The following is a 72,089-nucleotide window of genomic DNA, read 5'->3' as shown; positions in this document are numbered from 1 at the left end:
CGTTCTCTCTCTCATTCCATCTCCATCTACACTTCACACCTTCACACGTCTCAACCTTTGTGCTGATACTCCATGGATCGACAGCAAGACACATGTATAGCATAGCTAGCTGACAGAAACATACTAGATGGGTGTTTTAGAGGGAAAAATAACCCCATGCACTCCACGACCAAGTGCCTTTAACCAGTCAGTAACACAGCCGGGTGCCATGGCAGCCCCATGCCCTTAATAGCGGCAGCTGTCAACGCAGACAAGGTTGCTGAACTCGAGAGGAGCCTGTCAAGAACTCTGCGGCTGTGACTAGCAGAGCCACTATTGAATGTAAACATGAGTAGCCATTTGTACAAGCTGGGGGGTTTGGCTGAGAAACGACCATCTTTCTTTCAAAGCTGGCTCGAAGCCAGACCATAGTGCGGTTTACTTATTGACATGTCTAGGACTTGGTCGGCTTGTCTTAGTTGTAATTTACGGTTCTGAATCGGTCTGATTGAACAATGTGTTACACTAGTCAAATGAGTGACATCAGGGGTTTGTTAAGAAGGGTAAGATATCCAAAACAATGCAGGTAGAAATCCTAAGTCTATTCTATCTGAATGGTCTGTGACATTACACTCTTGAATTAGCCCCAGGTTTTAGACAGCTGTTTCTATGTGGTATCACAATCACTCAAGTCTTCTATAAAGAGCTAAACCATTGGTTGAAGAGACTGGTGTTTTTACTTTGTTTCATTGTCCAGGGACAGCTTTCTACAGTTGTATTGCCTACACATACAAGCTCCACTTTGTTTTTACGGTGCACTGAACAAAAATATGAACTTAACATGCAACAATTTCAAATATTTTACTTTTACAGTTTATATGAGGAAACCAGTCATATGAAATACATTTATAACACCCTAATCTATGGATTTCACTTGACTGGGAATACAGATATGCATCTGTTGGTTACAGATGCCTTAAAAAACAAAATCTGCCCTCACAATGGGTATTTTTGTGCATTCAACTTACCAATCGATGAAATCCAATTGTGTTCGTTGTCCGTAGTTTATGCCTGCCCATATCATAACCCCATCGCCACCATGGGGCACTCTGTTCACAATGTTGACGTTAGGAAACTGCTCGCCCACACGACGCCATGCACATGGTTGTGAGTCTGGTTGAACGTACTGCCAAATTCTCTAATGGTAGAGAAATTAACATTGTGTGACAAAACTGCGCATTTTAGAGTGGCCTTTTACTGTCCCTAGCACAAGGTGCACCTGTGTTATGATCCTGCTATTTAATCAGCTTCTTGATATGCCACACCTGTCAGGTGGATGGATTATCTTGGCAAATGAGAAATGTTCACTAACAGGGATGTAAACAAATTTGTGCCAAAAAACTGAGAGAAATAAGCTTTTTGTGCATATGGAAGATGTCAGGGATGTTTTATTTCAGCTCATGACACATGGGACCAACACTTTACGCGTTGCGTTTATATTTTGGTTGAGTGTAGAATAAATACATTTGGTACATACAGTAGTATCTGACATACCTTTATGTGGAATGGCAACCCTAAAACACCAATGACAACATGACGGTAAGATACTTAATATTAATTCCACATAAACATAAAGTGTTTGCTATCAGTGTCTTCCCAGGGACAGGCGTTAAGCACAGTGACGCAGACAAAAGAAAGGAGAAGTTAAATCAACGAGAATTGAGGCACAAAGATAAGTGAGAAGGGTAGCAAATTAAAAAAGGGAGAATAAAAATGCATGAAAATTGATTTTAAGTTGTGTTAGTTCCAATACGGAAAACCACAGGCTCACAAAAACGCCTCAGCAAGCAAAATGGTACCATTAACAATATAATAGGATTATAGTTTATGTTTGTTTGTTATGGTGGATAAAGGAAATCAGGGTTAAGAGAAAAAGCTTAACTCCACTCTCTTATCACTGCCTTGGAAAATTAGCGGCAGACAGAGATCATTTGCATATTCATTTATTGTTTTCGGAATTCACCTCTTTAATTAGACCTAGCATAGCGAACTAGCTATTGCCACTTATTTCAGCCAAACAGGCTGTCATAAACACGTACAAAAATCTGCTGGTTCCGGGGTGTCACTTCTAAATACAATTTATCATCAAACGTTTATGAATTTGCACGCCAATGATCAGAACTTGAGTAATGTGTGAGTGGGAGGTGATTTCTTCATGAATAACATCAAAGTTGAAGTGCGGGCACTTAACACAACGTGGTTAAAAGAGGCATTATCTTTGAGTGTGTGTGTGTGTGTTTGTGCTCATGTGTTAATGCGCATCTTAAGTGGATAATTAAAAAGCCAAGTGGAATTGTCATTTGATTTTAATTATCGTGTACAACTTCAGACAGTCCTCGATACAACGTTCCCAAAAAAGGCATATGGCTGAATACAAGAGGATAATGTGACAGGCTGTTAATTACAGACTTGGGTTATCATCATTCTCTGGGGATAAACATGGTTTACACCACTACACACCTACAGTAAATAGAGGCTGAGGACACACAGGCCGGAATTCAATTGTAGCAAAGGGAGTTTCAAAACGCAGTGAAAGTAGACAAGAAGTAGATGCCTATACATGCCACAGCACGCAAAATGGCCAGATTGAAAGCTAGTTGGTCAGGCTTGTCTTACATATTCAAGCCCCACCAATGCAACTAACTCAAAAACATTAGTCCCGCCGTTTTCAGATTCGCCATCTCCCTATTCAGCTGCACTTACTGTACAAATCCACACAAATTGTATGCCTACTGATGAGCTTTAAAGGTACCCAGGGATCAAGGTAGATTCATCCTCTTGGAACTGCAGATTCCATTGCACAGATCCATTTGCATCTTTCGACCCCTTCGTTACACATCGCTGGTGGTCTAACTTGCTAGTGCTCTGTAGAGCTGCTATCAGAGGATATGATGGTCATTGATCTCAGTCTCCGGTGGCTAACCCGTTCTCCATTAGTGCTCCCTTCACCCGTTCTCCGTTTGGGCTCCACTCACCGTGTCGACTTTCCCCCACCATGGTTCGTCAACGTAATGACCTCTCTGGGCTCGTTTAGGAAAAAGCTGTGTTATCGACATGACCGCATTTGCTCAGGTTTAAAATATGGCCCTTAGTGAAAATGTAACCCCCCCCCCCCCACACCCACCCAGCACCCCCAAGGCTTCCCCTGAAAGAAAACGATGAAGAGGGGCCTGGAGAAGAGAGAACGAAAAGAGGGGGGGAGGTGAAAAAAAACAGAGTGAGGCCGGCTAGACATCAAAAGACGGATATGATGGCAGGCGGTTTTGGCCTGTGCGTCACTCCACATCGCCTTGGCTACTGATCCGTTCTCCCGACACTGCCCGCCGAGCACATTTCCATCAAACTGATCAAAAAGCTCCTCTGATGGCTTCAGGCACTGCTTGCTGTTAGGGCTTCATATTAACCATCTCCCAGACCACTAGGGTGGTGTAACACAGTCCTTTGAGTGTCCATGTATTATCAGAGAGTGAGATTCTTGTTCTGGGGTGTGTGTGTGTGTGTGTGTGTGTGTGTGTGTGTGTGTGTGTGTGTGTGTGTGTGTGTGTGTGTGTGTGTGTGTGTGTGTGTGTGTGTGTGTGTGTGTGTGTGTGCGTGTGTGTGTGCGTGCGTGCGTGTGCGTGTACGTGTGTGTGTGTATACACCAGCGTTATTGTTGTTTGGATCTGAGTGTGTCATTGAAAGCAATTAGTGGTGCGCCCAAGGTGCGTTCAACCCGTGCTTATCTCTTATCTCACACACACACACACACACACACACACACACACACACACACACACACACACACACACACACACACACACACACACACACACACACACACACACACACACACACACACACACACACACACACACACACACACACACACACACACCCCTCTGTCTCCAGCAGACGAGGCTATGTGTGCTCCTGATGATAATGGTAATATTACAAGGCCCCAAGCAGAGGATTGAAATGGGCCTTGGTAATGACCCATTAAAGGAGAAAGAGAGTGGCAGCCATCTCTACAACACTCAGTGAGCCATCATCATACTGTACGCCTGGCATTAGATTGCAGTACCCCTACATAGCATACCACTGCTGTTTTAAAGGGGAGGGTTATGAGTACTAGTTGTACTGTAGGCTGATATGAACACTGATTTAGTTTGTTTTACCACTACAGAGTCAAATGGACGCACTATAGGGGTTTCGCTCTCTGATGACAGACCCTACATCCCAACAACCACGCACACATACACAAGCAGGCCGACACGCACACTCACGCACACACACAATCACAAAGGACTACATTGAAATAACACAATAATCGCAACTCCATAGTAGCAGACAATAAGGTTCATGGTTAAATCGATAGTTGCATGAATCAAAGGTAATGTTTTTAGCCTGTAAACTAAAAGGTGTTCAGCTGGCGTCAGCTGGTAAACTTGCAGGAGCACAGGATCAGTAATGGGGTCAGTACTTCCTCTATGACGTCATAGAGTAATTAACTAAATTCATAGGTTGCACCTCCGTCACGCGGTCACTTCATGCCATTGTTATGAACATTCTTAAACCGCCCTCTGCCAGCGGCGCCATAGTGGTGCCCAAAAATCTTGATTAACCCAGTCATTCTGGACGGAGGCTAACTACTGTTTCATCTATACTGTACAAACATATAAATGCAACATGTAAAGTGTTGGTCCCATGTTTCATGACCTGAAATTAAAGATCCCAGAAGTGTTCCATAAGCACAAAAAGATTATTTCTCTCAAATGTTGTGCACAAATTTGTTTACGTCTCTGTTAGTGAGCATTCCTCCTTTGCCAAGATAATCCATCTACCTGACAGTTGTGGCATATCAAGAAGCTGATTAAACAGCATGATCATTACACAGGTGCACCTTGTGCTGGAGATAATAAAAGTCCACTCTAAAATGTGCAGTTTTGTCACACAACACAATGCCACAGATGTCTCAAGTTTTGAGGGAGTGTGCAATTGACATGCTGACTGCAGGAATGCCCACCAGAGCTGTTGCCAGAGACTTTCATGTAAATTTCTCTACCGTAAGCTGCCTCCAACGTCGTTTTAGAGAATTAAAACCGGCCTCACAGCCACAGACCTCGTGTAACCACAGGACCTCCACATCCGGCTTCATCACTTGCGGGATCTTCTAAGACCAGCCACCCGGACAGCTGATGAAACTGAGGAGTATTTATTTCTACAATAAAGCCCTTTTGTCGGATAAAACTAATTCTGATTGGCTGGGCCTGGCTTCCCAGTTTGTGGGCCTGGCTTCTAATTAGGTGGACCTATGCCCTCCCAGGCCCACCCATTGCTGCACCCTTGCCCAGTCATGTGAAAACCATAAAGCCTAATGAATTTATTTCAATTGACTGATTTCCTTATATGAACTGTAACTCAGTAAAATCTTTGAAATTGTTGCATGTTGCGTTTATATATTTTTTCAGTAATACATGACAGAAGACTGAAATATAACAAAATCATTTGACATAGAAACATGGAATATATATATTTTTTAAATAATGTTTATTAATGATGAAATAATGGAAAAATGTTAATAACATTCCACCCATGAGGCCAGTGGGTCATTTGACTGCAGGAACGGGCTACATGAACCATCCTCGATCTGAAACAAGTCTTTGTAGTCTTAAACACACCAGAAATCCTAAGTGAGGAAGCAAGGCCAAAAAGAGCTGGTTCAAAGATCTGTCTCGCTTGCAAACGACTCATCACTAGAGTGTCAGCTATTGGCAGAGTGCAAGGTCAGTGCACTGTACACATTCCCAACACATACTCCCGCACATGTAAAAGGGACATTCAGCTAGTTTTCAGAACTTTACACTGGATTTGTTCATTTAAGTTGCTAGTAGACCACAGAGTAATTCGATAGCTTCCAATCAAGTTTTCAGTAAATGTTTTAACTCGTAACATTTAAGTCAAATATAACATCCCATTACTTCCATACACATCCAATTCTTTATTTCGATACATTGGCCCATAGAATTGATTTCAAAATGTAGGATTTTATGCAATGGTGTTGTGTGGCACTTGGTGACATATTTGATTTGTTGGCTCCCCCTGAAATGTGGTGTGTGTGTATATAAATAACAGAAGTGACTCGCCTATCAGTGATGTGTGTGTGTGTGTGTGGGGGGGTTGAAACGTGTGGATTCTTCCTCTGCATTTCCGTCTCGTTCCCCGCGTTCCCACTGACATGTCTGATCAGAAAGTGATGACAGCCTATGATTGTCAAACAGCCTGTCGCTGAGTGACAGGTTGGCTTTGGCATACGCTAATGCTCTCCCTCTTTCCCCTCTTCCGCCTGTTTTTGACACATCTCCTGGCAGTCGGGGTTGGCTTAACTCAGAGTGAAAGTTATAAAACACAACAACAACAGACACACAGGCAGTGAGTGTTGTCTGTGTGTTGTGCTAGGGGAGTCGCATTCAATGTCGCACGTCAAAGTTCCCACTGTTAGGTGAAATGGAAGCCAGCGAAGATAGTGACACTGTGGAAGTCGCAGCCTGGGCTGGAGACAGAGAGACGGGTTTGGCGAGTGTCTTGCTCAGCTCAAAATAAGGCCTAAACCCATCAAACTCAATGACTGGACAGCTAGGATACGTGCAGCACTTTCTAATAGTCAGTACAGAGTGTATTCCTGGATTGTGCACCTCCAGAGATGTCCACCATAACAAATATTATAATAAGTGACAATGCTTGTGAATAATAACTGCCATCCCTCGTTTCATTATTTAGTGTACCTCCCTACAGTCAAACAACCCTGTGTGCAGTATGTCAATGTCAACAACAATATGTGGTTTAAATCTGCTATGCTAATACAGGGGGCTTAACTTAGTCAAATGTGCTAGTCTTTGCTTTATATAGAACTGGCCTTTGCATTGCTTCTAGTTATAACCAGGGCACAGTAGCTTCATTATTCACTATCCAACCAGCTACGAGGATGCATACATTAGAGTGTATCCTTCAGAAGGATTTAAGCCCCTCCCCTAACCCTAACACTGACAATGGAAGAATGTTTTTTTTTTACCAAGGAATCACAAAATATAAGTGGTAAAAGGAAATGTAGCTGGTTGTGCCAGACATTTTATAGATAGAAGATAAGTAGCTGATTGTTTTTAAACGTGTGCATGCTTTTCTCCTGCGGGAAAACAACAGCTGATTCAAAGAGGGTGTTGTGGATTTCCAAACGGTTCCACGAAAGGGAGCCAATAGGATACACGAGGTTCCTTAGTAGGAGGAGGCTATCGCGTCAAGGAGGACACTCCACTGTTTGCCAATTAACTTATTGACACTTTCCTCGACCACTCGACCGCTTATCGGTTTTCGGGTCACGGAGGAGAGGAGGACGGAGTAGTCGAGGAGAGAACCTATTTTTTCCCAATTGAGAATCTCAGCATCTACGGGAGTAAGCCACGCTCACCACCCTTCTGATTGGTCCTCTGGTCAGCTGGGACTCTATGGATGCATCTCTCTAGTCAGAAGTGGTTTACTCTACTCATCTCCTCTCCTCATCTCCTCTCCTCATCTCCTCCCCTTCATCTTCACTGATCTGAAAACTAAGATTTGTTGTCTGTTCTTTAATGTCAGTACAGAAAAAGCACAATGAATGTAATTAAAAGACAAATATTTTTTTATAAAGCACTTCCAAACAAGGACTTAAAATCACCTGGCTATTTGCAGGGGAGCATCCCTGCGTTTGATTAATCCATTCTGCTGTAATTGTATTCAAGCTAACAAAAACCTGATCACCTGGGAATCTAATTGACATGAGAAGTAGGCGTGACAATGTATTCTCAAAGTGTGACAAACTATAGGCCTCTGTCCCCTGCAAACTTTGTTGAAGTCAGCTCTGCTGCTTCCGTCGCAAGATCTGGGACACGGCAAACTCTCGGTGGAAATGTTAGGTAAGACGAAAGTGACAAGCCAGCATCCATCCCCTCTTCAACATGTCTATTTATATTTATATTCATATTCATGAGCTATCGGACCATCGTGTAGCCATGCATTTAGTGTTATTGCTAATGGTGAACTTCAGCCTCCCTCCTGCCATCTGACAGAGAACAACGACTCTAGCTGAGTGACAAAGGACCAGCAGTTCTGTGTGCTAAATCATCGACACCGATGTAGGTGCGGCAGAAGCGAAGGAATTTCATCTGGGGGACTCTCCCCTTCACTTTGGGCATTAAGGGGATTGTTTGTTCCCCTATTAATAGATCTCTTAAAGACATACAGAGCCTTCAGAATGTATTCACACCCCTTTACTTTTTCCACATTTTGTTGTGTTACAGCCTGAAGAAAACAAATATTTAATTGAGGTTTTGTGTCACTGATCTATATACAATACCCCATAATGTAAAAATGTAATTATGTGTGTAGAACGTTTTCTAAATTAAGAAAGAATGTAATGTCTTGAGTCAATAAGTATTCAACCCCTTTGTTATGGCAAGCCTAAATAAGTTCAGGAGTAAAAATGTGCTTAACAAATCACATAAGTTGCATGGACTCATTCTGTGTTCAATAGTAGTGGTTAACTGGATTTTTGAATGACTACCCCATCTCTGTACCCCACACATACAATTATCTCTAAGGTCCTTCAATCTAGTAGTGAATTTCAAGCACAGATTCAACCACAAAGACCAGGGAGGTGTTCCAATGCCTCGCAAAGAAGGGCATACGATATATATTTTTAAAAGGAGATGTTGAATATCCCTTTGAGCATGGTGAAGTTATTGATTAGGCTTTGGATGGTGTATCAATATACCCAGTCCCTACAAAGATACAGGCATCCCTCCTACCTCAGTTGATGGAGAGGAATGAAAATGCTCAAGGATTTCACTGTAAGGCCAATAGAGATTTTAAAACAGTTACAGAGTTTAATGGTTGTGATATGAGAAAAATGAGGATGGATCAACAACATTGTAGTTACTAACCTAAATGACAGAGTGAAAAGAAGGAAGCTTGCCCATAATAACAATATTCCAAAACATTCATCCTGTTTACAACAAGGCACTTAAGCAATTCTGCAAAAATTGTTGCAAAAAAAATACAAGCGCTATGTTCGGGGAAAATCCAGCACAGCACATCACTGACTAACACTCATCATATTTTCAAATATGGTGGTGCCTGCATCATGTTATGGGAATGCTTGTCATCGGCAAGGACTAGCAAGTTTTTTAGGATGAAAAGAAATGGAATACAGCTAAGCACAGGCAAAATCCTAGAAGAAAATCTGGTTCAGTCTTCTTTCCAATAGACACTGGGAGACGAATTTAACTTTCAGCAGGACAATAACTCAAAACACAAGGACAAAAGGACAAATCTACACTGGAGTTGCTTACCAAGATTACATTAAATGCTCATGAGTGGCCTATCTTTGGAAGTGGCCTATCTTTGGAAAGAGTTGAAAATGGCTTTCTAGCAATGATCAACAACCAACTTGACAGAGCTTGAAGAATTTAAAAAAGAATAATGGGCAAATATTGTACAATCCAGGTGTGCAAAGCTCTTAGAGACTTACCCAGAACGACTCAGCTGTAATCGCTGCCAAAGGTGATTCTAACATGTATTGTCTCAAAGGGTGAATACCCATCTAATCAAGATATAGTAGTTGTATTTTTCTTAACTTTATTAAAATAAATGTTAGAATTTGTCTTCCACTTTGACATTACAGAGTATTTTCTGTAGTTTGTTGATCAAAAATGACAATTAAATCAATTTTAATCCCACTATGTAACACAAGAAAATGAGGAAAAAGTGAAGGGGTGTGAATATTTTCTGAAGACACTGTATATATCTGATGGTTGCTGTCAAACTGTCGGCCGAGTTCCGCAGTTGTGCCGGTTAATTTATGGTCTCCCATTTGAACTCACCTCGTGACTCCTGCAAAAAAATATATAATTAGGTCTGTGTGGAGAAGTTGCTGTAACTGTAAGATACAGTTCGCTTAACTAAATCACTAACATTTTCCTTAATATGGGAAAAGCACAATATCGAGGAAGTTGCCCTTACCTTCTTTTCGGTTCAAAGGTCACCCCCTGAATTGTAATGATGATCTCAGTTCTCATCATACACTCGTCTTGTTACCCTTGATGAGGTCCTAAGGAAGCCTCTCCAGTCCCCACAAAATGCCCCTTCCCCCTCTAGAGTCTTGTTACTACATCAGAGAGAGGAGAGACAACCGTGTACATGACCCCAAAAACCATGTACATGACCCCAGATATACATTATGCATAGATAAACTGATGGATGAGGATGGAGAAGAAACAGTGTACCTTCAAAGTGACATGGCGGCCGACAATGTCAATGATGTCGGCAGCACCAGCGGCAGTGATAGATATAAACGCTTCTCAATCAATTTCCAATCGATAGGACATGTCTGTACATACTGTGAGTGCATCCGGCAGGACGCAAGTGAGGTTTAGTTTGCTTCTCAGTATGGATGCATGACAATGAATCACTATTATCGTTGCTTTTTTTGTGTGTGATGGATATCGTATGAATATTTGAATGTTGCGATTGTCGCTCTCATGACAAGTGAATGCTATGAGCATGAGACTGATTGGGACTGCAGAGGTAGAAGTCATGACTATTGCTGTTCCAATAGGGAAACATCCTGTAAATTTGATCAGTCAGTGTTGTTGTTGACTTTGAGTTGTTGTTGACTACCAATAAGGACACCGCAGTTATGGAAAGTGTGTATGACTACCTATCTAGGTTTGTATACGACCATCCTTTGAAGTAGAAAGCTCTATCCCCCATCTCCTCCCATCATCCCTCTGGAGTCCCTTCCCTGCGAGAATCCACCTGACAGCACTGCTGTACATAGAAAGGCCTTCACCTCTCAACATTATGCGGATGCATCGTCCGTGGGTCGAGTGAGCCTCCTTCGACATGTGTCAGCAGCTCGCAGGTTTTTGGCTAATGATGCTGCACTGGCTAGACCACTGCCCCTCCGTAGGCTCCCGCAACCAGGAAACAGCCGTCTCGCTGATTAAAAACAAAACCAACCCCCCCAAAAAAGCAGGAGAGAACATGAACCACTGTCAAGTCAGACTTGATGAGGACACAAGATCTGTGTCACCTGAATTCACAGGCATAATTATGACAGCCAAGTTGTGATCGCCTGTCTGGGACGTGTCACTTTTTGGAGTTTGCGCTTATTCTCATGCAAATGTCAGGAATCAGGATTGGACAGAATGTGAATGAGACTCCACGCGTTACGGGACCCACCACAATGTCCAAGGCTTATATACCAACCATGTGACAGTGGTTTCTCTTGTACCTCGTGGGGGTTGGAAAACACATTGACATTAAAATCGGGCAACCTGTGCCAGGAATAGTCTCAGGTAACAAGGGAATGTCGACAGAACCTCAGGCTTCGAGAAAGAACGAGCCATCTCTCTTCTTCAGGCCCTAAAGGACAAATCTACATTTTCCTATACACAAAAGGGGAAAGAGCTATCTCTGTTATTACTAATGTACACAGGTGACTTTTTTCCTTCTCTTATCAATTTAACATTTGATTGCTAGAGGAATCCCACTGCAGCAGTAGTAGCTTTTGTTGCCCATGGAGGCCCTATGCAATTACAGACTGAAGAAATATCATTCAGCCCGGGTGCAATTCAATTATTTAGTCTCAAATGCATGGAAATGTATACTAATCTTACCACAATGCATGTGGACTGAGGGAAAAATACATAAATTAGACATAAAAATGTATTTCTTCTCATTGTTTGTACATGAGATGGTATATCCCTATCCATGAGATGGTATATATCCCATCAGTCAGAAAGGATATAATGGCTTATTGAGTCACTTCAAGGTAAATGATACTGAACAAAAATATAAACGCAACCCGAAACAATTTCCACGATTTTACTGAGTTACAGATCAAATAAGGAAATCAGTCAATTTAAATAAATTAATTAGGCCCTAATCTATGGATTCCACATGACTGGGAATACAGATATGCATCTGTTGGTCAAAGATACCTTAAAAAACTTAGGGGTGTGGATCAGAAAACCAGTCATTATCAGGTGTGACCACCATTTACCTCATGCTGCGCGACACATCTCCTTCACATAGAGTTGATCAGGCTGTTGATTGAGGCCTGTGGAATGTTGTCCCACTCCTCCTCAATGGCTCTGCGAAGTTGCTGGATATTGGATGGAACTGGAACAAGCTGTCGAACACGTCAATCCAGAGCATCCCAAACATGCTCAATGGGTGACATGTCTGGTAAGTATCCAGGCCATGGAAGAATTGGGACATTTTCAGCTTCCAGGAAAAGTGTACAGATCCTTGCAACATGGGGGAGTGCATTGTCATGCTGAAACATGAGGTGATGGCGGGGGATGATAGGCACGACAATGGGCCTCAGGATCTTGTCACAGTATCTCTGTGCATTCAAATTGCCATTGATAAACTGCAATTGTGTTTGTTGTCCACAGCTTATGCCTGCCCATAACCCCATCACCACCATGGCGTACACTGTTCACAGCGTTGACATCAGCAAACTGCTCACCCACATGACGCCCTACACGTGGTCTGTGGTCGTGAGGCTGGTTGGACGTACTGCCAAATTCTCTAAAATGACATTGAAATGAACATTCAATTCTCTGGCAAAAGCCCTAGTGGACATTCCTGCAGTCAAAACTTGACAAATCTGTGGCAGTGTGCTCTGTGACAAAACTGCACATTTTAGAGTGGTCGTTTTTTGTCCCCAGCACAAGGTGCACCTGTGTAATGATCGTGCTGTTTAATCGGCTTCTTGATACGCCACACCTGTCAAGTGGATGGATTATCTTGTCAAAGGATAAATGCTCACTAACAGGGATGTAAACAAATGTGTGCACATAATTTGAGAGAAATAAGCTTTTTGCAGGTATGGAACATTTCTGGCATCTTTTATTTCAGCTCATGACACATGGGACCAACATATGTTGCGTTTATATTTTTGTTCAGTGTACAACAGCATTTAGACAAAATAAAGGTAAAATAAAAAGTTAAGCTATTCAACAATGAAGAGGTATGCTTTTAGTTGCTTCCAACAGTGACTGATGCCAAAGCGAAGATGCTGTAGCCTGTCATCACCACACACCTGCGGGCATCATCAAGAAAAATAGTCTGATAGATTCAAAAACACGGTTTGGCAGCCATCATTATTCTCCAAAGAGACGCTTTTGTCACATCTCCATTCTTCAGGAGCGTTAGCCTGATGAATAGCGGCTGAGCTCTATCTCTGAACACGGTTTACTTCTGACAGGGACACGACACTTTACAAGATGGCTCTATTTCTAGCAATGGAATGAACACTGTCCGACATGAACGTTTTTGTTTTTGTTTTGAGTCTTCATTTCCTATTTTCAGGCCTGAAGGCCAGGAAATGGAAATAGAAAGATCAGCCAGGCAGACTGATACTCAACAGGCAGACTGTGGTGCGAATTCGAAATCAGAAGATGCTCATACGGACCACAGGTCCTGACAAAATAAAAAATAAAAAAGGTGATGATTTGTTACTACTGTACGCCAATAAATGACAATATCCACGGAACCTTTGCCACAGAAAATTTGTGTGACCGGACCTTCTGAAATGGTAGTCGAGTACCCCTGGGATAGATGATGGAAGTTAGCGACTAATCGTCTACAGTATGATTGGATCATAGCAGCAGTGCAGAGTACAGTTTAGGACATCCCTACTCCCCATGACATACAGTAAGTCCCTACTGAGATATAAGTGAGGTACATGTCGTTCAACACTGTGGTAAGGATTGTAATTCTTATGTACTTTTACTTACACAGAGAAATATAAGATGAGTGACACGGGGTTGTTTATATTATTTACAGTTTCCCTTTGTATTCATTTTGTGTGGATCAAATGAACGTACAATGATATGTCTGCCTCAAGTTGCAAGACTTTACATTAACTAACCATGTTTCCAGCCACAGTTTTTATGCAAGTAAAGGAATACCATGTAAAGAAAATCAACAGCTGTGATGGAAACCGGACATTTCGGTATAAGTTTATAAATCCCTACAGATAATTTGTTCGATCACCACATTGGTGGAACCTTTTTTGTGTCTGTAAAATTCATAATGCGAGAAATTACGGTGGAAATGCCTTTATGAGCAAATATTGATATAATAACCATCATATCGATGACATGGTGTGTGGTCCTCCGACTAGGACCTGGAAAACCATACAGTTTATTAGGCTACAGATGAAATAGATTGTGATGAACTTCACAGGGTGGTGAAAATTTACAATAAGTATCGAGGGTCTTATTCTGGTGACATAGTGATCGATGCTTGACTGCAGTTTGACAAATACAAATATTCTTATCCATAATAATCTCATCATGTAGACTAGCCTACCCGCACAGCCTATCTGCGAGCTGTTGGGTAGAGCACACGTACCAAGACTAGAGGAGGCACATTTGCTATTTAAAGCAACAGCTTTTGTGACAAAACTATCGGTAGAGTCGATAATGCAATGGAAACATATTGAACTTTTTATTTTGTATTCGGTACATGAAAACTGAAGGAAAAAAATTCTGTTTTGTGTGCACTACTTCATCATCACACCCTTTTGGTGGGAAATTGCACATATTTTCTTGATGCAGATTTTTTAATATTCGCATGAAAATCTGTCACCAATTGGATGGAAACATTGCTACTTTCTCCAATTGTCTGGCCACCAATACATCATGGAATGATATTTTCAAAAATAGTCCAATTTATTCGCAGTACACTGCAGAACTCTGACTCAGGGCTTTTCCTTTCGATTATTATAAATCGGAAACAAATAGAATTCATCATGAGGCCTTTTGCTGTTAACACCCTTTAGCTTAACATCATATGTATGCCACTGCCTGTGTGTGTGTGTTTGTCAGGTACTATTGATGACATCTAGACAATACATTTTTCTGTTTTTCTTTAAAGCAAAGACAGAGGAATCGCAAGAGAACAAACAAAACATTGGCTGACTGATTGAGGGGCTGTGTTTGTTTGATGACAGCTCCTTTACAAAACGGGCAAATGAAATCTAGGAAAACATATATTCATATTTCCTGTGGTTGAAAGCAATGCTGGTCCATGTTAAAACTTAATTCTGTGATTGGGCTTTTCTATCATGTGTAATGCCTTCAGAAACTATTCACACCCCTTGACTTTTACCACATTTTGTTGTGCTACCACATTCATTTAAAATGGATTAAATGTAGATTGTGTGTCAATGGCCTACACACAATACCCCATAAGGTCAAAGTGGAATTAGGTTTTCAGAAATGTTTACAAATGTGCTTAACAAGTCACATAAGTTGCATGGACTCACTCTGTGCAATAAAAGTGTTCAACATGATTTTTTGAATGACTACCTCATCTCTATACCCCACACATGAAATTATCTTGTAACGTCGGCTTCCAACTCACACCCAAACATGTAGGTCCCCTGAACGCAGCTCACTCTCCAGATCCCAATCACCTGAATTCTAATCACCTGTTCACACACCTGTGTCATTATCACACTATTTAGTTCAGTTCTTTGCACCTCATCACTGTGAGGTATTGTTTGTTTTGTGACACATGTCTTTCGGAGCTCTTTTTACCCCCCTTGATTTTACTCCTCCCGTGTATGATAGTTGTTGCCTGCCTCACTAACGCCTTGCCCATTCCCTGCCTGTACTTTAGCCTATCAGATTTCCTGTTATCTACCTATTGCCTGATCTCCCGGACTACGTTACTAGCCTTTTCCCTGCCTGTACTGTTACCCTTTTGGACCCCCTGTGTATGACCTTCTGCCTGCTCCTGGACCCAGCTACCTGCCTCCTCCTGTGGTCCTTTGCAATAAACACCTGCTGCGCCATGCACTTGAAACCAGCTCTCTGTCTCCCCTTGTGTTCATTACATATCTGTAAGGTCCCTCAGTCGAACAGTGAATTTCAAACACAGATTTAACCACAAAGACCAGGGAGGTTTTCCAATGTCTTGCAAATAAGGGCACCTATTGGTAGATGGCTAAAAAAACTAAGCACATATTGAATATCCTTTTGAGCATGGTGAAGTTATTAATTACACTTTGGATGGTGTACAGTATCAATACACCCGGACTCTACAAAGATAGTCATCCTACCTAACTCTTTTGCTGGAGAGGAAGGAAACCGCTTGGGGATTTCATCATGAGGTCAATGGTGGCTTTAAAACAGTTACAGAGTTGATTGGCTGTTATAAGAGAAAACTGAGAATGGATCAACAACATTGTAGTTACTCCACAATACTAACCTAAATGACAGAGTGAAAAGAAGGAAGCCTGTACAGAATAAAATATTCCAAAACATGCCTCCTGTTTGCAATAAGGCACAAAAGTAAAACTGCAAAAAATGTGGCAAAGAAATTAACTTCATGTTCTGAATACAAAGTGTTCTGTTTGTGGCAAATTCAACACAACACATCACTGAGTACCACTATTCATATTTTCAAGCGTGGTGGTGGCAGCATCATGTTATGGGTATGCTTGTCATCGGCAAGGACTAGGAAGTTTTTGGGGATAAAAATAAACAGAATAGAGCTAAGCACAGGCAAAATCCTAGAGGAAATCCTCATTCAGTCTGCTTTCCAACAGTTACTGGAAGACCTATTCAACTTTCAGCAGAACAATAACCTAAACCACAAGGCCAAAGATACACTAGTTGTTCCTGAGTGGTCTAGTTAGTTTTGACTTAAATCACCTTGAAAATATAGGGCAAGACTTGAAAATGGCTGTTTAGCAATGACCAACCAATCAACAACCAACTTGACAGAGCTTGAATAATTTTTTTAAATAATGTGTGAATATTATACAACCCAGGTGTGCAAAGCTCTTAGAGACTTACCCAGAAGGACTCATGGCTGTAATCACTGACAATGGTATTAGGTCTAACATGTATTGACTAAGGGGTGTGAATATTTGTGTCAATTAGATATTTCTGTATTTCATTTTCAATAAATTTGCTAATATTTCAAAAGAAAAAATCACTTTGTCATTATGGGATATTGTGTGTAGATGGGTGAGAAAAAAATACAGTTAATCCATTTTGAATTCAGGCTGTAACACAACAAAACAGAATGTGGAATAAGTCAAGGCGTATGAATACTATCTGAAGGAACGGTATACGTGCAGCATGTGATACCAGACCATGAGTTCAAATGGCCTTGAGCGTTTGCTGGAGCCTGCCTTTAGTACCAGATGGTTTGCACATTTGGGACTGTTCCATTGGTTCCATTGTGCCAAGCAAGCTCAATCAAGCACAGGTAAAGCATTTTTAATTAAATTGCATTAGATTGTAGACTATACCACTCAACCAGCAACTTCTTTACATAAAGGGAACTAGGTAAGTGGACCCCACATCTACCCAATCAGTGACTAAACATAAGCCGATACATAATTTCATAAGATACTGTACCTGAACTTCTCCCAATAAATGTTTTCCTTTTAAGAATATATCCACCTGTTTGTACCAACTGAACAAACCCCATATATTCGTTTTTCAAAGCAGTGTTTACCCCCAATGTTTATGTCCCATGTCAACTGAACTTTTCTCTGTGACTTAAATCCCTTAGAATGTGTTTTTTTTCCTTATATGACTTCCAGGTACTGACTTCCCCGGCTCCTTATTGTTTCTCTCTAAAGTGCCTCAGGCGAGTGTAAAAGAGATGTGTTAGGTGGCAGTACTGTGTCATCTTAAATACCTCCCGGAAGAAACCTGCCATGCCCCCTTTATCGAGTTCCCAGGTGCCTCAGAGAAATTGGAGGCTTAATTCTATAATACATCTGAAACTGTTAAGTCCCTCACAAATCCTAATTTTAATGACAATGTCCTTTATTCTCTATATTTTGGCAAGAGAAGTGACTAAGCCTACTGTATATACCCATTTCCTATGGTAACTTACATTTGAAGCTATTCCTACTGGGATTAAATGTGCTGAGCGTCAATTCTTTGAGTTCTGATTTTCTCAAATAGTCAGATGCCATTGACTACTGATCTCTGAACTTGTGGAGGACAATTGTTCTGGTCTATCTGTGATGGCATAGAAACTAATCTCATACTGTAATATACAATGTGTATGTAACATTATCTAATGAAATCATTGGATTGGGCAGAGGATATTAGATTTTGCTATCATCAAAACATTAAGTTTAGTTCTCTACCGGTCACACTGGTGTAACTATGATACTATTTAACCAATGAATTATGGCACATGACATACGCAACATTTATGACTATAGTATGACACCTGTCATTACCAATCCACGACATTCAAGAGATTCATAATATTATTTGATTGACTGATGTGTACGCTTTTGGGAAACTATTTGTCCGTTCAAGTAAAAGAGAGTTTGAGATGATATATTCTCTCTCATACCCAGTATTGTTATTTTTCTCTATGGCCACAACACATAACCATCCCGTAATTGAGTTGAAAGGAGTAAATGTTTGATTCCTGAGGCCCACGAATCCCCCCGGAATCCAGTGTGTTGCGTGCGAGGCAAAGCTATGCAAATCTGCTTAACTGTGCCTCCCGATGTTGCCGTCTGCTCTGCAGGTAGCTGCATTGTGGCCTTACTTATGATTACAGCGATTTACATAGTCTAAGCGCTAGGACTGCGCTAAGATCATTAACAAAAGGGGAAGGCCGTCACCAGAAACAGCAAAGTGCTATGAGAAGACAGAGAAGCTTAACAGGCGCTGATGTGCCAAACCCACAAGTTTCTCGACTCCATTGTCACGTGAATCTCTACAAAGTGCAGCTTGTTGTTTGTTGGTCCCGGTGACACATTACCTCGTTTCTGTGACTTCATTAATGCTCATTGGTGTGTCATCAAGAGGCTGACAGACAAAACACACAATTTGACAGTCAATATGAGTGTCTCTAATCAGTGATAGACAAACTACATATGAAAGGTCATGTCTTGACCACTTAAAACACAAACATTTTTCCGAGGGTCAGGTTATCTTGAAGCCCGAGAATTTACATATCCATTACGAATAAATAAAATGTATGTTTTCCTCCATGATGCTACATAGTCTTATTGAAAAGAAATCTCCAATTTAACAAAGCAGAATCCAGGTTTAGAGTTTATTTTACAATTGCAGAAAAAAAACAATACTTTCATGATTTAGAGGATAGAATTCTGAACAGTATTAATGATAAAACATTGAAATGTATAATTTCTTGTGCATTGCATGTTTATTTTAACATACAGTACCATGCATCAGAAGAGATGGCCGTGTAGTTATATTTAATCATGTAAACCACAACGAAGGACCTACTTTTCATTGAAAAAGGACATGTTCTGGCTCTACAGTATATATATATACTGTATATATTTATACCTATATACAGTACATAGTTATTTCTTTTTTCCATATTTTCTATAAAGTGACAATATAAAAATGCACACAGTACAAAGAATGTTGAGCTTCTGCCAATAGCAAGATATGATTACATACATTTACACATACTTGCTGATCATTTATATATTTATCAGTTTTAGAACTTAATTTACAAGTTGAAACGGAAGCGGCACACAATCATAAAAATACAACTGGTATCAAAGCAAATATGGCAATACCACCATTAAATAATACTTGATTAGTTAAACAAATATGCAGAGAAAAGCTGAACATATTCATGAGTATTCCGTTCTTTCTGCAGTTTGTCATTAGGCCTACATTTCATCCTTTAACATGTTCTACCCCATATGCAATTTTGAGGTGATCAGGAGAAGTGAGAATCTAAACGTTGAAATATCATCGTGCCATGAAGTTTATTTGAACAATCCTAATGTGTACCTCTTCATAGTAGTCCAAGTGCAGAAATCCTTCTTACTTTTTTCTCTTAAAATGTATTTTCAATATGATTAGTTGAAAACAACAAAAAACCTTCATATCAATCATACATTTTCAGAATGTGTGTTTGTGTCAACATTTTTTTTTTTAAACGTTGGTTTAATCTTAATTCACTGAAAAACATGCACAGACAAAAGATCCTAAAGATCGTAGAAACGATCAGCTAAATGTGTGTTGAAAAATAAAAGACAACTGAAATCCAAAAACAGAACATGGCCCAGTTTTATGACAGCAGTTACTTCGGACTGATTCCAAAGTCTCAGTTGAGATGCAGTGCAGTATTGAGATATAGTGCAACGATTCAGTAATCAGTCATGCCATCAGCTTTCTCCACCTCATTTAGGCTTTATCAAACTTTTCTAGTTCAGTGACAAAGATGAGGTGGTCCTCCGGCGACTTGCCATGTGTTTTGCTAAGGTGAAGCTTGACCGCGTGCTTGCTGACAAAGGTCCGATTGCAGAGCGTGCACTGAAATACAGAGCCTGAGTCTTCCTCGGTAAGTCCCAGGGAACTGAAAGTCTTCTCTGTTATCATTCTGGTAACTGCCTGCTCCTCCCTAATGTGATCTATTGAAAGCTTGGAGAGGTCCTTCATGCTGAAGCCTAAGTGGGACTCCAAATGGTTTATGTAAGAGGAAGGAGTCCTAAACTGAGAGGCACAGTCACTGCACAGAAACAGGGGCTGGCCCGAGTCAATGTTCTTCAGGAATTTTGTCCCGCCTGTCCTCCTCAGCTGGTACTTGACGTTGGCCAGCCAATGGGAGATAGTGGTCAAGGAGAGACCGGTGAACTTGCAGATGTGGACCCGCTCCTGGGGCCCGAGGTCAGTCATGACGAACTTGCCGTCAGACGTCTCCCGAAGACAGGAGGTAAACTGGGCCTGAAGGATGAGGAGGTGCTGAGGATTCCAGTTGGACTGCCGGCCTTTCCTTTTCTGGACTGCAGAGAGCTCCTCCAAGCCATCCTCAAAGGCGCTGTTGTCCGCATCAGATTTCTCCGAGATGGAGGACGGAGTGGAGGATTTGGGCGTCAGACGGCCAGTCAGGTTCTTGACCATGTCGGAGATGTCCATCAAAGCATTTTGGGACGACAGAGATTCAGACAAGCTTGAGAGGATGGGTCTGTTGCTGTTATTGGTATTACAGTTGGTAGTGCTGTTTAGCGTAGTGGAGGTGCTGTTCGCAGTTAGTCCGTTAGTGACTTTGGATTTTGTCAAGTCCATGGGCTGGTCATTGTTGTCATAGAATCGATTGATTGACTGAACTTGTTTGACCTGATTGGAGATGTTCAAGGGCTTATCCAGCATGCTGTTACTGATCTTGTACAGCTTCGACAGAGGGTCTAGATAGGGTGTGGCCGTCTTTGAGGCCTTTCCCAAGTGATTGTTCATGATGGACTGCAACGCACTGAGGGGGTTGACAAAAGGCTGCTCCGGTGAGTGATCAGTGATGATTCCCAAGCTGTTACAGCTGTTGCCAACTGCCGTTTTTGGCACGTCTGTTCCGTTCTTCGTTGACAAATCTGCTTTGTTGTCTTTTGCCTCTCCCTCTCTGCTTCTAGGCTCACTCTGATCCTCTACGGCAACGTTTTTCACTGGCTTGTTGAGGCCATCCACCTTGGGTGAGCCCTTCCTCTCCTTGGACAGTGGAGAGGGTGACTTGGCAGATCTCGCTTTGCATTTATTTTCGGAGGCCTTTTCCTCCTTCTCCTTCTTCACAGTGACTTTCCCTGTGACTTTTTCCACCAGCTCTTCCATGGCCAACACATTGTTCTTGTGGCTTGGAGGTGGGGAAGGGCTGCTCGGAGAGTGGATCAGATTGCTGGAGTCAGAGGACATCATCTTCAAGCTGCTAGTGCTGAACAAGGGTTGAACCACATGGACACTCTGCATGGAGGACTTCAAAGACCCATGGAGCTGGTAGGCAGCGTGGATGCTAGGGTAGCCAGCACCACCCCAGGTGGGCGTCCCAGTCTGGGCCTTGATGATTGCACTTGACACAGTGAACTCTAAGGACTTCAGGATATCCACACCTCCTTTGGGAGTCTGCTCCAGGTCTTCCTCTGTGAGATACTTGTAATGTCCAGCCTTGCCTGGTTTCTCGCATTTCTCAGTCGGATCCTCTTTCTCCTCTTTGATCTTCTTCTCCGGTTCACTCATCTTCATGTTCTCCTCATGTTCCTCCCTTTTCTCTTCAGTGGAGGAGGAGTGCAAGGGAGGAGAATCAGGCTGTGACTTCACATTGGGAACCGGGAGTCGTGTAGAGGTCGGAGGGAGAGGAATGGACTGTATATTTTCCTCAACCACAGGGTCAAACACCAACTGCTTCCCCTTTTTGGACGCTGAGTTGGTCACTTTCAGAAAGTGTCCTGTGACCATCATGTGGGCGGTCAGTTGTTGCAGGGTGTCGTGGGAACTCCCACACTCCATGCATTTGAGGATCTGGGCCTTACGCGCCTCAAACTGCCAGGTGTAACTGGCGCCATTTTGGTAGCCGTAGCGGTTATTTGCTGTGACATAGGGGTTAACCACTTTCTGGTCTTTTGAGGTCTCTCCCAGGTGTACACCAGGTGTGTTGTGGACAGACTCCGGTGAGCATGGGGACACCAAGTCCTGAAATGCTCTTTTTCTGGTAGGGGGCACCAGCTTTGAGACGAGGGCTGACATGGGTTCTTTTAGAGGCACTTTCTGGTAGTGTTTCGTTTTGATCATGTGGACACTCAGGTCCTGCAGGGATTCAAAGGAGTGTCCGCAGTACATGCACTTGAGCACCTTTTGAGCATCCTCCTTTCCTTCCATCTCCATGAGGGAGCGCTTACGTGGCTTGGACCACCTCTTTCCCCGCTCCTCCTCCTTGTCTTTGTTGTCATCGCGGTAATGGCCTGACTCACTCATGTGCACCGTGAGCCCCACCAATGTGTCATAGGCTCCGCTGCAATCCTTGCACCGGAACTTGCTGGCACCGGTGAACACCGGGCCGTAGAGCTTGTTGTTCTGCCGGTACAGCTGCACAGTGCTGAAGAGGCTTGGCTCGGGGAGGAGATTGTATGGTGTATGCTGAAAAGTTTTGGCCAAAGCTGCTTGGTGCCAGTCGTAGGCCACTCCACCTGTGTTGCCAGTGTTGGTAGTATTAGCGGTGCTTGTAGCACTAGTGTTGCTGGTAGTGTTGGTAGGGGCAGAGGTGCCACTGCTGCTGTTGCTGTGGTTATTATTGTTCACAAGGCTGTTAGCATGACTGTTAAGAATAACGTTGCTCCCCTTGTGGCTGCTTCCATTGCTGTTGCTGATCACACTGCTGACCTTGTTGCTGTTACTTCTCAGCATGTCCATGGTGATGCTGGACCAAGAGGCTTCAGAGATCAGGTTAGCATAGACGGCTTTCATCTGCGCCAGGCTGTCCTGCAGAGACAGGCCGTTGGGGACCTTCAGGTGTTCTACTTCTCCTCTGACTGCCTCTTCCTCCTCCTTATCAAGTCCGTCCTTGGAGGGAGTACTCTGGAAGTCAATGAGCTGGTCGCTGGCATCACTGAGCGGAGAGGCATAGCCGGCGTCTGGGTTGGTCCCATTGCTGAGAGGGGAGTTCTGGAAGCTGAATCGGTCCCCGGCGTCGTCATCCTCGTTGCAGAGGTACTCGCCGTCATGGCCGTCTAAGGAGAGGCCGTCGTCCTGCAGGTGCTCCTCATCGATCTTGTCATCAGCCTTAAATTCCTCCTCGTCCCCATAAGCTGAAAAACACAAGAGGAGAGAAGGGACATCAGCCAACTCATTGGGGCAGAACATTCCATCAGATGTGTATAAAGATTCTTGATGTGCTTATCCCGTAATGTGTGTTTGTGTTTAACGTGTGTATACCATGCATGTCTGTATCTCTGAGTGTGTAAGAGTGGGTGGGTGTAATGACTCTTAAAATATTTTAGTCAATAGTCCTGGCGGAGGACGCAGCTTTGCAATTATAAAAGTGGCAAACATCCATATCTTGACGATGATAGATAGTCCCCTACACTGTGCAGCCTAACGAAGGTATCAAACAGTATGGCTCAGCAAGGGTAAAGGAGAACACAGATGAGCAAGAGGAATATTTCCCCTTGAGTTCAAAAACTAGGGACACAAGCACAATTCTACATGATGGAAAACCGGTTCCCAAAGCAGCAGATGCATATTAATCAACACTGAGAGTCCACTGCGTTTGACAAAAAAGGTCAGTAGCCTACATTCAGAATGTTATAACTTGTTTGTTGCTTTGTAGTGCTTTTATGTTTTAACTGCATGCTATCATACACTCTATATGGATGTATACTGTTGAATACAAATATACAAAAGAAAGTTGACACTCTTAAATCCTATCCATTTCAAATATCCAAATGATTATGACTGCCCAGAAAAAAAGGTGACCCCAACAGTCACAAGCCAGTTCCTGTACTAAAATGGCTTCCTCTCTTCTAGATGGAGGGCACTGACTCTCTCTGACTTTGAACCAGTCTCTGCTGCCACTGTGCCACTCACACCCTGCCCGTGACGTGTGATATAGCGATAGCGGGTGAGCGTGCCAGGCCCTCGGCTGGGATGGCATAGAGTTGGCATTGGCAGTGGAAGTCCTCACAGTATGACGCGTGGAAATTGCCGGTGGACATGACATGCCATGTTGTCACCGTCCATGCTGTACTAGTTCTCAGGGAGTCAAGTGTGCCGGCTGGCGGGAAGAAGGGAAACAGTGTTACCCACAGAGGATGGGGGCGTGAGTTCTGAGTATACTTTCTCCACACAGAATGACTGTCAAGGTTATACCAAGGTTCCTCTACATTTAAATCATAGTACTAAATCATAGTATTTAAAAAAAAAAAATCTGAATTGAGGAAAAACTACACATTTGACCTATACGTTTATAAAAATAAAGAAATGTTTTCTTCAACACCAAAAATATGATGTAGTCCTTATGTGGTAGTTCATCAGATAAAGGACGATTAAATGTTTAATGAGTAACAACAGCATGGCTATGGTATGTGGCTAATGAAATAGCTTTTTCCTCTGGATTTGACACTTAAGTGTTGCCAGCCTCGAAAAGAGAATAATGGAACTCTTTGTCGGGGCACAAGATGAGAGAAAAATACTCCATCCATACCATTTACTTAATGACCATTATGGAACGGGACCGAGCACTTAACAAGGCACTGCCTGTGTTGATCAGCTGCCTGAGTGGTTATCTTTAATGGCAGACAAACGACATGGGATTCCAACCCCTGTAGCTATGCAGGAACTATGGCAGAAATGTTACTTTGACAATACGTCTATAACCAGCGTCAACTGTCTCTCAAGTATAATTCCAGGCCCTCTGGACTCCGAGACAATGTCAGACATCAACTTTATCTAACCTACACTAAGTAGCAAATTAAGAATTGTAGAGGAACGTATTTCCAACTGTCAAACCTGTTAGAATTTTGCAATATTATGTAATGTTTCATTCAATATGAAAATGTGCTGCACGGTAATCGTAAAGGAGAAATACATTGAGAAAAGGACAGAGAGAGTGAAAGAGAGACAGAGACAGACAGATGGAGACAGTGCTCGGGCAGTTCACCTTATCCTCTCCCATAAGATGCTTGTCCAAGGTGCCAGTATCAGTCTCTAGCGAGGAGGCAGATGTGCTGTCAGCCCCAGAACAGCGTGTTGCCGCTCAGGCCCATAATCAGAGAAGACATAATACCTGATGTTTGTGAGCTGCCATTTACTGCTGCCTGGGAGAAGCTGGAGGGCCATAAGCAACTGGGACTACGGTGTGTGTGTGTGTGTGTGTGTGTGTGTGTGTGTGTGTGTGTGTGTGTGTGTGTGTGTGTGTGTGTGTGTCTCAATCTCTCTGTGTCTGCGTGTGCTGGTATAAATGTGTACGAACATCCATCGCTGTGCTAGCGTGTACTGAATATGTGTACACGTACACACAAAAGATAATGCTACACTATTGCTCACATAATACCTGCAATCTATCTGTCCAATATTACAACTATGCCTACCCCAGAGCCCGACATTACACGCTTTCAAAAAGAATCAAATTCGAGCCAATGTCAAATGTCGGTGTATTGTCAAGAGCATTCCGTATTTCATTTCATTGGAGTGTTTGGTTGAGTACCTCAAAGCACTGAAAACTCCCCCATCACGCTTACTCTCTCGCCGTCTCTAAATAGACCATCACGCTAAAGAACGCACACCCCCCCAAAAAATTTGCCGTCTCTACTATAGTTACCCGTAGCTCTTAATGAGTGGAATGGGTAGAGGGAACGCCTTGACAGAAAAGACAGACAACCTGACACCTCTTAAAAATAAAGTCAGTCTTTTCCTGCACACACCTCAGCCCAGACCCCCCTACACACACACACACACTTCCTCCGACATCCCCAGTCTGCTGCCTCCACCTCGACAGCCATCAAATCAAATCGTTTTTGTCACATGCGCCGAATACCGTGAAATGCTTACTTACAAGCCCTTAACCAACGACGCAGTTCAAGTGTCAAATCATGTATCAGTGTCAGGTGTTCGGGTCAGGGTGGTGGGTGTCAGTGTCCACAAACAAGACGTTTTTTCTAAGCGAAAGAAGAAAGAAACAACATAGAAGTCGGACATTTTTTCTTCTTCTCTCCCTCCTTTTTTTGCCATCTGTGGGGGAAAAAAGAGCTCCTGGTGCCACCGGCGGCTAATAAGGCAATCAGAGATGGGGAGATGCTGACACTACTCGTTGAGCTGCCCGCTTTCAAGCTTCACTCAGAACAATGGAGAGAGGGGGAGGGAGAGGGAGGGGGGGGGGGATTAAAATTGGGCAGGGAAGGAAGGGGGATGCTGTTGTGGTTGTCAGTCAAAAACAGAGAGAAAATAAAAATAAGCCCACTTTGTGCTGTCATGGAGAATGGAAGAGGAAAAGGTTTGTAGCAAAAAAAGGGAGGAAAAAAGGTGCATTTAGGAGTTAGCTGACAGAGGTGTGAGCAGGAGAGTTCGTCTGTCTATGGGTGGGTCTGAAATGGTAGAGGGAAAGTATGTGAAATTGACTGTAACCTGAGGCAGCAAGATACAAAGTAGAAGGTGTGCATTTGTATGTGTGTGTTTGTGTGTGTGAGCGAGGGTTAGCTTGTAAGCATATATTCATATCTATCCACCTGGTGTGCTAGGGAGATATTCTGTGTGCATGCATCTATCAGGTGTGTCCCTGTGTGTGTGTGTTAGTGTTGCTCTCACTACATTCATGTGTTTTTTGTATCTGACAACCCATGTGTGTGTTTGTCACTAAGTGTTTGTGTCAGTGTCAATGACATGTGTGTGTGTGTGTGTCTTAGTATGTGTGTGCGCGCAAATGTGTGCGTGTCAAACACAGAGGGGACGTGTGACGGCTGTGGAAAGGAGAGGGAGAGCAGGCCATCTGCGTCCAGAGACGAGCCTGTCACTTTGGCCCGGGCTTCCTCCAGACAGGTGACACCTCGGCAGGACACTACCGGGCCTTTGCTGTCACACACACACACACACACACACACACACACACACACACACACACACACACACACACACACACACACACACACACACACACACCACCCCTAAGTGTATAGTACATAGATAAAAACAGACGGACATTCTCACAGTCGCTCACACGCAAACATGTACAAGCCTTCTCTATGCCAAGCTCAAATCTGTGATATAATACTACATTTATCAACAAATTGTCATCTGTTATAGCAAAGTATAAAACCAACCTTCGTACTCTCACAGTACTGTTTCTGCATTGTGTCTATGGCACAGAGTTTGTGATACCATGCACAATGAATTCCCAACTAGCTGTGCTTCCTCTCACACGCACTACTGCGTTGACATTCTCAAAAATTACATCGGAGCAACTTGAGAATCAACTGCTTCAAAACAAAGTAGATGGAAATGAAGTTGTGCTTTCCGGCAGTTTCTCTCTGCATATGATGTTATATTAGAACGTCTGAAAAATGGAGTCATTTCACATACTGTATTTTCTCCTTGCTCGTTTCTCTTGTGCAAATCTGCCACTTAAACCCATAATGCTATCTGTCATGGGACGCTGAGGCTACACCATTTGGCTGGTGTCAAACTTAACCAAAAGCCTTCGGGAGAGAAACAACGTGAGACAGGGAGCGAGTGCAGTTGAGCGCGAAGCAGCACCACCGAATTGCAACTCACACACATGCCACACACACACCCCTCTCAACCCTCCTTATTTATTTACTCTGTCTCTGAGAAGAGGACCAATCCCGGCAGTCATTTGTGGTGCTAATGTCCAATTCCGCCTGCTCTCACTCCTCTGATTTAGCCCGTGTCGGGCTCTCTGCTATTCCAGACGGGCAACCGAGTCGCCGTTTAGACGCCCTTCAAAATGGGGGCCGAAACGTTGCGAGTCGTATTCCTTTCTCCCCGCTTCGCTTTGTCACCGGCCCCTCCGCTGTGATGCCTTTGGACAGGCCTGATCAGTGTGTGTCATTTGACCTGCATGGTGTATGTGTGTGTGTGTGTGTGTGTGTGTGTGAGGGAGAGGGGGACAGGCTGTAAATAAAATGACATTATTATTTCCTCTGTCCTATCATGTAGAAAAGCCAATTATGGTAATGCAGAGCATGTCAGGGAGAATACAACACAATCTCTTTCTCCCTCTCCCCTTCTCTTTCTTTCTTCTTCTCTGGGACAGCCAATGCTGCACATGCCGGGGTGGTGTGATCCTGTCTGTTCCAAGCGCTAGCGGGCCCGATGCTAAAGCAAGCTGGCGTTTAGGCCTAGTGCCTACGTTCCCTACGTTCCCTACTGCCAGACCTTTTCATTTACGTCTGTGTGTAAAAGGGTCGACAGCATAGGCTTCATTTTGAGATGATTCTCAGTTGTTCTCTTTGTAAAACATTTTTTTTTAAAGCCACAGGGCATCCTATTTGTTGGGCATTTTATTGACTGTAATGGTGAGGACATCTTAGTTTAGTTTTACTTCTCTCATGACTGCTGATGGTATACAATCTCATTTAAGAAATAATGAAGGTATTATTCAGCAAGCAAAGTTTGAATGCTATTTCGGGTGTCCAAACCAATTTGCCCCTCAATATGCCCAGGCACAATCTAGAGCAGGGAAGAGCAACCCCAGGCTCTGTCCCTGCAGGAGAACTTTTGGTAGGCAGTCATTGTAAATAACAATTTGTTCTTAACTGACTTGCCTAGTTAAATACATAAATTCTGTTTTTACCCCTCTTTTTCCATCATACAATCCTTGCTTAGGGAGTTACCCTAAGCAGGGGGGGGGGGGGGGGGGGCTTTGAAGTTCTGAGGCTTGTTTTACAGACTCCACCCACCTCTCTCCAGTATAACGCCCCCTCCCACCTCTATAAAGTGACATTGATTTGTGTTGCCGTGGATTCTGTGGAGTATAAATTAATATATGCTTTTCCCTCAACTTCCTCTTAGAAAAGTCTGTTCACAGTTCCACGCCCCCCAATCCCCGCCGCCCATGTGGAATAATTAACCATATGGCACAATACCTGCGGGGCCTCCAATAGCTGGTGTACTGTTCCAGCAGGACGTGCAAATTCATCTACTCGGCTTTCCAAATCTTCATGAGGTGGAGGACAACAATGTTTGCTATGCAACTGAGTGCCCGTGTTCACTGTTGACAAGACATATGAAATGTCGGATAAAGATAATAAAGACGTATAATGCAAATACAAAGTTGTATTAAGATAATTTGATATGATACACCTTTTATCAAAGCTATAATCTATTTGTGCCTTCTCATCCACCTCTCGAACACGCCCCCATTCACATCGACGGGGATGTAGTGGAGAGGGTCGAGAGTTTCAACTTCCTTGGTGTCCACATCACCAACAAACTATCATGGTCCAAACACACCAAGAGAGTCGTAGAGAGGGCACTACAACACCTTCCCCCCCCCCCCCTGGACACTGAAAAGATTTGGCATGTGTCCCTAGATCCTCAAAAAGTTCTAAGGCACCATCGAGAACATCCTAACCGAGCAGTATGGCAACTGCATCCGACCGTAAGGCGCTACAGAGGGTAGTGCGTACGGCCCAGTACATCACTGAGGCCAAGCTTCCTGCCATCCAGGACTTATATACTGGCTGTGTCAGAGGAAGGCCCAATTGTCAGACCCCAGTCACCCAAGTCATAGACTGTTCTCTCTGCTATCGCACGGCAAGCTGTACCAGAGCGGCAAGTCTAGGACCAAAAGGCTCCTTAACAGCTTCTACCCCCAAGCCATAAGACTGCTGAACAATTAATTAAATGGCCACCCGGACTATATACATTGACCCCCCCCGCCCCCTTTGATTTTACACTGCTGCTACCTCCTGTTTATTATCTATGCATAGTCATGTTACAAATTACCTTGACTAACCTGTACCCCCGCACATTGACTTGGTATCGTTACCCCCAGTATATAGCCTTGGTATTGTTATTTTATTGTGTTACTTTTTATAAAAAATGTACTTTAGTTTATGGAGTCAATATTTTCTTAACTCTATTTCTTGAACGGCATTGTGGGTTAAGGACTTGTAAGTAAACATTTCATGATAAGGTCTACACTTGTTGTATTCGGCCCATTTCTCACTCACACACACACACACACACACACACACACACACACACACACACACACACACACACACACACACACACACACACACACACACACACACACACACACACACACACACACACACACACACAAATGTAATGTCCATCCTTATGCAAAGCGTGGCCTACTTTGTCATAGGTCTTTGTTTAAACCCTAAGGTTGTGTAGCACAATTCCCCTGTCATCTGTGAGTACATTAACTCGCTGGCCACAGCCAAATTATGCTAATGGACTGCTAAAATGGGTCATATACTGTAGACAGTGCATTTTACATTAGCTTCAAACAATAGGGTAAGGGGAGGGGAGGTGACAGGACTATTGGGTTGTGGAGGGGGGAGTTCTATCATCTTTGACCACTGTGACATCCCCATCCAGAAGAGGGAGATAAGTCCGACATGAAGACATTACTAACGGTTTACTCACTGCATGTCTTCCACCACAAATTCTTAGTGATGGGAAAAGTTACCAATCGTGACCACCTGTTTCATAATTTATTATTATTTATTCTCATAAATAATACATTTTAGGGGGTAGATCATCTTTAATATTGCAGATAGATTGTAGCTTCTACCAATGCAATTGTCTACATCACTTCCAATTACCCAAAATATATATACACACATACATACACATACAGTACCAGTCAAAAGTTTGGACACATCTACACATTCAAGGGTTTATCTTTATTTGTAATACTTTCTACATTGTAGAATAATAGTGAAGTCATAAAAACTATGAAATAACACATATGGAATCATGTAGTAACCAAAAAAGTGTTAAACAAATGAAAATATATTTTACATTTTAGACCCTTCAAAAGTAGCCACCCTTTGCCTTGATAACAGCTTTGCACACTCTTGGCATTCTCTCAACCAGCTTCACCTGGAATGCTTTTCCAACAGTCTTGAAGGAGTTAGCACATATGCTGAGCACTTGTTGGCTGCTTTTCCTTCACTCTGCAGTCCAACTCATCCCAAACCATCTCAATTGGGTTGATGTCAGGTGATTGAGGAGGCCAGGTCATTTGATGCAGCACTCCATCACTCTCCTTCTTGATCAAATAGCCTTTACAGGAGGTGTGTTTTGGGTCATTGTCCTGTTGAAAAACAAATGATAGTCCCACTAAGCGCAAACCAGATGGGATGGCGTATCGCTGCAGAATGATGTGGTAGCCATGCTGGTTAAGTGTGACTTGAATTCTAAATAAATCACTGACATTGTCACTAGCAAAGCACCCCCACACCCTCACACCTCCTCCTCCATGGTTCACGGTGGGAACCACACATGCGGAGATCATCCATTCACATCATCCACTCACAAAGACACAAATATCTCAAATTTGGACTCATCAGACAAATGGACAGATTTCCACCGGTCTAATGTCCATTGAACTTGGTCTTTTACAAAATAGGGCTATCTTCTGTATACCACCCCTACCTTGTCACAACACAACTGATTGGCTCAAACCCATTAAGAAGGAAAGAAATTCCCCAAATTCACAAGGCAATTGTTAATTGAAATGCATTCCAGGTGACTACTTCATGAAGCTGGTTGAGAGAATGCCAAGAGTGTGCAAAGCTGTCATCAAGGCAAAGGGTGGCTACTTTAGTAGCGCACCTTTAAACTATTACAAACAAGCAGCATGAAACCTTAAAGTTAACTGATTCAGCAACAAACAAACAAAAATGTCACAAATAAACTTCTGGTAATCACTCATTTGAATCCCCTGCTCTTCGCTCCTGCATTGCAGTACATGTCTCTCCCTTCCCTGTTCTCATTTTCTCCTTTCTCCCCTCCTCTGTTTGTCCATGTTCTCTGGGAGCCATCTTTGAGCAGCCATAGCGACGGGTGCAGTCTATAAATCACCTTTTCCCTCCACTGTCAACTCCAGGCTGCTCAGAGATGAGACAATGGCCATTATATCATAAGCACTGCAGAGCCAACCCCCATCTAGCTGGCTGCTGCTGTTAAAACCTATGCAACTACAAAGTCCCAACGTTTCGCTAATGTTAGCTGAATGTTACTGAACATAATGGACTAGTATAGCCTCTGCCCCCAATATCACTGCTTCTCTTAAATAATGCAACCAAAAAGTCCTAACGTTTTGCTAATGTTAGTTGAGCGTTAGTGTAGCCTACGACTCCCACCTGGTTAAGCTTAAAGTGAAGTGAAGCCTCTGCGTCATATAGTTATTTCTGAAGAGCTACATTTAAAAACCTATGGTTTTGGAAAGGTTAACAAAGTCAATATCGGACTGCTTCTAGAGCCACTATAAGCACTCAGGTTTCGCTAAGTGTAGGACTCCGCCCAAAATGTTCTAGGATAAGCAGTTCCTAAGACCACCTGCAGTGACATCCTTCCCATTGGTAGGGCCAAATTGAATCATGTGGGGACATTATTTGTATCACTATCTACCTATTCATTCCACAGGTATTCTTTGACTTCAAGGAATTCCAGGGAGCTTGACGAAATCCAGTCCTTAGTGTTTCTATCCACTCCTAGTCTTTTCTCTGCACGAACTAAACCTAAAAACACATTAAAACAAACTGAAATCCACATGTACAAGAGTTTTCTCTGGGGGAAAAAAAGAAAACAAAAATAGGGCCTGTCCCTTTAAATCTCCCTCTGAAGTCACCTGTGTACAGCCCCCTGACAGTGGAACTTCCCTGGCCCAAACAACAGCTGCTCCCATCTCCTAGCAACAACCAGTTGATGGATGACCCCAAAGATGGATAATTACCATAAATCACTCTCTTTCTGCGTAGGAGAGAAAATGGCGAGGGAGAGAAAACAAAAGGCTTTCTCGGATACACCTTTCCATGAACCCTGTTGCATCAGTCACACTTTATTTGGTGAACATTTCCCATGAGGAAGAGAAGTTAGTAACCATCTATCTCCCTGATTGGATAATCACCGGTTGCTGCCCAATCGGCTTGGCCATAACAAAAATTGCAGCAAATCAAAAGTGACATTAAAACCTGTTATGGACAGATCTTTGCAAGTTTCTCGAAAGTCAGAGGCAGCGTTTTTTTATGGCTACATCCAGTGAATAGAGGCTGTAAAATGAAACCTGATAAGATGAATCGCGTAACAAAAAACTGCACTAGAGGAGAGACAAAAGAAAACAAAGTGGACTGTGAAGGGAGAAAGGCAGCATGGGGGAGTGAATAGTGGTGAGAATGATGAGCGAGGGAGGGGGGGAGAGAGAGAGGCAAGAAGAGGCCATGACCTCACCAGTTCTGTCTGGGTCTGGTTGCACAATAACCCATCAATCAACCCTTCCCTGTACCCTCAGCCCTCCCCTATATTCACATGGGCTGTCTGCTTTGTACACCGCTGAGGAACAACATGCACACACACAGGACACACACACACACACTCTTCCCTGAGACTGACCCCTTGTCTCTGTGGGAAAAACCCACACAGCCTGTGGATGAGTCAGATCAGAGACAGCAAACACATGTACGCAGGCACAGACACAGCGATCGCCAAATCGAAGTCACTGATCACATGAGAACATCGTCTTCATTCCACAAAACAATGCCAACTCCATTCACATAAATGCAAACAACGTGACAGAAAATGGATCTTGTCACAGTATTGCACTGATCTGTGTGGTCAAACAACCTCATTTATACCTTTTAAGTAAAGCGTAACTGGAAACTTCAGCAATGAACAAAAAGGGGACAAGAAAGAGTAACAATTCTGTCAGTCCACACGGGAGTGCGTGTGTGTTTATGTATGTGTGCTTGTGTTTTTGTATGTGTGTTTGTGTTTATGTATGTATGTGTGCGCGCAAAGGAGGTGGGGGGGCGTGAGGCCTTTTCCTGATGGCCGTGACAGTGAACTGACAAAAGAGGGAGGCAGAGGGGGAACGAGAGAGGCCCTGAAGGAGGAGAGACACTAAATCACAAACTGGCCTCTCACAGAAGAAACCACGTCACTGGGGATCAATACCCACATCTCTGATTGTGTGTGTGTGTATGTGTTGTGTGTGCGCCTGTTCACAGTGGTGTGTGTTGAGATTTCCCAGGGTATGGACATGACTCTTAGTAAACCATCCATAACAGCTTAGGAGAGAGAGAGAGGAGAAAGAGGAGAGAAAGACACAGACAGACAGACAGACGCAGTAAGTGAAGGAATGTGCATGGTGAGAAATGGACAGAGTGACAGAGAGAGAGAGAGAGCGAAGAGAGAAGCAGTAAGTGAAGAAGTGAGCATGGTGAGAAATGGACAGAGAGAGAAAGAGTGAGAGAGAGCGAGAGCGCACGCGAGAGAGAGACAGGAAACCATCGCTCAACACAACATAATATCGTACTGAGGGCAGACTATGGAGTGCTAGAACATTCTAGAAATGGAGACGAAAGAGAAGCTTACCTCCCTGGCAATTAAACTTTTGCACAGTCTCTGAAAGTGCCCTCTAAACAAGGGAATGGTGACTGTTGGGTTGATCTCGGGACAGTCGTGAAGAGAAATGTGTGTGTGTGTGAGCGCGCAGGGAGGGCAGTAGTGAGTGATCCCTGTCAGCTTGCATGTGGCAGCCAAAATAAATTAGGCTTATGAAAAAGGGGGCCAGGCGAGTGACTTGGTGGGAGAGATGGAGAGGAGGGGGAGAGTAGGAGAAGGGGGGGGTGGGCGGGGTTAGGGATGGGTGCATGTGAGATAGAGAAAAATTGAGAAAGAAGGAGAAGAGAGGGAGGGATATGTAGAGGACAGAAGGAAAAGACACGGACAGCTAGGAGAGACTCTGCGTGTCCGTATGTATTCCATCTGTGTATCGTACAGACTTTACTTTCTGTGCTCTCCATCTTCCTCGGTCTCTCTCCCCCTCTCTCGGTCTCTCTCCCTCAGGCAGTGTCATATGCGGTCCAGTCTGTGTAGTTTCCCAAGGCCTGGCCCCTCCATGATAAATGACACGTGTCATTCTGTCAACCCCTGCCACTGGAGCTGGGAGGCCCCTTAGTGATGTATGACCCGGCCAAGCTGGGCTAAAGGAAATCAGGGCCATTTTGGCAGCGAGTACCAAAAGACCACAGCCCTTTATACGGGACCCTGTGTGTGTTCCTTTATACGAGACCCTGTGTGTGTGTGTGTGTATGTTCACAAACTTTGCAAAGAGATATTTGAGAACACACACTATATGATACACACACCTTGTAGGAACGTACATGCGCGCGCACACACACCCACAGTCTAGAAAAGTACACCTCTCACATAATGAATAGTTCCACTGGTTCCATGAAACCCTATCCAATCTCCCTCCATCCACCCCAGAGACACTGACTTCGTTTAATATACTGAATACCTCCAAATTGGACTGTTCATTTTACATCTCCTCAAGGGGAGTATACGTGCATGTGGGTGTCTACCTGCAAGTGTGTGTGTGTGTGTGTGTGTGTGCGCTCGAGTGTGTGTGGTGCAATAGAAGCTGTCAGACATACTAGCAGAGGGAGACAAATCATAGTCATGGTCTTGCCAGCTGTTTCCCAAATGTGGTGTGCAGGGGAGAGAGTGAAAAGGCTTCACTTTGAGTTTTGTTGCTTGATGCTTCCCAGAGCCAGATAGCTGACAAACCAAGCCAAGGGGAATGGGACACTGTGGCACCACACACACACACACCTGGTCCGTCAACACCCTGCGCAAGCTGGAATAGGAACCGAGCCGATGCCAGCATCACACCAATGCATAGTGCACACACACACACACACGTACACAGACAAGCGCACACAGACAAGCACACACAGACAAGCGCACACAGATATTCAACAGAAGACTGAACAGAAGTACAAAAAACTATAACTGGGACATTCAATAGAATATCTTATTGCGTAATTCACAATTGTAAACAGTGAAAAAATTCCGTATTGCACCATAACATACAATCTGGTGTACCTGACAGATTTAAAAGATATCCAAATGAAGGACCAATGAAAAACGAAATACTTCACTGACAGAATTCTCCTCAACCATCCACACCTGCCATTTTCTCAGATGTCTGAGAAACGTGTCTCCTAAAAAACAAAACATCTAGTTGCCAGACAGAACAGACACACAATGCACGGGTGTTGTGGGGACTGCGGTGGTAGTGGGGGTCGTGAACTTTGGATGACCCCATTTGATTGGGCGCTGGGCTGGGCTGAGACTCCGGGGAAAAGGGAGAGAAAGAGAGAAAAAAAAAGAGTCATTAAGGAGTGAGTGATGAGTGGCAGGCATGGCTGACCTCCTCCAGGCCTTTTCTCTCTCTCACACCCTCCCTTCCTCCCATTTGCTCTCCCTCCCTCTCTCACTGCTTCTCTTTCACTCCTCCTCCTCTTTCACTTTCTCACTCGCTCCTCTCTCCCTACTTATCAGTTGCTTGTCTTTTTCATTCTCTCTATCCTGCTCATGCTCTTTCTCTCCCTCCTCTATGCCACTCTCCCACCCATCCTCCCCCTCACTGTTTCTCGCTCCTCCTCTCTTTACACTCACTCTGCCCCTTTCTCCCTCTTTACCACTCCCCCTGTGCCTTTTGCACTCCCCCTCTCACATCCTGCCGTCTCCCTCTTTACCTGTCTATTTTTCCTCACTGTCCGCCCCAAGACTTAGACACTCTATCCCGCTATGCTGTAACGCTCGCCCTCATGCAGGGCTAATAGCCCTTCCATTATTGGCAACGAACAGGCAGTGGACATTTCGAATTCTCTATCACCGGATTATCACTGCAACGATCAGGTGCGATTAAACATGGTCTGCAGAGCAGTGAAACGTCACACTTGCGTTGTGTGTTTGAGCTCTACTACATTTTAGTTGGGAGTGCGCAGCGTCAACAATCTACAAACCACCTTTTGCATCACGTTGTGTGATCAAACGGATCCCGTCAAAGTCGCACTGATAATTGGATAAATTATAATTAGTTTCAATCCAACCAAAAACATCTATAGTCAAGTAACCTTTTAACCTCTGAACCTGTGTCCTCACTGGCAGACAGATACTGAAGGCGTCAACAACGAACCCGGGCAATGATCGCCGGATGACCAGAGGTATTAAAAACATGGATGTTTGAGTTAGCAACAATAGTTAGCCACGGTTCAACTTAGCTAATCACTGCCTGACTCTAGCTGTCTCACTCTCTCAGTGTCAGACAGACAGAATTCAATCATTGCAGATGGCTTGATTAGTTTTCCGACAGACTGTGAGAGTCTTCAGACAGACTGTGTGAGAGATTGAGTGACAAGACAGACATGGGAAAGAGAGACAGACATATGAGAGATCCCCTGAAAGGGCATACAGACCATTTGAAAAGACAGAGTCCGAACAACCCACAGTAAGCCGTACTAACAGACAGACAAGTCTTAAGACAGACTGTATGACAAACTACGTGACAGGGCAGACATGACACAGACAGAGAGACAGACAGAGACGGGGTCTGGAGGGTCTGGGGGGCACCCCGCTGTTCCCTAAGACAGAAGACTTAGAGTCGAGCTTAGAGCCCCCCCAGTGACTGACACTGTCTGAGTCTGCATTGGATCAAAGAGAGCTATCTGCCCATTTTGTGGCCACATGTGCCATCGAAGAAACCAGACAAAAAGCGGTAAATTGCTCTCCTCCTTTCCCTCTCCAAAACCTACTGAGATTCTACAATGAGGACGTATGGCGCTTCATGACTATCGACAGTGCTAGGCCGAGGAAAGGCCCATATAAAACCGGTTTGCCAGAGTGCTGCATAGGACACAAGCTCACTGAGCCGAAGAGAGAAGTGCATTACACTCCCTCCTTTTGTCTTCTAGCTCATATTCTTATAACAGGCTCGCTGGCTCTGCACGGTTACACCTGAGGGAGAGGGAAGGGGATGAATAAAGAGAGAAAGAATAAGTGAGAGAGTATGAGAGTAGATTAAGGCAGAGCGGTAGACAAAATGAGAGAGAATATGAGAGAGAGGACAGAGGTAGGAACGAGAGAGACAAATAGGGAGAGAGAGCGAGAGAGAGAGAGAGCGCAATAAAGATGAGACCGAGACTGTGACAGAGAGATTGAGGAAGGAGAGAGAAATGGAAAAAGAGAGAGAGGTGAGGCTTCAGCAGAATGCTGTGCAACCTGCCCCGGCGTCTGGTCCGGTCTCAAGGACAAACTGTCATCTGTGGGCAGTATCCATTCCCAGATATCTTATCTACAGGGCCCAGTAAACTGTTGTCCGGGAAAAAATTATATTCATTGCTTTTCTAAGACCCTTATCGGTTAAATAAACACTCCTCGGGGATAGAAATCCCCCCCCCCCATCTCAATGTGCTGAGACCAGCTTTTATCCATCAGCTCGCAGCAAAAACAGCACCAATTTTTATTTGTCTTAAGTCGTGATATACTGCCAACGCAGATATAGAGTCGTGGATTTATATCGAAGTGCCCCAAATCCCGAACAAAGGGAGAGAAAGATGAGTAGCATCGCAATGTAAACATTTCAACCCCAACAAGTAAGGTAGGGCGAACAAAACGCAAGGGTTTAACACATTTCAACCCCAACAAGTAAGGTAAGGGGAAAAAAACGCAAGGGTTTAACACATTTCAAGGGAAACTTTTACGAGACGAACGATACAACAACGTCTTGTAAAGCTGTACGTTTGACTTTTCTGTCAAATGTGTTGTTGTTACGGGATGTTTCTCCAAGTATGGCAGTTTAGTCACACATGCTTACGGCTTGTTGATACCCCTGGTGTGTCTGGAAAGCCTTATAGATGTAAGTCTGTGTAACAAGTCACTGATTAGGGGTTCAACATACTATTTTTCACTGGGCCTGGTTAACTGAAATGCACGTAGACAAAGTATTTTGGGACTGGTCTTCTGGACTAAAGGCAATTTTAATGGAGATTCTCAATTGAGCCTGCTTTATATTCGAGGAATAGGCTTAATCTGGGTTTGGGGAAAAATTACTCTTGCTGACACAGCAATGTACTCTGAGTGATAGGAAGAGAATCTGATATTTGATCAATGCTGAAGCCAAATGAATCCGAAGAATGTTCTGGCACAATTTATTTGGCGCACTAAACGCCAACACCCCTCAGTCCTTAGTCTTTGCGCTATCTAAGCATGAGGAAACTGCTGCTGATGTCATGAAACTTCTCAAGTGTCAATTGGCTGTTCATGACGTGGCTTGATTCCATGTTAGCATGATTACACTAGCTAACATGGAACGATGTTGCCACCTTCAAGTAGTCGTTAATACACGCTACCCTATCAGCATCCATCCAGAGCACGCACACACACACAAGCACATAAATGACTACCTGAAATGGGCCTGTATTTCATTCTCCCCCTCCCTCTCCTACCCTCAGCTTGCCCAAGGGTGTTAGGGCTCCTCAGCGTAAAATGGGGAGCCTGTGATAAGAGAGAGAGAGAGAGAGAGAGAAAGAGAGATTGTTCTAGACCCCACTGCCTCTAAGGAACCATATATCCACCTAGCAACAACTGTAGGACAGTGTGTGTGTGTGTGTGTATCCATGCGTGTGTGTTGATGTCCAACATATATCCACCTGGCAACAGCTGTAGGACAGTGTGTGTGTGTGTGTATATCCATGCGTGTGTGTTGATGTCCAACATATATCCACCTGGCAACAGAGGCAGGACAGAATGTGCAGGAGTGTGTGTGTGTGTGTGTGTGTCTGTGTCTGTGTGCACATGTGTAGTGCAGACACATCTAGTCAAGGGCTAATAACAGTGCGGCAGGAGTCGCTGGCCCTCGTAAATCAATGGGGAGAATAATTGCTAATACACTGGTTATCGATTAGCGGGGCTACGCCGCCGCCCGACGGCTCAATTTCAATGGGGGGCTGTGGCTACGTGCTAACAGTGCTAACACAGTGACAAGGGTAAAGTGTTACTTCTCTTGCACGCAACACAGCTGGGCTGGGTGTTTTGTGGTGGGGGGTAGTAGAAATGACTGGGGGCCTCGCCAGTAATTCTTAATTGACACCTGTCAGGGTAATGGCGGCAGTCACAGCTGCTATGGGACAATTTCTCCCCACTCCTGTTCATCTGTCACTTTTAATACCTTTTCCTTGCAGTCCCCCGCCCCCCGCTCTTTCACTACTTTTTTCACTCTCTTCCCTCCACTCACCCTTTAATTCCCTTTACTACATTAGTGTCCAAAGCTTCTGCTAAGGTAAAAAGAGGATTTTTATTTGTGGGATTTTGTTTAGTTTTGTACAGAGAGGTTAAGATAGGAAATGGGAAACAGGCAGTTGATAAGTTAGGGGAGGAGCTACACAAAGTTCCCGGATGTTGATTTCTTCTGAAAGGCAGTTAGAGTTGGATATCAGAGAGCTGCTTTTTGATGAAATATAATACATGCTAAATACGGTCCAAAAAAAGCATTGGCTGAAACTCACTGTCCAATATATAAAATAAAACATTGCGCTTGCGCCAAATGCACTAAACGAGCTCTTCACAGCTGTATCAATCTTTTACTCATAAAATTGTAATGGTTTGTAAAAAACAAAAGAAAAATTAATCAAACTCTGTCACGTACTGGCCGTGTCAGAATACCCAAACTAGCGTCCTACATACTAAAAATGCATAGTATGTACTCATCGTCACATATTATTTAGGTTTTGTAAAAAGTATGCAGTATGCCACGGCTGCAGAGTAGAAGTCGACCGATTAAATCGGAATGGCCGATTAATTAGGGCCGATTTCAAGTTTTCATAACAATCGGAAATCGGTATTTTTGGACATCGATTTGGCCGAATTTTATTTTATTATTATTAAAAAAAATTACACCTTTATTTAACTAGGCAAGTCAGTTAAGAACACATTCTTATTTTCAATGAAGGCGTAGGAACGGTGGGTTAACTGCTTTGTTCAGGGGCAGAAAACGAGAGATTTTTACCTTGTCAGCTTGGGGATTCATTTTTGCAACCTTCCGGTTACTAGTGCAACGCTCTAACCACCTGCCTTACATTGCACTCCATGAGGAGCCTGCGTGGCAGGCTGACTACCTGTTATGCGAGTGCAGCAAGGAGACAAGTTAAGTTGCTAGCTAGCATTAAACTTATAAAAAACAATCAATCTTAACATAATCACTAGTTAACTACACATGGTTGATATTACTAGTTTATCTAGCGTGTCCTGCGTTGCATATGATCGATGCGGTGCCTGTTAATTTATCATCGAATCACAGCCTACTTCGCCAAACGGGTGATGATTTAGCACTGTCGTTACACCAAACCTAACCATAAACATCAATGCCTTTCTTTAAATTCAATACACAAGTATATATTTTAAACCTGCATATTTAGTTAATATTGCCTGCTAACATGAATTTCTTATAATTAGGGCAATTGTGTCACTTCTCTTGCGTTCCGTGCAAGTAGTCAGGTTATATGCAGCAGTTTGGGCCGCCTGGCTCATTGCGAACTGTGTGAAGTCCATTTATTCCTAACAAAGACCGTAATTAATTTGCCAGAATTGTACATAATTATGACATTGAAGGTTGTACAATGTAACTGCAATATTTAGACTTAGGGATGCCACCCTTTAGATAAATATGGAACGGTTCTGTATTTCACTGAAAGAATCAACGTCTTGTTTTCGAAATGATAGTTTCCGGATTCGACCATATCACTGACCAAAAGCTTGTATTTCTGATTTGATAGAGCAGTCTGACTGAGCGATGGTAGGCAGCAGCAGGCTCGTAAGCATTCATTCAAACAGCATTTTCGTGCGTTTGCCAGCAGCTCTTCGCATTGCTTCAAGCATTGAGCTGTTTATGACTTCAAGCCTATCAACTCTCGAGATTAGGCTGGTGTAACCGATGTGAAATAGCTAGCTAGTTAGCGGGGTGCACGCTAAAAGCGTTTCAATCGGTGACGTCACTCGCTCCAAGACTTGGAGTAGTTGTTTCCATTGCTCTGAAAGGGCCGCGGCTTTTGTGGAGCGATGGGTAACGATGCTTCGAGGGTGGCTGTTGTCGATGTGTTCCTGGTTCGAGCCCAGGTAGGGGCGAGGAGAGGGATGGAAGCTATACTGTTACACTGGCAATACTAAAGTGCCTATAAGAACATCCAATAGTCAAAGGTATATGAAATACAAATGCTAGAGAGAGAAGTAGTCCTATAATTCCTATAATTAACTACAACCTAAAACTTCTTACCTGGGAATATTGAAGACTCATGTTAAAAGGAACCACCAGCTTTCATATGTTCTCATGTTCTGAGCAAGGAACTTAAACGTTAGCTTTCTTACATGGCACATATTGCACTTTTACTTTCTTCTCCAATACTTTGTTTTTGCATTATTTAAAAGCAAATTGAACATGTTTCATTGTTTATTTGAGGCTAAATTGATTTTATTGATGTATTATATTAAGTTAAAATAAGTGTTCATTCAGTATTGTTGTAATTGTATTTATTCATTATTATTATTTATTTATTTTTAAATCGGGTGATTTAATCGGTATCGGCTTTTTTTTGGGGTCCTTCAATAATCGGTATCGGCGTTGAAAAATCATAATCAGTCGACCTCTACTGCAGAGTACTACTTTGCAACGGCATCACATATACACTGCTCAAAAAAATAAAGGGAACACTTAAACAACACAAATGTAACTTCAAGTCAATCACACTTCTGTGAAATCAAACTGTCCACTTAGGAAGCAACACTGATTGACAATAAATGTAACATGCTGTTGTGCAAATGGAATAGACAAAAGGTGGAAATTATAGGCAATTAGTAAGACACCCCCAAAAAAGGAATGGTTCTGCAGGTGGTGACCACAGACCACTTCTCAGTTCCTATGCTTCCTGGCTGATGTTTTGGTCACTTTTGAATGCTGGCGGTGCTCTCACTCTAGTGGTAGCATGAGACGAAGTCTACAACCCACACAAGTGGCTCAGGTAGTGCAGTTCATCCAGGATGGCACATCAATGCGAGCTGTGGCAAGAATGTTTGCTGTGTCTGTCAGCGTAGTGTCCAGAGCATGGAGGCAGTACCAGGAGACAGGCCAGTACATCAGGAGATGTGGAGGAGGCCGTAGGAGGGCAACAACCCAGCAGCAGGACCGCTACCTCCGCCTTTGTGCAAAGAGTAGCACTGCCAGAGCCCTGCAAAATGACCTCCAGCAGGCCACAAATGTGCATGTGTCAGCATATGGTCTCACAAGGGGTCTGAGGATCTCATCTCGGTACCTAATGGCAGTCAGGCTTCCTCTGGCGAGCACATGGAGGGCTGTGCGGCCCCACAAAGAAATGCCACCCCACACCATGACTGACCCACCGCCAAACCGGTCATGCTGAAGGATGTTGCAGGCAGCAGAACGTTCTCCACAGCGTCTCCAGACTCTGTCACGTCTGTCACATGTGCTCATGTGCTCAGTGTGAACCTGCTTTCATCTGTGAAGAGCACAGGGCGCAAGTGGCGAATTTGCCAATATTGGTGTTCTCTGGCAAATGCCAAACGTCCTGCCCGGTGTTGGGCTGTAAGCACAACCCCCACCTGTGGACGTCGGGCCCTCATACCACCCTCATGGAGTCTGTTTCTGACCGTTTGAGCAGACACATGCACATTTGTGGCCTGCTGGAGGTCATTTTGCAGGGCTCTGGCAGTGCACCTGCTTGCACAAAGGCGGAGGTAGCGGTCCTGCTGCTGGGTTGTTGCCCTCCTACGGCCTCCTCCACGTCTCCTGATGTACTGGCCTGTCTCCTGGTAGCGCCTCCATGCTCTGGACACTACGCTGACAGACACAGCAAACCTTCTTGCCACAGCTCGCATTGATGTGCCATCCTGGATGAACTGCACTACCTGAGCCACTTGTGTGGGTTGTAGACTCCGTCTCATGCTACCACTAGAGTGAGAGCACCGCCAGCATTCAAAAGTGACCAAAACATCAGCCAGGAAGTATAGGAACTGAGAAGTGGTCTGTGGTCACCACCTGCAGAACCATTCCTTTTTTGGGGGTGTCTTACTAATTGCCTATAATTTCCACCTTTTGTCTATTCCATTTGCCCAACAGCATGTTAAATTTATTGTCAATCAGTGTTGCTTCCTAAGTGGACAGTTTGATTTCACAGAAGTGTGATTGACTTGGAGTTACATTGTGTTTTTTTTTTGAGCAGTGTATAACTGGCTAGCTAGTTAAAACATGAAGTTGTCTATCAACAACAGCAAGCTTAATTGGGTATAGAGCTAACTTCAACTCCTGCTAAATCACGCAGCTACCGTTAGCTACAGTATTTAGCTACAGTAAAGGCACGTCAGGCTACTTTTAGAAAACTATAGAATCTCTAAACCCTCCTTTTATCCGGGTTGAATTCATTGTGGGTGTAAAATTCACAAAAAGTTGACAATTCATTCATACTACATGAGAAGCCAAAATGAGTATGACATCCAGACATTTAAAGCATTTTCGAAAAATCACACTATTTTTCCCCATTCTCAAACGGCCTACTATTTAGGAGGCTAGTATGGGTGTTTGGACACGGCCACTGTAATTCAGTACACAGAGAAATCCTCACAGAGTCTGTTTGCTTTAGCTAATCGACACAAACAGAGGACTGCCTAACATCATACACCCTTTCCAAAAACACCATGTGACTGGGACTTATCAGTTAAAACCCATATGACTCCGACACAAGTGCGCACTCTCCCTCACACAAACCTTGATGTAAGCTCAGAGAAGACTAGCGTGAGAGCCTATAAACTACTATTATCCTCTCAAGTCAAAGGAAACATAGGAAAGGAGGAAAAACAATAACACACACACACAGTGATGGAGGCCGTTCAGACAGGGACTCTCCAGAGTACACAATTGACCTCAGACTCCGGACTTCCACTCTCCCTCCTCTCCAGGTCATGTCTCTTCCTTTCTTCCATTTCATTTTATCGTCTCTGTCTCACTCTCTCTCCGTCTTGGTCTCATGCTGATAGAAATGAGTGGACAGATGTATATCACACAGTACCAGTCAAAAGTTTGAACAAACCTACTCATTCAAGGGTTTTTCTTTATTTTTTTTTACTATTTTCTATATTTTAGATTAATAGTGAAGACATCACAACTATGAAATAATACATATGGAATCATGTAGGCAAAAAATATGTAAACAAATCAAAATATATTTCTAGTTTAGATTCTTCAAAGTAGCCACTCGTTGCCTTGATGACAACTTTACACACTCTTGGCATTCTCTCAACCAGCTTCACCTAGAATGCTTTTCCAACAGTCTTGAAGGAGTTCCCACATATGCTGAGCACTTGTTGGCTGCTTTTCCTTCACTCTGCAATCCAACTAAACCCAAACCATATCAATTGGCTTGAGGTTTGGTGATTTGTGGAGGCCAGGTCATCTGATGCAGCACTCCATCACTCTCCTTCTTTGTCAAATAGCCCTTACACAGCCTGGAGGTGTGTTGGGTCATTGTCCTGTTGAAAAGCAAATGATAGTGGGACTAAGCACAAACCAGATGGGATGGTGTATCGCTGCAGAATGCTGTGGTAGCCATGCTGGTTAAGTGTGCCTTGCATTCTAAATAAATCACTGACAGTGTCACCAGCAAAGCATCCCCACACCATCACACCTCCTTCACGGTGGGAACTACACACATGCAGAGATCATCCATTCACCTACTCTGCGTCTCAAAGACACGGCAGTTGGAACCAAAAATATCAAATTTGGACTCATCAGACCAAAGGGCAGATTATCCATTGCTCGTGTTTCTTGGCCAAAGCAAGTCTCTTTTTCTTATTGGTGTCATTTAGTAGTGTTTCTTTGCAGAAATTCGACCATGAAGGCCTGATTCAAGCAGTCTCCTCTGAACAGATGATGTTGAGATGTGTCTGTTACTTGAACTCTGTCAAGCAATTATTTGGGCTGCAATTTCTGAGGCTGGTAACTAATGAACTTATCCTCTGCAGCAGAGGTATTTCTTGGTCTTCCTTTCCCGTGGCGGTCCTCATGAGAGCCAGTTTCTTCATAGCGCTGGATTGTTTTTGCGACTGCACCTGAAGAAACTTTCAAAGTTCTTAATTTTCCGGATTGGCTGATCTTCATATCTTAAAGTAATAATGGACTGTCATTTCTCTTTGCTTATTTGAGCTGTTCTTGCCATAATATGGACTTAGTCTTTTACCAAATAGGGCTTCTCTATGCCATCCCTACCTTGTCACAACAACTGATTGGCTCAAACATATTAAGAAGGAAAGAAATTCCACAAATTAACAAGGTAATTGAAATGCATTCCAGGTGACTACCTCATGAATAGTTTTTTTATTTAACTAGGCAAGTCAGTTAAGAACAAATTCTTATTTACAATGACAGCCTAGGAGCAGTGGGTTAAGTGCCAGAGCAACAGATTTGTACCTTGTCAGCTCGGGGATTTGATCTAGCAATCTTTCGGTTACCGGCCCAACGCTCTGACCACTAGGCTACCTGCCACCCCATGAAGCTGGTTGAGAGAATACAAAGAGTGTGCAAAGCTGTGATCGAGGCAAAGGGTGGCTACATTGAAGAATCTCAAATATAAACATATTTTTATTTGTTTAACACTTTTTGGGTCACTACATGATTCCATTAGTGCTATTTCATAGTTTTGACGTCGTCACTATTATTTTCCAATGTAGAAAATAGTCAAAACAAAGAAAAACCCTGGAATGAGTAGGTGTGTCCAAACATTTTGACTTGTACTGTATATGTGAGAAAGACAGAATAAAACTCCCTCAGAGTGTGTGGAAACTCAGCTCTCCCCGGTTGCGTAAAAGCTTGTTAAACCCAGGGATAGTTTTACCTCGGCGGCGCTGCTGAGGCAGACGCCTTCACATCGTCATTCTCTTGGCACTCTTTTAATCCAGGCATATTTTTTTCACCACTCTTTCTTTTCCATAAGAGCAGTCATCGATCTTCATTTGTCACTTAACCTCCATGTAGATGAGGAAGGGGAGTATGTGTATTTATGTGTGTGTGTGTGTGTGTTGTAACTCTTTGATTTCCTATAGGCCCCCTGGCTGCAACCCCAGATGCAAATTGAAACTATTTGCGTTGAGGAATAAGGGTCCAAACATGACTATCGACTACAAGAGTCAACATCAACTGTTAATGAAACTTTGCATATCCTACACTATAGCTTGGGTAACGAGACAGTGGCAGCTACACACAGACTGGCACGGACAAACACGCACATACTACAGCTTAGGTTAAGAGATGCAAACACACACACACAGCTTATCGTAAAGAGAAGCAACGTCTGATAACCTGCGGTGCTACCAAATGTTTAGTCTGAAAACACAGGAAGAGAAACACCAAAAGTAAGCAACACATAGCTTACATCCGTTCGTAATGCAACCCCACTATGTAAACAAACTGTACAGACGGAAGACAGATATCAAGGTGATGCGAGACAATATGCAATGCAACCTATACAATGTACTGACGCCTAAACCATCCCTGTTGTAGGACACTTCTACACGACTCATGGAAACTCAGCTTATGTCTGAGGATCCCCGCAGCCATTATCTAGCAGTGTTATTTTGCCTCTGCAACTTCGAATTGATTAGCCAGGTAGTCCATTTGTCTGCTGCCCCCCACACCCCTGCTAAATAATTGAGTTAATACTGCGACTGGAGGTATGTGTGTGCGTGACCGAATGTGTCTGTGTGTGGGGACCTGGGCTAATATCAACTTGATTACATCAAGGCAGCTGAGGAACTTGACACTTGCTGAATTTGTCAGCATTAATCGGCGGGGCCCTGTCACTAGATCCGTCAGCATCCCAGATAATTATGGAGTCGGGCTAATGATGCCGCTAGCTGCCGCCCGCTTGACGTCGAGCGAAGGGAGGAATCTTAACTTTATTTTTCTATCCCCCCCGCTCCCTCTCTCGTTCGGGTTGATAATTAAGAGACTCATCTCCTTTTGACTGGGGAGAACATCACTGGAAAAGGTGTGATTTTATGGAAAAGGCGTGTTTGTATTGGTCGCAGTTTCTCGTTTGTCGTTGAGGTGATAATAAGTATCTGAATATTACGGAGTTTATCCTGGGTAGGTCGTACAATAAACATTTTGCGTGTAGAGGTATAGAAGATAATTGTATTGCAAATCAACACGTACTGTATTGCAAGTGGCAAATGGTACTATTACAACAAGACAAGGCCTCAATATCTTAACACCCTTGGAGAGAATCTCGGCATTGGTGATGACATGAAATGTGACATTCTGCACTCTTGTAGTACAGGTTGCATCAAAGTACAAATATCAATATAAATATTTTGATTACATATTTAAGTAGCATTTGCCGACAGTGGCAAAAGGTCAGAGTTTGTCACCCATAAGCTCTAGTATGAAAATACACTATATATACACACAAAAGCATGTGGACACCCCTTCAAATTAGTGAATTTGGCTATTTCAGCCACACCCGTTACTGACAGGTGTATAAAATCAGGCACACAGCCATGCAATCTCCATAAACAAACATTGACAGTAGAATGAGCTTACTGAAGAGCTCCGTGACGTTCAACGGGCAACTTCATAGGATGCCACCTTTCCAACAAGTTAGTTAGTCAAACATCTGCCTTGCTAGAGCTGCCCCGGTCAACTGTAAGTGCTGATATTGTGAAGTGGAAACATCTAGGAGCAACAACGGTTCAGCCGCGAAGTGGTAGGCCACACAAGCTCACATACCGTAGTGTTGAAGCACGTCTCACATAAAAATAGTTTGTCCTCGGTTGCAACACTCACTACCGAGTTCCAAACTGCCTTTGGAAGCAACGTCAGCACAAGAACTGTTCGTCCGGGAACTTCATGAAATGGGTTTCCATGGCCGAGCAGCCGCACACAAGCATAAGGTGGAGGAGGAATAATGGTCTGGGGCTGTTTTTCATGGTTCGAGCTAGGCCCCGCTCCTTAGTTCCAGTAAAGGGAAATCTTAACGCTAGAGCATACAATGACATTCTAGACGATTCTGTGCTTCCAACTTTGTGGCAATACTTTGGAGAAGGCTCTTTCCTGTTTCAGCATGACAATGCACACATGCATAAAGCGAGGTCCATACAGAAATGGTTTGTTGAGATTGGTGTGGAAAAACTTGATTGGCCTGCACAGAGCCCTGACCTCAACCTCATCGAACAACTTCGGGGTTAATTGGAACGATGAGTGCGAGCCAGGCTTAATCGCCCAACATCGGTGCCTGACCTTACTAATGCTCTTGTGGCTGAATGAAAGTAAGTCCCCGCAGCAATGTTCTAACATGTAGTGGAAAGCCCTCACAGAAGAGTGGAGGCTGTTATAGCAGTGAAGGGGGGGACCAACTCCATATCAATGCCCATGAATTTGGAATGAGCTGTTCGACGAGCAGGTCATGTAGTGTAAAAGCTTCTCTGGACACATTTGTAATGAAAAGTAGTAATATTTTATATAACGGCACTTGCATTACATAGGCTACCGATTGTTCATCACTGGCTTGAAAATGTATGAAGTACAGTAAGCCTACGCTGGACTTGCAAATCACTCCAAATAAGAGCGTCTTACAAAATAAAAACACACCAAAATGAGAATGAAGCACCCTCCCGGAGATCAAATGACTGCAGCAAAAATTGCTGCTGCTCGGATTGCACTGCATTGAACAGAACTGCCAAAACTAACAGATGCAGCTGTGTTGTTCCAAATGGAGGGGAGCTTGATGTATAGTAACTGGCCGTTCTAGAAACAAGGTACAGTGCCCTCCGAGGGGCTAGAAATCACTACCAAAGCAGAGACCTCCATTTTAAAACAGTGATATTCAATCGCCTTTCAGTAAAATTAGACTAGTTGTTTTCGCATTCTTCTTTCCCTGACTGCAGTGTGTGTTTGTGTCAAGATTTTAATTTAACTTAAAATATGTGTTTTGAGTTGTGTGTGCGTGCGTGTGTGGTGGGGGTGCATTTTTCAGTAAGGAAGGAGTCTCTCTGTCACACAAACACACTAACTAGTTCTTGTCACAGTGTATTGATGGAGACCACCATATGTCACACACTGGAAATAATGGAAAGACAATGCCTGCCAACTTTTGATTGAACATTACTGCCAGTGATGCATGTGCCTTTCACTAAACAGACAATTAAATCAATATTCAAAAGCTGGATGGGAGTCGAGCAGGGAGACGATGGTCGGTTAAGTGCACAAGCTGCTGGGTCAGATAATTCAGCAGCATTTTGTACATTTCAGTGCATGGTAAAACTAGGTTAAAGCATGCAATATATTCCCCTCCTGTTAAGTGTACACATTGGATACGTGCATGCTATAATTAAGTGCATTGCAGTTTACCAGTCCCAAATAATGTTTTTGCTCTGGGTAGTTGCATGGTCCAAGTACATGTATTCACGACAGTTTCAAGCCATTGTATTTATTAGGAGTTGACTGTAGCTTACATACGTAGTGACAAAAACCCTTCTGTGACGCCCTTTTCATAGGTTACCATTTTTTTTTACTAGTTTATCCATATTACGTACTTATATCAGAATATCCTCACATTTATATCTCTGCAGTCAAGCTGAAATCACAACCCCACAGAGTTCAAAGTCTCTCCTTCCCAACCTGCTTAACTTCACATTTCCAAAGTCTGTTTAATATTCTAGAAGTGTTTTGTTCAGCAGCAGTCGGTAATGCCTGAACTTCAAAGGCAGTTTTCTCATTAGGTGACTGGTGGAAATCCCTGTCAATCATTCACTGTTCTACGAAAAAGAACACCTCCAAAATGACAAGCTCAACTCTGGTCTTCTTTCATGATACTTCATACAAATACCTAGGTGACAAAGAAATCATTGTGCATCTCACCAAAAATATACACTGTATAAACAAAAGTATGTGGACAGCCCTTCAAATTAGTTGATTTGGCTATTTCAGCCACACCCGTTGCTGACAGGTGTATAAAATCGAGCACACAGCCATGCAATCTCTATAGACAAACATTGGCAGTAGAATGGCCTTATTGAACAGCTCAGTGACTTTCAACATGGCACCATCATAGGATGTAATCTTTCCAACAATTCAGTTAGTCAAATTTCTGCCCTGCTAGAGCTGCACCGGTCAACTGTAAGTGCTGTTATTGTGAAGTGGAAACGTCTAGGAGCAACAACGGCTCAGCTGTGAAGTGGTAGGCCGCACAAGCTCACAGAACGGGATCGCCGAGTGCTGAAGCGTGTAAAAATCATCTGTACTCAGTTGCAACAATCACTACCGAGTTCCAAACTGCCTCTGGACACAACGTCAGCACAAGTACTGTTCTTTGGGAGCTTCATGAAGTGGGTTTCCATGGCCGAGCAGCCGCACACAAGCCTAAGATCACCATGCGCAATGCCAAGCGTCGGCTGGAGTAAAACTCGCCGCCATTGGACTCTGGAACAGTGGAAACACATTCTCTGGAGTGAAGAATCACACTTCACCATCTGGCAGTCTGGCGAACGAATCTGGATTTGGAGGATGCCAGGAGAACGCTACCTGCCCCAATGCATAGTGCCTACTGTAAAGTCTGGTGGAGCAGGAATAATGGTCTGGGTCTGTTATTCATGGTTCGGGCTAGCCCCCCCTTAGTTCCGGTAAAGGGAAACCTTAACACTACAGCATACAATTACATTCTAGACATTTCTCTGCTTCCAACTTTGTGTCAACAGTTTCAGGGAAGGCCCTTTCCTGATTCAGCATGACAATGTCCCTGAGCACGAAGCGAGGCCATACAGAAATGGTTTGTCAAGATCGAGGTGGAAGAACTTGACTGGCCTGCCCAGACCTCAACCCCATTGAACACCTTTGGAATGAATTGTAACACCGACTGTGAGCCAGGTCTAATCGCCCAACATCAGTGCCTGACATCACTAGTGCTCTTGTGACTGAATGGAAGCAAGTCCCCGCAGCAATGTTCCAACATCTAGTGGAAAGCCTACCCAGAAGAGTGGAGGCTGTTATAGCAGCAAAGGGGGGAGCAACTCCATATTAATGCCCATGATTTTGGAATGAGATGTTCGACGCACTATCAAAGCTGAAAACAAAAAGTGTGCACTCTGCATTGGCTACTATAACCTCAAATATAATCTAGAAGAGTAAAAATTGGTAGAGTAGCCTAGTGAATCGGGACAGAGCAGCCTAGTGAGTCTGGAGTAACCTAGTGAGTCTGGAGTAACCTAGTGAGTCTGGAGTAACCTAGTGAGTCTGGAGTAACCTAGTGAGTCTGGAGTAACCTAGTGAGTCTGGAGTAACCTAGTGAGTCTGGAGTAGGCTAGAGAGTCTGGAGTAGGCTAGAGAGTCTGGAGTAGGCTAGAGAGTCTGGAGTAGCCTAGAGAGTCTGGAGTAGCCTAGAGAGTCTGGAGTAGCCTAGAGAGTCTGGAGTAGCCTAGAGAGTCTGGAGTATTGTCAACATACTCTTAAGAGTATTGGGGTGTTACTTTCTGATCTTGACACGCCACAGCAGCCTCCCTCCGCCTCCTTCCCTTGTCCCTCCTCCCTCCTCCGTGGTCATTAATCGCAAAGTATTTACCCCTGCTTGGGAACTTTGCTTTCAATTAGTCTTTTCTCCTGCTTCTCAACAGGGGCCAAAGTTGTCCTTTGAGTAGCTCAAGCTGTCAAGCGCATGCGTGTTTCCACGGTGAATGATTTACTGATTATTATAAGGACTGAATAGATCAAAGGCAGTCGCATGACAGGAGATCAATCAGGCATCAAATCAAGGATGGCAATCCACGAGTGGAATACAGAGACTCAAACACTAGATAAAACGGACGAACACACGTTCAATTGCATTAGGTGTATTATCTCTGTGTGTGAAAGTTCAATAGGCCGATGGGTTTTGACAACCTATATGTGAATATGAACCTGTGACAGAAAACTGTAAAGTATTTCCATGATCTACAGGCTGGCAAATACTTTTTTCTGGCCAATTTGAAAAAAGGTGTTTACCTCCTTTGATTGTAAGCTAAATACGTATAACACAGAAGGCTATATTTCCATGATGAATGTGTGTCTATTTAGGGGTATTTTAAATAAGGATGGGAGAAGGCGAACTTGAGAGGATTTTACGGGGAATTTGGGGAAATAGACTTCAGGGTTGTGCTTACCTACGGACCGCCTTGGCGCTTGCTGCTTTCTCCTCGGCATGCTGCTGGTAGACTTTCCGCTTGACTTTTCATGCAGAGACCAAAATAAAAGACGACCCAAGAGGAAACCTGTGCAACGAAATCAAAGCAAATATCTCGTCGTTTTGTCCTTCTCTTCAATAGAATCGGAATAGAAATGTCGATTCCCGTTCTTTGACTGGCAAAGGAAGTCTGAGCTTCGGTGAAAGTATTATTTTTTATAAAAACCTAATTAATCTTTCCGCAAATGTTTGGCAAATGTCAAGAACCCAATAGCATATATCTAAACAAAAATATATGTTTCTCTATGGTTGTTTTGAGTAGAAACAGAGTAATAACTCATTGCATGATGATCAAAAATAGCAAGACCTCCGTTTAGGTTTCAGTATAACCGTGGAGAACGTGAACAGCAGCCAAAGCTTCTTCAATCCCGCCGTGCTTCCATGAAAAAAAAGGATTCCACCCCTAGAACGACACTTTATAACCGATTTTCGCGTAGAAAGTAACAAAGAAGTCTTTCAATGTATCACAAACTTCCACGGCGATGGATAACGTTCCAAACTGTGTTTCTGCACAGGTGCTGTTCGGTTGTTCAATCTCTGCAAGTCGACACAAAATGGGAGAGAAAGACGGGATATGGACATTAGAGGGTTATGTCAATCAGTCCGTGTCAGTCAGTCAGTCATGATTGCCACGGCAGAAAACTCAAACGGCTATGCCGCCAATAAGCTACTTTCTGTCTCTCTTCAAGCGACCGAAACACCCAGAGCTCGATTCAGATAGCCTATTCCGACGATACTCACAAAAATGATGTCCTTTCGGCTTTCATGTGGACAGTTGATGTATTACTCTTCCAAAGACTTTTCATAAACAAACGAAACGCCGACAGCTACTCCGCGAAAGGATACGAATGTGGACCTATTGCTTATGTTTTACTCCAGATGGCGAAACGGGGGTCTCGTCTCCGCAGTGAGAAATATGTATCGCACATTGGGGGGATGCGCGACTGATCAGACAGGCTCAACTGATAGACAGACACATCGCGTTGCCTTTCCTGCCTCTCCGTTACTCCACCCCTCTGGAAGCGTCACTCTGACAGTCAGAGCCCACCGTGTCAATCTTTTTAATTGTTCTGTTTTTTTCTCTCCATTATTTTCTATAACAGGATTATAAAACAGCCCCTGTCCAATGCAGTGCTCTGCCGAATAAAGTGTCTCCACGTCCATGCATTATGATGGTTGGTTTTCAAATTCGTTTTTAGCATACGAGACAATAAGCCAACACGTAGGCCTATGTCTTAGGTTATTACTGCCTTCGTTTTGCATGGACTGCAAAATAGAAAGAACTGATATAAAAAAAACATAAAAGAACAGTGGCAGGATATTCTGTAGGCTATCTGTTCTGCTATTATTTTCTCTTCGGAAATGCATTATTTCTTGAACTGTTTAGGCCATATATTAGATTGCAGAGCTTCTGTAAAGGTATTTAGCATTTTTACCTCTTCAGTGACACCCTTAAAAATGGCCATTGAAAGATGCAGATTGATTCGCTACACCTTGCTAAGAAGTGACTAGTTCGCATGGGAAGGGGAGGGGCGCCGAGTGCACAAATCCACTGTGACTGCAACAGTGCACCGCACTTCATCCCTATTCATTACTTATTCATCAATTTCTAACATTCACTATGTTATTAACATGCTGATACAACTGATTCTGCCCGACTGCATCGAGGAAGAGTGGCTATTTGTACAATAACTGATAGACAAGCTGTTTAAAGTATTCTATACCTACAACATCAAGAGAGCCCCAATTGACCGTGCAGTTAGTTTTCCTTTTATTTTTTATGAGATGCTCTTTGGCTACTGTGTGAGTGCATCTGTTACCTAATGCACTTTTGATGGCGCTAAATAGGCCAGCCTATAACTTGGGTGACATTGAAGCTGTGTTACGTTGCTCAGCAGTATATACGTACCTCTCTACCCATCACCCCATGCAGCGGATATTTGGGAGAATTTCCCAGCGCAGCCAGGCTTCCATCACCACCACGGCCTCTGGTTCTTGCAAATGCACCAACTCTATACAAATTCTCGGGCGCATGGATGTGTCTTTGAGAGACGGATTAACTTTCCAACGCCCGGGCGGCCGGCAGACGAACCTTGCTTAAAACTGACCCTGGGTGAGTTCTCGGAATTTGCACCATATGTTAGCCTCTATCTATTCAAGTTTCACGCCGCACGACCTCACTCTTTTTTATGTTAGATATTTTTCTCAAGTCAAAAAGTAACAAATGATTAACCAAGAGACTACTGTCATCGTTTTACCCACTAAAATAAAATCCTTACTTCTCAGTGTGCGACATTCTTGAGACATTGCCAACGTGTTATCAAACTGATCATATGTGGTTGTCGGAGGGGGCTAATAATGTGGCAATATTTCCAAGTACCGCCCCAACATCTGTCTATCTACCCATCCCTCCATCTACCTCGGCGTGCCTGTCGCGATTGATGTTTCTTACGTCACTAATCTTCAATCAGATAGTGAGTGCATCGGTAGGTAGAGCTGACAGGGACAGGCGACGGTTTTATGCACATTATGGACAGAGCTCCGTGTTATAGGAGCTTTTTCATAGTGAATAGGCCTCCTGAGTTTTTAAAGATTATACGACTTCTCTAGCTGCGTTTACAGTTGTACGTGTTCAGTTTGACTATTGGAACATTTGAATTGTAATTTCATATTCTTAAACTACATTATTTTACACAGTTGTTATTATTATTATTGTTGTTGTTATTATTATTTTGACAGTGTAATTTGACATATGATACCCATGTGTTAATAAGCTAAGTGACATAAACACTTTTTGGTCAACAGTCAAAAACAATGAATATATGTTTTGTGCTACTTAATACAGCTTTATACCGTATGGAATTCTATACATTTGATCCGATGTTGAACCATGCAACCTTTCACCCTGCCTTAGTTGTACGCCCTGTCCAGTGTGCAGTTTAGCGTACCAGCGTCTTGTGTTGTCTTCTTGTTTGGATTTTTTCTTTCTATAAGCTATTGCTGGCATTTTGGGTGTAATTTAGGTATAGACCAGTTGACAGAATTTAGAAGTTAGACTATAAAAAATATGACAAACTATTCAACCAAAACTGTGTAGCATAGCGTATTACATTTATTATGTAGAGCTTAATTTGTGGCCCGTTATTCACTAGTGAATGCTCTGACGATAACAGAACACCACGCAAAATGTATTTTTCAAGGCAAAAACCTGTTCAGGAGAACTTTTACCACGGGTTCAGAATGGTTCATAGTGAAGGAAAACACTTGTAGACAATGCTTTCCTCCTCATGCTCAATAACAATGCAGGTCAACTCCAACTCAAAGTGATTGTCATTTGCCATTCCCGAGGATCTTGCACAAAATATGCCTGCTAAATAATTTGTTTAATTTAGAGTTCAGCGTTTTTTGTTAGCTAAAAAGCCCTGAGTGTGTGACATTTTCCCAATGCATTCTGCTGTATTCAAAGTAAGATGTAAAATAATTAGGTCCTCCTTGTTCTCTCCTGTGTTTTTAACATATGCATGGCATTGAAAATGTGTTAGAATATTTATGCGACGATCATATGGACTGAAAGTGAAGCTCTGCAATATTGTAGGCCTATATTTTAATTAAGGTGCTATTTCAGATTTGTTTATTATGGAAAATGTATCTAGATTCACATATTATATGTTAAGTGATATTATCCATATTTGTACACACCAAAGTACACATCGTGCTGTTTGATTTCTTGTCAGCCCAAAGGAAGGCAGTCACATGCAGCTCACACATACATACATGCATGCACATTGCAGATGCATGCTTGCAAATACATACACTGGTATACAAACACATACCTATGCATGCACGCACGCTTGCAAACACACACGCAAACACACAAATGCACTCACATACACACACGTGGTGTTGTCAGTGTGTGGTGGCCCCATAAACTTACATCATAACTATAATTGTTGCTGAATGACCCTGATGACTCAACGCAAACGCTCTATCACATAGGGTTCAACTGGAAAACAAGATGGAGGCTGCTCCGTATGTCCCTAGGGATTTTTCAATAGGAGATGTGTTTAGGGCAGTATATTTAAATAATGTAGCAAAATCGCAAGACCCGTGCACAAGCCTAACCTCTCGTAATATGTGAGTCAACAACAAAGTATTTTCTGTCATGTCCACCACTATTCACAAGTTGCCGTGGTGAGCAATGCTGATGCATTACTCTTAAATCATTACATTTTATTGTGTACTTACAATGTCATTAAATATTGGGTATAACTTATTTTATGTATTTTTACCTCACAATATTATTTACAAGATTATTACAAAGAAGATTCCACAATACCATAGTAATAACATATCCATGAAATCTACAGGACACAAAAAAAGCAGAATTTGAATTCAGCTTTTGTATTAACTTTGAATAGGACTAAAAGCAGCCATGCTGATATAGTACTTTACACCACACTATTCATTCTATCATGAACCTCGGAAAGATCAAAATAACTGAATCTTTGAGAAAGAACATGGTGATTCTAAAAGAGACATGGCTAAATGCAGAGTCAGACGGCACCCTGGTGAGAGCATTGCTACCATTGTCAGTAACAACACAGAATGAAAATCGGAGGCCAGACCATAACTCTCTGGAATATTCTTGGAATTGTGTTGCAGTTCCTTGGAAGTGGGTGTCTGAGGACAAGTACGGCATATCCAGTGACAAGATTGAAGGGATTTTTTGATATCAATTTTTATTTTTGTAGTGCTAGGTGCTAGCGCCTTTGAAGACATATTTTTTTCATTTTACAATTTTTTTCTCCCCTTCCTTACATCCAGTCATAGTGAATCAGTGCATTATGGTCCAAATTGCTTCCAAGCTACACAATCCTAGGACGCCTTCACACATGTCCACACACATGTATGTCAAGATCTTACACATTTGCAAACAATAACATGGCATAGTCCCATTTCCCCCATCACATATCACGTACCTTTTCATACTGACACAATGGCAACGCGATGACGAGTCACCATCGTTTTGTGTCACCGTGGTCTCAGTTTTTTCTATGTTGAAAAAAACTCCCTTCAGTACCTGGGAACATGTTCATGTAGCTGTAATCTACTGTATATTTGCATCCATTATGTTCTTTTTTTCTTGTTCTTTCTTTTTTTTCTTTTTAGATTGGTTAACGTGAACACGCACGGAGGGTATGGATGGTGTACAGTGATACCAGTGAGGATGAAGCTACCATTTCATCCCCGATTTGACATACTACATCGGCTGAAGGCCCAGTGCAAGAAGGTGAGGGAACATTCCTAAAGTAGCCTACTGTTTACTCAAACAAACAGCATCATCCCAAACATTTGTGATATACAAACTAAATGTATATGCATTTAATTTTTAAGCTTTTATTGATAAGGTAAGGATATGATATTTAGCCAGAGCTAGATTACTCTTTAATACCCCTTATCTTTACAGCCACTAAATGTAAGATGGAAATGGGTAAGATGGCAATGTAATATCCATGAAAAGTTTCTCAAACATGTCAAGAATAGTAATGGAAGTTTTTGTCAGGAAAAGTCTTACTGTTATATGTCTACAAGGCAGAAAATATGTTTAGCCAATGTATTTATTTTGTCACTAATTGACACTTGATGGACAAATTAACTTTTTTATTACATGTAAAGTTTGGATACAAAGTGCTATGTCTATATTTATTCATTATTACATTTTTAGCAAAGTTTCTGACAAAATGTTTGAGTGTGATGCTTCTTTTGACCTGCTATCAGAGAACCTCATTGTCAGTCACACTAAGAAACAGGGGCGGACTGGAGATACAACTCACCACTATAACTGTGCCGCTTCTCTAGCCATTTTGTTTAACTCCCTGCTTTGCTGCCTATCTCATATCTGTCTCAGCATCTTCTCACTCTGTGCTTCTTCTTGTTCTCTGTCTGTCCGCCTGTCTGTCTGTCTGTCTGTCTGCCTGCCTGCTTAAGTTTTATAGGCATACGTTATAAAAGCCAAACAAACATAGGCTATATTGTAAATTAGTGCCTGTCATATGTGTTCTGTAGCAACGCTAACCCTAAGTTTTACTTACTATTACAGGGCTCCAGACTAACATTTTCCCCTGGTGTCACTAACTTTTACAGTTGATGGCACCAGCCCAGGATTTGGTTGGATCCAAATCATGAGTAACCGTCTTGTAAAGTAATTCACAGTTCTTTATTATTTATTATACTTCTTAGACTACTGAGTGATTCAACATTTTTTTAATCTAACACATCCAAGCAGGAATCCATGATTCAAGATATTACGATGTTCAGTCTAATCCAGTGATTGTCATGGAATTTTGGATTGACAGTTAGACTGTAGTTTAGAGCTGGGCGATATGGAAAAAATCCATATCGCGATAAATGGAAAATGTTTTTTCGATAATGATAAATCAGGGATAAATTAAGATAAATCGTTTTTTGGGGATGTACTAGAGCTGGGTGATATGGGCAAAATGTTATTTTGTGATAAATGTAACTATTTTGCTCAATAGCAAAAAATACAACAATGCATTTTTTTTAATGGACAGTTACTTTAAATTAGGTCAGGTCTTTAGACATTTTTTCCTAGTGCCAAGTAAGATACCTACTATGGTAGCCTATAATTGAAAAAGTAAGCTATTTCATCTAACATATCCAGGAAATTAATGATTGATATTTTGATATGTAACCTGTCAAAATAGGATCCAGAATGATCCAATTCATTTCAGACTCTTCAGAGAATTTGCCGACATCTTTGTGCATATTGGCCTATACTATAGGCTACATTATTCACCACCTGAGGAAGTGGGAACTCAAAACAGATTGCTAGATTGCTCTAAATATGATATTGTTGCTATACACTGAGGGTACAAAACTGAGTGCTCTTTCCATGACATAGACTGACCAGGTGAATCCAGGTGAAAGCTATGATCCCTTATTGATGTCACTTGTTGAATACACTTCAATCAGTGCAGATTAAGAGGACGAGACAGGTTAAAGAAGGATTTTTAAGCCTTGAGACAATTGAGACATGGATTGTGTATGTGTGCCATTCAGAGGGTGAAAGGGCAAGACATAATATATAAGTGCCATTGAATGGGGTATGGTAGTAGGTGACAGGTGCACTGATTTGATTGTGTCAAGAACTGCAACGCAGCTGGGTTTTTCACACTGTATTAAGAATGGTCCACCATCCAAAGGACATTAAGCCAACTTGACACAACTGTGGGAAGCATTGGAGTCAACCTTGTAGAGTCCATGCCTCGATGAATTGAGGCTGTTCTAAGGGGAAAAGGGGATGCAACTCGATATTAGGTAGGTGTTCCTAATGTTTTGTACACTCAGTGTATAGCCATGCAGCACAAGATGCTGCTGAGGGGAGGAAGGCTCATAATAATGTCTGGAACGGATGCTCGGTTCCAGCCATTATTATGAGCTGTCCTCCCCTCCGAGTATTTGATACCGTACCCCTGATTCCGACTCCAATCATAACCACATGCCCGTCCTCCCCAATTAAGATGCCACCAACCTCCTATGCCATCTAGGCTAATTGATTAATCTATCAGTAAAGGTAGGGTAATGTCCTACAAAAACCTTCCAGCGCTAGGCCTAGGCTACTTGATGTTGGCCTATTCACTGCAAATGGCGCGCTCTACTGCGCTCCTCAAAACCACCCTACAGCCGACTCCTATTGTAAAGTGGTGCCATGAACTCAATATTAAGAAGTGAGAAATAAATCATATACTCACAGAAAGCTGTGACTCTCCTCTATGTAACTAGAACAGCAGTAGTTGCTTTGAAAACTGTATGTTTACCGTTATTGCATTTTGAGCCACGTGGTATGTGTGTGCTTCCAGTAGCGGTGTGTGGGTAAAATCACTGGGGAAGCGAGAAAAAAAGCCATAATACAACCTAATGTATGTGCTGTGATAATTGCGTTGTTTGCTTTATAACCTGTTAGTTCACATGCCTTGCGACAGTGATATATAGTGCATTCGGAAAGTGTTCACACCCCTTGACTTTTTCCACATTTTGTTAAGTCACAGCCCAATTGTAAAATGTATTAAATAGTTTTTTCCCCTCATCAATCTACACACAACACCCCATAATGACAAAGCATAAGTATTCAGACCCTTTACTCAGTACTTTGTTGAAGTAACCTTTGGCAGCGATTACAACCTCGAGTCTTCTGTGGTGTGATGCTACAAGCTTGGCACACCTGTTTCTGCAGATCCTCTCAAGCTCTGTCAGATTGGATGGGGAGCATTGCTGCACAGCTATTTTCAGGTCTCTCCAGAGATGTTCGTTCGGGTCAGTTCGTTTGGATCAGGTTTTCACGGATCTCTCTTTCTTCTGTTTTCAATGATCTCTCTGTCCTTTGCTCCGTTCATCTTCCTCTCGATCCTGACTAGTCTCCCAATCCCTGCTACTGGAAAACATCCCCACAGCATGATGCTGCCACCACCATGCTTCACCGTAGGGATGGTGCCAGGTTTTCTCCTGATGTGACACTTGGCATTAAGGCCAAAGAGTTCATCTTGATTTCATCAGACCAGAGAATCTTGTTTCTCATGGCCTGAGAGTCTTTAGGTGCCTTTTGGCAAACTCCAAGTGGTTTGTCATGTGCCTTTTACTGAGGAGTGGCTTCCGTCTGACCACTCTACCATAAAGGCCTGATTGATGGAGTGCTGCAGAGATGGTTGTCCTTCTGGAAGGTTCTCCCATCCCCACAGAGGAACTCTGGAGCTCTGTCAGAGTGACCATCGGGTTCACCTCCCTGACCAAGGCCCTTCTCCCCCGATTGCTCAGTTTGGCCGGGCGACCAGCTCTAAGAAGAGTCTTGGTGGTTCCAAATTTCTTCCAATTAAGAATGATGGAGGCCACTGTGTTCTTGGGTACCTTCAATGCTGCAGACATTTGTTGATACCCTTCCCCAGATCTATGCCTCGACACAGTCCTGTCGCTGAGCTCTACGGACAATTCCTTCGACCTCATGGCTTGGTTTTTGCTTTGACTGTCAACTATGGGAGCTTAGATAGACAGGTATGTGCCTTTCTAAATCATGTCCAATCAATTGAATTTATCACATTTATCACAGATTGACTCCAATCCAGTTGTAGGAACATCTCAATAATGATCAATGGAAACAGGATGCACCTGAGCTCAATTTCGAGTCTCATAACAAAGGGTCTGAATATTTATGTTTTTTATTTTTTATAAATTTGCAAACATTAAAAACAATGTTTTTGCTTTGTCATTATGGGGTATTGTGTGTATATTGCTGAGGATTTCTATTTATTTAATACATTTTAGAATAAGGATGTAACGTATCATAATACAGAAAAAGTAAAGGGGTCTGAATACTTTCCGAAGGCACTGTATAGGCCTAAAGGCCGATATAACAAGAAGACAATGTGGCAGAATAAATGCATCAGAAAACCGGCGAGCAACCTCTGTCCGGTGAAGTCCACAAAGCATATTGCATCTAACAAACAATTATAATGACCTACAACATGGTCAAGCAAGTTAATTGTAAAGTAAACATGTGCTGCCTCTACTATTCCAGCACCATTTCAACTTCAACATTTCAACATCATCAAATGACCTACGCTTAGTCTAATACAGTGACAACTAAAAGATACCAAAAACTATTTAGTCAAGTCAACATAAGCTAAATATGATGTGGCTGTACATAGTTCTGATTTCTGTGTATGTATGTTTGTGCAAGTAGAAAAAACATGTTGCCTCACCCTACTTGTAGAGAAACGCCAATGCCACCCTCCTCTCTTTCATGTTGACGAAATGGTCTATCACTCTACAGTACACACTTTTATTTTTTTGGGTCCTAGGATACCTGGCTAAAATGCTTGCTCGCTAGCCTAGCATCCTTTCATGGGCAATGTTAGCTAGTTAACTTTAGCCTTCTACATCTAGCTACATATTGAACATTCATCCTCTCAGGCCAGGGTACAATATATGAATTAATGGCTGGAGCAGAATCGCCATTATAATCAAATTAAATCAAAATCAAATCAAACTTTATTTGTCACATGCGCCGAATACAACAAGTGTAGACTTTACCGTGAAATGCTTACTTACAAGCCCTTAACCAACAGTGCAGTTGAAGAAGAAAAAAATATTTACCAAGTAGACTAAAATAAAAAGTAATAATAAAAAGTAAGACAATTTTATGGGCTTTCCCCCTACACCACCTACTAATTTATTTAACCTTTATTTAACTAGGCAAGTCAGTTAAGTATAAATTCTTATTTACAATGACGGCCTAGGAACAGTGGGTTAACAGCCTTATTCAGGGGCAGAATGACAGATTTTTACCTTGTCAGCTCGGGGATTCGATCTAGCATCCTTTCGGTTACTGGCCCAACGCCCAAACCACTAGGCTACCTGCAACCCCCGCCCCATCCAGGACCTATTAGATGGCAGGAACCTTGGCCCCAGTGATGTACTGGGCCATTCGCACTACCCTCTGTAGTGCCTTATGGTCAGATGCGGAGCAGTTGCCATACCAGGCGGCGATGCAACTGGTCAGGATGCTCTCGATGGTGCAGCTATAGAACCTTTTGAGGATCTGGGGACCCATGCCAAATCTTTCAGTCTCCTGAGGGGGAAAAGGTTTTGGCGTGCCCTCTTCACATCTGTCTTGGTATGTTTGGACCATGATAGTTCGTTGGTGATGTGGACCCCAGAGAACTTGAAACTCTCGACCCGCTCCACTACAGCCCTGTCGATGTTAATGAGGCCTGTTCAGCCCTTCTATTCCTGCAGTCCACGATCAGCTCCTTTGTCTTGCTCACATTGAGGGAGAGGTTGTTGTCCTGGCAACGCACTGCCAGTTCACTGACCTACTCCCTATAGGATGTCTCATCGTTGTCAGTGGTCAGGCCTACCACTGATGTGTCGTCAGCAAACTTAATGATGGTGTTGGAGTCGTGTTTGGCCACGCAGTTGTGGGTGAACAGGGAATACAGGAGGGGACTAAGTACACACTCCACGAGGGGCCCCAGTGTTAAGGATCAGCTTGGCAGACGTGTTGTTGCCTACTCTTACCACCATGGGCGGGCCCGTCAGGAAGTCCAGGATCCAGTTGCAGAGGGAGGTGTTTAGTCCCAGTCCTTAGCTTAGTGATGAGCTTCATGGGCACTATGGTGTGGAACGCTGAGCTGTAGTCAATGAACAGCATTCTCACATAGGTGTTCCTTTTGTCCAGGTGAGAAAGGGCAGTATGGAGTGCAATTGAGATTGCGTCATCTGTGGATCTGTTGGGGCGGTATGTGAATTGGAGTGGGTCTAGGGTGTCCGGGAGGATTCTGTTGATGTGAGCAAAGACCAGCCTTTCAAAGCACTTCATGGCTACCGACGTGAGTGCTACGGGGCGGTAATCATTTAGGCAGGTTACCTTCGCTTCCTTGGGCACAGGGACTATGGTGGTCTGCTTGAAACATGTAGGTATTACAGACTCGGTCAGGGAGAGGTTGAAAATGTTAGTGAAGACACTTGACAATTGGTCCGCGCATGCTTTGAGTACACATCCTGGTAAACCGTCTGGCCCAGCAGCTTTGTGAATGTTGACCTGTTTAAAGGTTTTATTCACATCGGCTACCGAGAGCATTATCACACAGTCATACAGAACAGCTGATGCTCTCATGCTTCATTATTGCTTGCCTCGAAGCGAGCATAAAAGGCATTTAGCTCGTCTGGTAGGCTCGCGTCACTGGGCAGCTTGCATCTGGGTTTCCCTTTGTAGTCCGTAATAGTTTTCAAGCCCTGCCACATCCGACGAGCGTCAGAGCCGGTGTAGTAGGATTCAATCTTAATCCTGTATTGATGCTTTGCTTGTTTGATGGTTCGTCTGAGGGCATATCGGGATTTCTTATAAGCGTCCGGATTAGTCTCCCGCTCCTTGAAAGCGGCAGCTCTAGCTTTTAGCTCGATGGGGATGTTGCCTGTAATCCATGGCTTCTGGTTGGGTGGACGACTGTGAGGACGATGTCATCGATGCACTTATTGATGAAGCCGATGACTGAGGTGGTGTATTCCGCAATACCATTGGATGAATCACAGAACACATTCCAGTATGTGCTAGCAAAACAGTCCTGTAGTGTAGCATCCACGTTATCTGACCACTTCCGTATTGAGGGAGTCACTGGTACTTCCTGCTTTAGTTCTTGCTTGTAAGCAGGAATCAGGAGGATAGAATTATGGTCAGATTTGCCGAGTGGAAGGCGGGGGAGAGCTTTGTATGCATCTCTGTGTGTGGAGTAAAGGTAGTCTAGTATTTTTCCCCTGTTTGCACATGTGACATGCTGGTAAAAATTTGGCAAAACTGATTTAAGTTTGCCTGCATTAAAGTCCCTGGCCACTAGGAGCGCCGCTTCCGGGTGAGAATTTTCTTCTTTGCCTATGGCCTTATAGAGTTGGTTGAGAGCGGTCTTAGTGCCAGCTTTGTTCTGTGGTGGTAAATAGACGGCTATGAATAATACAGATGAGAACTCTCTTGGTAGATAGTGTGGTCTACAGCTTATCATAAGGTACTCTACCTCAGGCGAGCAATATCTCGAGACTTCTTTAATATGAGACATCGCGCACCAGCTGTTATGGATAAAAAGACACAAACCCCCACCCCTCGTCTTACCAGAGGTAGCCTCTCTGTTCTGCGGGTGCATGGAAAATCCCGCTAGCTCTATATTGTCTGTATCTTTGTTCAGCCACATCTCGGTAAAACACAAGATGTTACAGTTTTTAATGTCCCTTTGGTAGGATAATCTTAAATCGTAGGTCATCAATTTTATTTTCCAACGATTGCACGTTAGCAAGAAGAACGGAAGGCAGTGGGAGTTTACTCGCTCGCCTCCGGATTCGCAGAAGGCTGCCCGATCTGTGGCCCCTTTTCTGCGGTCTTCGCTTCACGTGTGGATCTGGGCCTGTTCCAGTGAAAGCAGTATATCCTTATCGTCGGACTCGTTAAAGGAAAACGTTTCTTCCAGTCCGCGGTGAGTAATTGCTTTTCTGATGTCCAGAAGTTATTTTCGGTCATAAGAGACGGTAGCACCAACATTATGTACACAATAGGTTAAAAAAAAAAGTTGCAAAAAAAAATACAAAATAGCACAATTGGTTGGGAGAATGTAAGACGTCAGCCATGTTCTTCGGCGCCATCTTTAAAAAAAAGATAATTGGCCAGTACGGAGAATTAAGTAAAACCATAAGTCCAAACCCCTGTCTCCATCCATGGCTGATTTAGGAAAGGGACAATTTTATTAAGCTAGCTAGCCACCGGAGCACAACAACACAACGAGATCTAACAATTCAAGTTGTTTCTGTCAATGACGTATTCTCTCAATGTGATTTAATAGGAGGGACGCCAAATCCAAACTGGCTTCCCTTTACATTTTTGTTTTGGTGGGCCAGGACCATTCAAAGATGAGCTCGCTCAGTTTACCTCAATGCTGATTGGCTATTATTTTATACTTTTTTTATCAAGGGAGGCCAAATGCACGCTGGCTTCCCTTGCTTCAACGCTACGGGCGGCAACAATGTCATACTCTTTTGGACCAGACAGCATCAGCTAGATGGCCTAAACATACAGAGACAGAGGGGCGCTGTTTCGCTCGCTCGGATGCTTTCTCCGGTGAGATAAATTCAGCCTCTTGCGAATTGAAGGAAAATGATGAAACACAGAGCGACGAAAGAAAAATAATTGTATATCTTTAAAAAAAAAAAAATGTTTGGGGGAAGCTTGGCTTCCCTTGGCATCCATGAATACACACCAATGTGTGCTTCTCAGAATGCATCTCTCCCTCCTCCGTGTGCACAGTGGAGAGAGGGAGTGAGAGTGGCTTGCTCACACAGCAGCCGACAGTGAAACAGGGACAGGCAGATACTTTCATAGCAGGAATCAACATAATATATAAGCTATTACTGTTGACCAAATAATGGTTTCAGAACAATCTACAGGAATGTTGTGTAGCAAAATCACCGAAAATTATAGACATATGCAAAATGTGCGGTGAGAGGAAGGCAATGTCAGTGTTGGTAATTTTCAGTTTATCGTCTGGGGTCTTCTATACAGTATTTGCTACATTTTAATGTCAAAATATGACTTTTTTGTTCAAAAGAGATGAATTACATACATCTTTAAATGCACTAAGTAATATAATAGGCAAATTCATTTTGGGTTCAACACCTCAGGAAGTGGAAAGTCAAAACTAATGACTTAGATCACTAACTCTAAATATAATACCCACGGCTAGCTTGTTTTCATCTAACCGTAGATTTTATGTCCTGAAAAACTTTGCAGTTGTAGGCTACTAACCATGAGACCTATAGGCCACTCAATATTGGGAAAGTGTCCTTAATGTTTTGTACAGTCAGTGTATATATCTCAAAGACATATCAACTAGCTTGGTTAAAAAATAGTTGCTATTGAGCTGAATATTGAGAGTTGAGAAATAACAAGGATACCTACAGAGATCTGAGACCCTCACTTCGACAAGATCAATGGAACGAAGCTGTCAAAACTGTATTTTGAGCGAATGCGGGGGGAGGAGAGTGGCTCACTCAATACAACAGTAGGCCCCAGCGAGGGCACTGGTATAACAGAGAGTGCGCAAAAATTGCCCCCAAAATTTGAGCAGTTCACCCAACAAAATCTTTCCAGCCCATCTGGCATTTGCCAAAATTGCCAGATGGCCAATCCGCCCATAGTAAGAAATATTTCATCAGACAAGTACAAAAGATTGAAACATGTTGTTGGCACAATAAAGAGAAGACATTTAACTGCCTGGTTATATGTGTGGCATTATCACCATAAGCATTGCTTAAAACCTCTTAGATGTTAAGAACCCGATATGGGACCAGTTCAACTGACATTTTGGTGTACAAAGCACTATGTGAACGACAGAAAGACCCAGCTGTCTGCTCTTCTGAGCAAGTGTGCCCAGTCCGTCGTTGTGTTTTCATCTCACTGTGATATTCTCAATACTAAATCATAATACCACTTTTTTTATTTAACCTGGTAAGTTGACTGAAAACACATTCTCATTTACAGCAACAACCTGGGGAATAGTTACAGGGGAGAGGGATGAATGAGCCAATTGGAAGCTGGGGATGATTAGGAGGCCATGATGTAACAAGGGCCAGATTGTGAATTTAGCCAGGACACCAGGGTTAACACCCCTACTCTTACAATACGTGCCATGGGATCTTTAGTGACCACAGAGAGTCAGGACACCCATCCAAAAGACAGCACCCTACACAGGACAATGTCTCCAATCATTGCCCTTGCACATTGTGATATATAGTCCAGAAGAAAGGGTGCCGCTTACTGGAGGCCCTCCAACACCACTTCCAGCAGCATCTGGTCTCCCATTTTGGGAGCAACCAGGATCAACCCTGCTTAGCTTCAGAGGCAAGCCAGCAGTTGGATGCAGGGTGGTATGCTGCTGGCATTTCTCTTGGTCACAGACAAAATCCCTTAGTGCATAAAGCCGAAGTAGTAGCGAGTCTGCACCCATTTGAATGGTGTGTCTGCGCACCTCAGGGGCCATTTTATAAAAAATTCTCTGTCTACAGTTGTATGAAAGAGTGCCAATATTGTGCTGACTCTGAGTATGATCAGATTTATTTTACAGATTTATTTTACAATTATGTGAAATCTTATAGTAAGTCATTTCTAATCTGATTTATCATTTTAATTGATCTAAATTTAGAAAGCATTTCAGTCATTTCAAGACCAACTTTTGTTGAGTAATATTTGTATTTGAGCTTGTGTCCTCAAAGGCGAGTACACCTCAGCAGTATATTCACTTTTTTGGGGCCAGAAAGTTGAGATCCAGACCATTCTAAAACTATTACCAGTTATTGGTTATGGCCGCGTCTTGAACAATTATTACGTTTGGGTATGTGTATTTAGGTGGGAAATTAAAACGTGGCCCTGTCATTCAACTGGTTTTAGAGCCTCACCTCAAGCAAACAGAGACCTTCCAGCCATAAAACACCAGTGCAAGGGTAATTTCTGGGTCATATGGCTAGTACTTACACAAAGACGCTTTGGCAACCTGGTAGAAGGGGTGATGGAGGTGTGCTGGTGCAGTGATGTTGTTGGTTTTGTGAATCGTATCTTATGAAATCTTTTTTGTGGCTGATAGAATCAAGGCTTCTAGTGTGGGGGATGAATTCCAAGTCACTTGAACTCCATAATATAAATGGACATGCCATTCAAATGTGATGATGCTTATAATGTTGCAATGTACTGTAACTTATCCTAACTATGGCCTGACTCACTGGTAACAGTACTACGGGTTCATAGCTACAGTATACTCGTGATTCACCATTGAGACATTTTACATAGATTAGTTACTGAATCAGTCAGTAGCTAAATGGTATGAGTACTATTTACAATTTAAGTACTATTAACTAAGTACGATGTTATGGTGAAATGGCTTTGTGCCTGAGGAAGAACTGCAAGCTGGTCAGCTCAAGATTGAAATTCTTCTACGGCCACAAAGTCATTTCGCCATAACATACTTCTACTAAACTTCTAATTAAATCTAGCCATTCACTTATTAAGTTTATTTTTGCTCTCATTGTCATTCAAGTAAAAAGACATTTAGAATCAGAGAGATTTGTGGCTTACGATAAACCTCCTCCATATAGTGACTAATCTTCGATCAATGATGGGTCAAATGAAATCCCAGACATCCATTGACAGTGTGAATATAAGAATATATGATTAAAAAAAACAATAAAGAAGTGTATCTTACTTTGACACAAGGTATATCTCCCCATCTATCCGATAAGGACGCATAATTAAAATGTCACCTACCTTAGAGAACGAGAGCTTTGATAGAGATTTAAACCCACAACTCAATTACTTCTGTAGTTTTTCAACAAATGTTGATGACAAAACTTAGCTGAAGTAGAGACGCGAGAGATGACACACTGTGCCATAATTTTGACAACGCAATTAAAGGTGCATAATATCTGCCGGGGCCTTTCGATTGCCTCAATTTGGAGGCCCCAGGATGATAAAACATCCCATGGACGCTGAGGATAATAGATGCATAGCAAGTTCATTAGTGATCAGAAAAATAATCACTTTTAAAGATATTTGACGATGGACTAAAATGATTAGAAACAATAGTCTTTGTTGTTAGGATGTAAATCGTAGACTAATGTGAAGCCTAGTTGTTTGAAGGTTAATATTCACACAGAGAGAATACAAACAAAATCAAGTCTCCGGTGATTGCTCGTGTGTCTTCATATTATTGGGCTCACTAAATTGATGGCTTGATTAGTAATAATTACACCACAATAGAAAAACATTTACTGTGTCATTATTCAATGTCGACTTCAAACATGTTCGTGTTCGCCATGTTTTGTGCTATTTTTGTATTTAGCCTTGTTGTAGGCCTAATACCTGTTGTTTTAGTCATTGTTTAACATTTTTTTCCCTAATCAGTTTCTCTACTTTGTTAGAAAAAGGGAATCGTTCAAAAAATATCCTACTTTTCCTAAAGGGATTTTTTTCAGCTGGGATTTTTAGGCATTGAAAAAGTAGTCCATCCACATCTGCACTCACTCAGCACTCGGACTTTAGCATCTATGCGGTTATTCTGATTAAACAGATTTTGATCAAAACAGTATTATCACGCTAAAGAATATTGTTATTTCTTTCTTCTGTGGTACATACAGAAGCGTGGAACTATATTCATTAACCGATAAGTAAGAATAACAGAGTCAATATAGCCATGGGCATGAGTCACCTTTACTACTAATGTGTGCCCCATCCTAAACACACACACACACACACACACACACACACACACACACACACACACACACACACACACACACACACACACACACACACACACACACACACACACACACACACACACACACACACACACACACACACACACACACACACACACACACACATACTCTGATATTGTCTGATACTGCAGTGAGAGACCAGTCTGTAACAAACGTGCTACATAACTCAACCTTTGTATAAAGCATTCCTTGATGTTAATGGGAGATATGTGGCGTTACGAGATTACCAGTCATTGCATATGTCAAGAGTCGACTTTAATTATGAAGGAGAAATTTTTAAATAACTTAAGATAAAATGAGAGTCATGTGAACGCCACTGTAGCTCACTCAGATACAATTCAGACAGTGTGTCTCAACAGAGGTGATTTGTCTCTCACTCTCTCTCTCTCTATCAATTAAATTAAATTCAAAGGGCTTTATTGGCATGGGAAACATCATGTTTACATAGCCAAAGCAAGTGAAATAGATAATAAACAAAAGTGAAATAAACAATAAAACATTAACAGTAAACATTACA

The 72,089-nt window shown here is 42.9% G+C and overlaps 1 protein-coding gene across 2 annotated transcripts; it reads right to left on the bottom strand.

Moving 5' to 3' along the window:
• Positions 1-19,159: 19,159 nt before the first annotated feature.
• Positions 19,160-55,117, bottom strand: LOC129831133 (teashirt homolog 1-like). 2 transcript variants are annotated; one of them, XM_055894204.1, is made up of 2 exons: positions 53,610-55,117; positions 19,160-23,668 (listed from the first exon to the last, which is right to left on the bottom strand). In XM_055894204.1, exons 1-2 carry the CDS (start codon positions 53,647-53,649, stop codon positions 20,286-20,288), a joined length of 3,423 nt encoding a protein of 1,140 aa, XP_055750179.1. In that variant the 5' UTR covers positions 53,650-55,117; the 3' UTR covers positions 19,160-20,285. The 2 variants fall into 2 exon arrangements, with proteins under 2 accessions (XP_055750179.1, XP_055750180.1); XM_055894205.1 differs by lacking the exon at positions 53,610-55,117 and adding an exon at positions 39,827-39,897.
• Between the last annotated feature and the right edge of the window lie 16,972 nt (positions 55,118-72,089).

The sequence above is a fragment of the Salvelinus fontinalis genome, chromosome 32 (assembly GCF_029448725.1).
Source record: "Salvelinus fontinalis isolate EN_2023a chromosome 32, ASM2944872v1, whole genome shotgun sequence".
NCBI classification, from domain to species: Eukaryota; Metazoa; Chordata; class Actinopteri; order Salmoniformes; family Salmonidae; genus Salvelinus; species Salvelinus fontinalis.
The sequence above is the reverse complement of the archived record's forward strand: the minus strand, read 5'-3'. Positions and strand labels throughout refer to the sequence as shown.

Bases quoted from the DNA above. Each gene is read 5' to 3' on its own strand.
- LOC129831133 (XM_055894204.1), bottom strand. From the start codon at position 53,649: ATGCCGAGGAGAAAGCAGCAAGCGCCAAGGCGGTCCGTAG. The intron at 23,669-53,609 runs GTAAGCACAACC...TGTGTTTTTCAG, and splicing joins AGCGCCAAGGCGGTCCGTAG to CTTATGGGGACGAGGAGGAA.